The 72,089-nt window shown below is 37.6% G+C and overlaps 2 protein-coding genes and 1 non-coding gene across 3 annotated transcripts; 1 reads left to right on the forward strand and 2 right to left on the reverse strand.

Moving 5' to 3' along the window:
- Positions 1 to 11,974: 11,974 nt before the first annotated feature.
- Positions 11,975 to 15,304, reverse strand: LOC107768909 (protein DETOXIFICATION 35). Its single transcript, XM_016588075.2, has 7 exons — positions 14,816 to 15,304; positions 13,578 to 14,203; positions 13,323 to 13,379; positions 13,007 to 13,245; positions 12,789 to 12,907; positions 12,588 to 12,674; positions 11,975 to 12,244 (listed from the first exon to the last, which is right to left on the reverse strand). The coding sequence occupies exons 1-7, from the start codon at positions 15,098 to 15,100 to the stop codon at positions 12,134 to 12,136; spliced, it is 1,524 nt and encodes a 507-aa protein (XP_016443561.1). The 5' UTR covers positions 15,101 to 15,304; the 3' UTR covers positions 11,975 to 12,133.
- Positions 15,305 to 24,817: 9,513 nt separating this feature from the next.
- LOC107812068 (protein DETOXIFICATION 35-like) lies at positions 24,818 to 40,189 on the reverse strand. Its single transcript, XM_075254396.1, has 7 exons — positions 40,172 to 40,189; positions 39,027 to 39,652; positions 38,034 to 38,090; positions 37,641 to 37,879; positions 37,342 to 37,459; positions 36,031 to 36,118; positions 24,818 to 24,913 (listed from the first exon to the last, which is right to left on the reverse strand). The coding sequence occupies exons 1-7, from the start codon at positions 40,172 to 40,174 to the stop codon at positions 24,818 to 24,820; spliced, it is 1,227 nt and encodes a 408-aa protein (XP_075110497.1). The 5' UTR covers positions 40,175 to 40,189.
- Positions 33,936 to 34,042, forward strand: LOC142182474 (small nucleolar RNA R71). Its single transcript, XR_012711293.1, has one exon. It is a non-coding gene; the product is annotated as a small nucleolar RNA R71 (small nucleolar RNA).
- Positions 40,190 to 72,089: the final 31,900 nt, after the last annotated feature.

Genomic DNA, 72,089 nt, shown 5'->3' on the forward strand with positions numbered 1-72,089 from the left:
GGCAAGGGAATCAACAATAGAAACAAATACATCCCGGCAAGGGAATCAACAATAGAAACAAATACATCCCGGCAAGGGAATCAACAATAACCAATCTTGTTCCAATAATTAACTTCACAAGATAAATCCCAACTTGAGTCAATACTCAATAACGGTAAAATACCAAAAGCCTGGTCAACATGAATACTCATTAAATCAAGCATGAATAGTACGTAATAGGGATCACGAAAAAACCAAGAAGCACACTAACCTTAACAAAACAACAATACATAATACGCACGTGATAACTACACCGGTAACCACAACAATTGGACATGTAACATATTTGCACAAAGTCATAGAGGAACTCACAATTAAGAAGTATCAAAATAATAAGGAAGGCAATCACTTCAATTAAGGAAATTAGGGGTCAAGTAACACGTAGGAATTAGAGGAAAGCTATCAATATCATATGGAGCATATAGAGGTAATTTAAGCAATTAGGAAACTCAATCATAACATAACACTTTTCACATAATGAACATAAGGACCTAAGAACCTTAGAGGCAAATTTCCCACAAATAAGTCCGAGAACACATTCGTTACCTCGCATGCACGGACTACAATTAGCATAGAAGACTCAAATCCTAAGGGGACGTCCCCCACACCAGGTTAGGCAAGATACTTACCTCAAAGACGACAAACCGATACTCTAAAATGCACTTCTCAGGTGAAACGACCTCCACATGGCTCGAATCTAACCAAATTAACTTCAAAGCACAAATAAAACACATAAGAAACTATTCCGGATCATAGAGTCTCAATCTTTAACAAAATCCAAAAATTGGTCCAAAAGTCGACCCCTGGGCCCGCACCTCGAAACCCGACAAATTTTACAAAAACCGAATACCCATTCCAATATGAGTTAAACCACAAAAAATTTATTAAATTCCGATACCATTTGGCCCCTCAAATCGTGATTTTTCATTTTAGGAATTTCCTTCAAAAACTAACTTTTCTCCCAAACCAAAACACAAATTAAATGATGAAAAAGAAGATAAAATCATGGAATATGTTTGATTCTAGGTGAAGAACACTTACCCAATCGATTTGTGTGAAAAACCCTCAAAGAATCGCTCAAAACCGAGCTCCACAAGTCAAGTTATGGTGAAAATGGTGTAACCCTCGACTTTGGGATATGTTCTGTCTACCCAGGGATTTATGCATCACGATCGTGGAGATTGGATCGCGATCGCGGAGAAGAGAATCAAGGCTATCAAGAAATACCCTTGGCGATCGCGAATAATTGGATGCGAACGCGATGAAAAATGGGCAGGAGCTTATGCAAACGTGGGGCAATTGATGCGAACGCGAAGAGGAAATAGCCAACCGCCTCCCAACTCCTAAATTCTACTACGCGAACGCGAGGGAACAGATGCAAACGCAAAGAAGAGGAAAGCAGACTTTCGCGATTGCGAGAGGTTCTATGCGAACACGATGAAGGAAAAAGGGACAGACAAACAAAACTCTACGCGATCACGACTGGAGCTACGCGATCGCGAAAGAGGGCGACAGACACCAGAAACGAGCAATCTGAAACTATGAAAAAATCATTCCGAACCAATCCGAAACTCACCCGAGCCCTCGGGGCTCCAAACCAAATATGCACACAAGTATAAAAACACAACACGGACTCGCTCGCATGCTCAATTCGTCAAAATAACTTCTAAAACTATGAATCAGATGCCAAACCGCATGAAAATCAAACTTAAACTTCAAGAACTTCTAGAATCACGACTGAGCATCCGAACCCTATCAAATCAACTCCGAATGGCGCCAAACTTTGCGGACAAGTCCAAAATGACATAACGGAGCTATTCCAACTCTCGGAATTGCATTACAATCCCGATATCACCAAAGTCAACTATGAGTCAAACCTCTCCATTTTCCAAACTTTAACTTTTTTAACTTTCGCTGAAACACCTTAAATAACCCTACGGACCTCCAAAGTCGAATCCGGACGCGCGCCTAAGTCCAAAATCTCCATACAAAGCTATTGAGATCACCCACGACCCATTCCGGGGCCGTTTACTCAAAAGTCCAATTCTAGTCACATTCTCACCGTTTAAACTTTCAAAACTAGTTTCCTTCTTCCAATTTGAATCTGAATCATTCATTAACTAAATTAAACCATGCACGCAAGTCGATACACATGATGAAGCTACTCGATACCTCAAACTGCCGAACCGGACACAATTGCTCAAAACGACCAGTCGGGTCGTTACATCCTCCTCCACTTAATCATACGTTCATCCTCGAACGTGCCCAGAGTCGTTCCAAAGCCATCGAACCACTGCATAAGCTCACCATACATACACCCGGGGGTGATTCCCTATCACCCAATCTAAACCGAACTGACAATGCAACTTGACTGAAGGTATCATCTCCTCCTTAGTCCATATCCTTAGAACTGAACCCAAACCTCAACATATGAAATTCATCATAGGATCCGAATTCCGCGTCATTACACTGTATGAACCTGAACAAGCTGAATCGAGCCAAAATTCCAATCCAGAACATTATCACATGTTGTTCCACACAACTCAAATGCCCGAAGCAATAACCTCTGACCATTATAGCTACTTAAATAACATCCTGGATGCCAGCCATACACCTCACATTGAATATAACCTTGTTCCGGATTTCTAAACACTGCCCATGATAAGGAAACATGCGGATATTCATAGCTGCTCATGAAGACAACAAGTCAAGAAGCTCTCTCGCCCGCCAAGGGCCATTACCCAAATCTTAGCAGAAACATCCTCATACTTCCAAACACTTCTCACCCCCAATACCATAGTACCAATCTCAGGTCTAAGAACCTCATCTCAGCCAATACAAGCACCCCAACTAACAACTCATCATGGAACCACACGAATTCTCGTACCACACAGCTCGTACGCCAAACCAGTAATGACTCAACAATGCAGCACAAATAAAGGAAAGCAAAGTATAAGAATTATCTAACAAGTACAACATGTGTCACAACAAAAGTATAATTTTTCACCAAATTGTCCCACAGAGGGAAAACACAACACCAAATAAACACAAGGAAATGGTATCCTACATAACATCCGTTGCGGCGTGCAGTCCACTCCCAAATACTCATCAAGCCAAAATGCTCGGGCTCACTGAACATATGAATACTGATATCAAGTACAACAGAGTGCACAAATAAAACTGTAGGAAAGTGAATGAAAGTGATAAAGCATGAAAGAAGCAAGCACAACTAAGGTGCAATGAGCAAATCAACATCACGAGGGCTATCTCGCCTGTATTGCCATAAGGCCTAAACAGAATTACAACATGCGTGGGGAATAATCATACAGCCTCACCGCCTAACACAACATAAAAGAGTAGCACATATCATAGGCTAGGGGCACAAATAATATCCATTCTGCATGATAACATAACCATAATGACGATCTCACAGAAGCACACAAACTGGACCTGATACAAGATACATATTCTCATTTAGCTTTCAAATAGCCTCCAACCCAAATCCTGATTATTTCCATATAAGTAATTATCCTTCCCAAAAAAAAATCCACAACGACCTATCAATCATGCATGCTATTAATTACCTTATCCTCAATGTTCGTTCACAATCCGCAAGCAGGAAATGATCCACATACGAGGGCATTTAGTCCCAAAACCTTAGGGATACCAAAATCTCCATACTCATACTCAATTACGCAAATCAAATGGCTGATATATCACTTGCACCCTATCATTCTGCTGAAGCACTCATATAGAGTTTCTGGCCGCATAACAAAACATGAACCTCGAAAGCCTCAAAACCTAGTAATCACCATGCTACTAGTCATTCTCCCGCAAACCAAAACACAAGGTCCTTTCCAAAAATGCACACTCTTCACATATAACAGTCAACAATGCCAACACCCTATTAATTTCTGATACCTATTTAGAAGAAATCCATAATGCACAATATATTCCTTATACCCATAGCAGCCAGCCGAATCAAGTTGTTGCCCAAACCATCGAGAACTCCCCGAGATCCACCCGCACGTAACTAAGCCACTAGGACTGTATCTCCCCAACTCAACCGAGTCACTCAAACCTTCCAATACCAGAGTCCTGCCACAAATGCTAGTAGAGAATTCTCATTCAAAGGACCAATTACTTCCATTGCTATGCTGACCCAACACTACTGAGCTGACCCATTTCTTCGGATAGTCGACATGAAATAATCCTAATCAAAGTCCCAAATACAGATGATCCTAACACGAACCACATAGAAAGAAGCTCATAAATCACTGCATTTCCTCTGAAGCACCCCGTTCTGTCGCAACCACGATACCTACGCTGAATAGACCTCCTGTGAATTTGAAGTTGTTCCTCCGACTCCCCTTGATGCTGACATGTAGATCCATTATTGATGTAGAAATACTGTAAGCCCCAACATCATCTCGTGCAAGATCTCAGACCCTGGTCATACCCCAAATCCTGAAACCTACCAATACCACATATAAACATACCTCAGGCTAAAACTGATATAAATCTGACTCTGCAATCTGAATGTCACTATTAGACTCCTCTACTTGGCGCAAAGCCATAGAAAACAACATCTGGTGATCCACAAACTAACTTTCTTGGCTTGCACAACACAAATCACAAGGTACTCCAACACCACCAACTATTCCCAATCAACACCCACCTCATGACCTTGCTGCAATCGCGACGACTAGTCAACCAATTAAACCTTTCCAAGCTCGCACTCATCAACCAGATGTCAAAAACCGCTGCGCCTCCATACGAACAACTGAATAGTCTATCAATACCTCTGTATCTTCAATCTGGACAGCACGTTGAGACAATGCTTGAGCATCCCCGACTCCTCCATAGCCCGTCTGTAGCATCACGAACCACTGGCGCATAGCGAACACTGAGATCGTAATATTATACACGAGTGGATGCAAAGGGACATAAGTCATATACTTCGAGCTGAATCAATATCGCACGATAAGGAATGAAAGAAGTGGAATTTCCTAACAGTTTTTTAGCCTCTCGAAGATAAGTACAGACGTCTCCATACCGATCTGCAAGACTCTACTAAACCTGCTTATGGCCCATAACACCTATGAACCTAGAGCTCTGATACCAACTTGTCACGACCCAAAATCCCTCCGTAGGAGTCGTGATGGCACCTAGTCTCTAAACTAGGTAAGCCTAACATCAACTGAAATAACATTGACATTTACTAACTTCAAATTAAATACCTCTGAATAAATCACAATTCACAAAACCGAGGGTAAAAGTCATAAGTCTTTCTAAGAGTAGTTATACAAAATAAATACAACACTATTTCAGAACGAGAAGGAATCAATGGAACATAAATACAAACGAAGGTGACTCCAAGGCCTGCGAACGCAACAACAGGTTATCGTGAGTCTCAACCGCGACGACCCGCACAACTACTATCGATCAATAACTGGATCTGTACACAAAAATGTACAGAAATATAGTATGAGCACATCATGGCGATGCCCAGTAAGTATCAAGACCAACCTCGGTGGGGTAGTGACGAGGAACAGTCAAGACACCTACTGGTCAAATGAAATAAACAGGATATGATAATAAAATATCAAAATAAAGATAACGAGGTAATATAAAAAACAAAGATAAATCAAAATACAAACAGTAGGGACAATAAAGGGAGAACACGGGTAGTAACGGACGTTAACCAAGTAAATCAACATTGACATAATATTGATAGAGACAAGTAAAAATGTATTCAAATAAAGAAGGCAATGCCAACTCAATCAATCACATCATGTCTAATACACAATCTCGACCATCTCAATCCTCAGTTTCTCATATCATAATCTTAACTTCTGAACCTTCAGCACACATGGCACTTTGTGCCCACATATTTTCCATCTCACTTTTAACAACAAAATCTACATGCTATACAATACATAATGTTCGTACAAATGCACTCAAGATGTTCAAGAAGTCTCATTTATATAATATAAAGTAAATTACAATTTCTAAACTAATTAGAAAAAATCAGCGAGGAAAGGTGAAGTTATTTTTAGAAATCATTTGAGTAAAGAAAGTACCCTTTTCAATTACAATACAACATCGAATGAATTATTACCTTTAACATGGGAGTTAATAACTTAAAACTTACCAGAAATTCCTTTTTAAGTAAAATACAACCTCAGACGGTTTAAGGGAATATAATTGAGAAACTAATTGAATTAAAGATGTAACAATTATTGAAGCTTGAATGTATGTATGTATGTATATATATATATATATATATATATATATATATATATATATATATATATATATATATATATATATAATTATGGGTTTCTTTAAAACACTGTAGGTTCCAACACAAAAAATCACATCAGTAAAGGAATTTAAACAATTAAAACACTTGAATTGATAACAACAAACAAACACAGCAATAGAAAGTGCACGGCATCACCCTTCGTGTTTTATCACTCTTCCTCACCGTATGAATAGTATAAATGTGCACGGTATCACCCTTCGTGCTTTACCTCTCATCCTCACCATATGCATCAATATAAATGTAAATGTACACGGCATCACCCTTCGTGCTTTATCACTCTTTACTCATCCAAATAGTAGAAACAACGACATTCTAACAAGGGAATCAATAATAGAAAGAAGTACATCCCGGAAAGGGAATCAACAGTAGAAACAAATACACTCCGGCAAGGAAATCAACAATAACCAATCTTGTTCCAATCATTAACTTCACAAGATAAATCCCAACTCGAGTCAATACTCAATAACGGTCAAATACCAAGGAAATACCATAAGCCTGGCCAACATGAATACTCATCAAATCAAGCATGAATAGTATGTAATAGGGATCACGGAAAAACGAAGAAGCACACTAACCTTAACAAAACAACAAGACATAATACGCACGCGATAACTACACCGGTAACCACAATAATTGGACATGTAACATATTTGCACGAAGTCATAGAGGAACTCACAATTAAGAAGTATCAAAATAATAAGGAAGGCAATCACTTCAATTAAAGCAATTAGGGGTCAAGTAACACGTAGGAATTAGAGGAAAGCTAGCAACATCATATGAAGCATATAGAGGTAATTTAAGCAATTAGGAAACTCAATCATAACAGAACACTTTGCACATAATGAACATAAGAACCTAAGAACCCTAGAGGCATATTTCCCACAAATAAGTCCGAGCATACACTCGTCACCTCGCATGCACGAACTACAATTAGCATAGAAGACTCAAATCCTAAGGGGAAGTCCCCCACACCAGGTTATGCAAGATGCTTACCTCAAAGACGATAAAACGATACTCTAAAATGCACTTGTCAGGTGAAACGACCTCCACATGGCTCGAATCTAACCAAATTAACTTCAAAGCACAAATAAAACACATAAGAAACTATTCCGGATCATAAAGTCTCAATCTTTAACAAAATCTAAAAATCGGTCCAAAAGTCGACCCCCAGGCCTGCACCTCGAAACCTGACAAATTATACAAAAATCGAATACTCATTCCAATATGAGTTCAACCATATAAAATTTATTAAATTCCGATACCATTTGGCTCCTCAAATCGTAATTTTTCATTTTAGGAATTTCCTTCAAAAACTAACTTTTCTCCCAACCCAAAACACAAATTAAATGATGAAAAAGAAAATATAATCATGGAATATATTTGATTCTAGGTGAAGAACACTTACCCAATCGATTTGTGTGAAAAGCCCTCAAAGAATCGCTCAAAACCGAGCTCCACTAGTCAAGTTATGGTGAAAATGGTGTAACCCTCGATTTTGGGATATATTCTGTCTGCCCAGGGATTTATGCATCGCGATCGCGGAGATTGGGTCGTGATCGCGGAGAAGAAAATCAAAGCTGTCAAGAAATACCCTTTGCGATCACGAGAAAAGGGACGCGAACACGATGGACAATGGGCAGGAGCTTACGCGAACGTGGGGCAATTGATGCGAACGCAAAGAGGAAATAGCCAACTGCCCCCAACTCCTAATTTCTGCTACGCGAACACGAGGGAACAGATGCAAACGCGAAGAAGAGGAAAGCAGACCTTCACGATTGTGAAAGGTTCTATGCGAACGCGATGAAGGAAAATGGGGCAGACCAACAGAACTCTACGCAATCGCGACTGGAGCTACGCGATCGCGAAAGAGGGCGACAGACACCAGAAACCAACAATCTAAAGCTATGAAAAAATAATTCCGTACCAATCGAAACTCACCCGAGCCCTCGGGGCTCCGAACCAAATATACACACAAGTATAAAAACACAACACGAACTCGCTTGCACGCTCAATTCATCAAAATAACTTCTAAAACTATGAATCGGACGCCAAAACGCATGAAAATCAAACTTAAACTTCAAGAACTTCTAGAATCACAACCGAGCATCCGAACCTTATCAAATCAACTCCAAATGGCACCAAACTTTGCAGACAAGTCCAAAATGACATAACGGAGCTATTCCAACTCTCGAAATTGTATTTCGACCCCGATATCACCAAAGTCAACTATGAGTCAAACCTCTCCATTTTCCAAACTTCAACCTTTTCAACTTTCGCCGAAACACCTCAAATTACCCTACGGACCTTCAAATCCAAATCCGGACGCACGCCTAAGTCCAAAATCACCATACGAATCTGTTGAGATCACCCATGACCTATTCCGAGGCCGTTTACTCAAAAGTCCAATTCCGGTCAAATTATCACCGTTTAAACTTCCAAAACTGGTTTCCTTCTTCCAATTTGACTCTGAATCATCCGTTAACTGAATTCAACCATGCACGCAAGTCGATACACATATTATGAAGCTGCTCAAGACCTCAAACTGCCGAACTAGGCGCAATTGCTCAAAATGACCAGTCGGGTCGTTACAACAACACGCGCATAAGTCCTACCTTATACCGCCACATGCACATCAATGTCATATCACAATAATAATTCGCACCACAAGTGCACATATATCACAATTTGCCAACAATAACAATATCAATATTTTCACAATAATAGCCCATGGCTCCACCACAACGTACATGAGAATATCGACAACAACAATGGATGAAAAATGCTCAATAAGGTAGATGCTTCAACAATAACCAATATCGCCTCAATGCATTAATGACTCCCACAACTTCAACACCAAATAACTCAATAATGAGAGAAATAATATATAACCACAATAATGGATAAGACTAACTTCACAATAAAAGAGATAATATTCAACAATAGTCTCAAATAATGGAAATCAACAAGTAAAGGGATAACATGAACAATTATTTTAAGTAACAAAAATCAATATGGAAAAAAGTAACATGAATAATAACTTCAACAATGATAATTAACAGCGAAGAGATAACATGTAACAATAAAAGAGACAACAAGTTCAACTAAAGCATAAGAGCAATTTAGCAAGTAAAGATGTAGAACAAATACTAAACAAGTCAACTAAGATATTTAAGGATAGTCTAACACAATTAAGGATAATTTGACTATGAGAATTTAGAACATAATATGACATTAGGATTAAAGCATGAAAATAGTCAAATAGCCTAAACCGATCAAATACTACGAACAACCCGTGTACCCACTCATTACCTTGCGTACACGAATTTCACTTAGCACAATTGAATCCAACAATATTAGTCCTAAGGGTTAGTTCCCCCATATGAAGTTAGGTAAGACACTTACCTCAATTAGGCCAACTCAAAAATCAAACACAGCTTTTCCCTTACAATCCGCCTCCACACGGCCCAAATCTAACTAAAATCGACTCAATAACATCAAACAATGCTAAGGAATTCAATTACAATATATAAAGTTAAGATATTTATACTTTTTTCAAAAAGTCAACCTGGGGCCCGCCCGATCAAAACCCGGGTCTAATGGTAGATTCCGTCTACCCATGACCCCTCGAGTTTATATATATGATTAGTTTCAAAAGAGTCAAAATCGACTCTCAAAACTCAATTTCTTATTTTCAAAAATTTGACAAAGTTTCATCAATTTCTACTTTGATTCACATGATTTTGATGTTAAAATCTAAGATATGTTGATGGAATATGATTAGACACTAGAATCACTTACCCAATGTTTGTTGGTGAAACTCCCTTCTCCAAATTGCCTCCTAGCGAGTCTAAGGATAAAAAATGAGAGAAAAGTTCAAAAATCCCGTCTCTCAAACCTTTAATCAGTTGCAGGGTTCGCATTTGCGACACAAGGTTCGCAAAATGCGAACCCTGACAGACCTAGCTTACATCGCAATTGCGATATAGTCTTCGCAATTGCGAACTAGTAAAGATCGCAAATGCGAACATGATCAAATACTGTTGGCTTTGCAAATGCGAAGATAGGGTCGCATTTGCGACATTCAACCCTCCCCTGTCATCCTCGCAACCACGAGCCTGGTGTTCGCATTTGCGATATTAGACACCAGATTTTCCTATTTTCAACCCAATCCACTCTGGAACGTGTCCGAAACTCATCTGAGCCCTCGGGGCTCCAAACCAAGCATACACACAAGTCTAAAAATATCATATGAACTCGCTCGCGCGATCAAAATACAAAAATAACATCTAAAACTACGAAGTGAACTAAAAAATGCATGAAATTCAAAGAATTTTCAAGAACTTCAACAATTACAACTAAGCGTCTGAATCCTATCAAATCAACTCCAAACGACACCAAATTTTGCAGACAAGTTCTAAACGCCATTACAGATCTATTCAAAGTCCCAAAATCAAATTTCGAGCTCAATAGCTAAAAGTCAACCTACGATCAACCTTTTCAACTTAAAATTGCCAAATTTCGGCAAATCAACACAAATCAACTTATGGACTTCTAAAATCAACTCCGGGCATACACCCAACTCCGAAATCATGATATGAAGCTATCGGAGTCATAAAAATACAGTTATAGAGTCGTTTTCACAAAAGTCAAAGTTTAGTTAGTATTTCAAATTTAAACTCCTAAGTCAAGAATCGAGGGTCCAAATCAACCCGAAAGCTTCCCGAAACGAAACTAATCAACCCAACAAGTCATAAAGGCATAAACACACAAGTGTGAAGCAATAAAAAAGGTAACGGGGCGCAATTACACAAAACGACCGATCGGGTCATTACAGTAGTTTACTCAGTTATCCCGATTAATTTCTTTTTGAGAATTGAGTGGTAGTATTAAAAAGAACTATTACTTCTTTAATATTAGGGGTATAGTTGAAAACAATCAATAAATTTAATCTTCAATTCCTAAAGTGACAATTATATTTTGAGATAATTTTTTTAAGATAAAGCGACATATAAAGAGGGGCTGAGGAAGTAATCGATACTCCCCAGGAACCTAGAATAATGGGAGAAATTCAAAAATAGCCAGATTTACAACTGGTCGTTTAAAAATAGTCCAGTTTCAAAAGTATTTGAAATTTAGCCACTTTTCATGTAAAGATAAATCTGAGCGAAAACACTGTTCAAAACCCGAAAAATACGCCAGTATATTATACTGGAGTTCCATCATAAGTATGCTTGAACTCCAGCATATTATACTGGAGTTCCAGGATAAGTATGTTGGAACTCCAGCATAATATGATGGAGTTCCAGCATAAGTACACTAGAACTCCAGCATAATATACTGGAGTTCCAGTAAGTATAATTGTCCAGTATAATATACCGGAGTTTGGAGCACCGGTGCTCCAGTCTCCAGTATATTATACTGGAGTCAGCAAAGTATATCGGTCCAGCATAATATGCTGGAGTTCATACACAGGTGCACCGAACTCCAGTATATTATACTGGACCGGTCTCTGTTGCAGCAAAATGGTGATTATTTTTCATTGACCTCGTAAACGCTGGCTATTTTTGAATGACCAATCCGAAAACTGGCTATACCGTGCTATTTTAACCAGAATAATGGACTATCAATGCATTTTAGGCAGTAAAGTAGAATAGAAAATAGAAGATACAAAATTGCCAATGACTCATATTTAAAGAGTAGGCTCCGTCCTAAATCATACACTAATAAGCAAAGACTAACAAGAAGATACTTTTTCATTCAGTTGTATCACGCGTAAATCTTAGCTCTTAAGCCCTTTGGAGATTGAGGACCAGCAGTTTTCTCCGTTTCAATGTGTTGACCTCCCCATTTCCGCATGCGCTCTGTCGTCTGCTCAACCTGCATTTCCATTTTCTTATTATTACTACAAAAGACTAATTCATACTGAATCCAATGGTTCCACAAACATAAATGACATGAAATGTTTAACTTAGTCTTGCTTCAGTTTTAAGTTTCCAAAGATAAGGTAGAAGGACTAGAAAATTTTGACTACTTGAACTGCTGGCCTTGTCAAAGTGATCTTGATACAAAATTTCAAGGTAAAGACAAAATCTACTGCTGTCTATATAGAGTAACTTCTACAGAGATGAGCAGATGATTCTAACCAAGAATCAAACTAAAATGTCGAACATGAAGGGTTATGGGGTTTAATTGGATAAAAATGACCATTAGTTTCACATACCTCTTTATTCCAATCAATTCTATACAGTACTACTGAGAGTAGCAGTGTTTGCAAAGCAAGTCCAGCTATCATTCCTCCCCATAGTCCCTAAAAGAAATTTGGTTGAGAGCAAGAGATACAAAAAGATGCAAAGGAATGCAAATTGAGATTTAAATTTCGATGTGCTTAGATGTGTAACGTTCAGAAAGAGAGTTAATTTACCATGACTCCCAAGTTAGCGACATAACCAAGAACGTATCCCAGAGGAATACCAAAAACGTAGTAAGAACCTAAATTGATATAAGCCACTAGACCTTGCCATCCACCTCCAATAGCAACACCTGCAAATGAAATATAGCCCCAACAAGATCACAATAAGGACTATGAAGGAGTAAGACGCTTTATGTATTGACAACAGTAAAACTGAATTAATGCAACACCTGATATCACAGGCTGAACGCTGTTAAGAAGCATTGTTATTCCAAGAAGCCAAGCAAGGTCAGCTACGGCCCGTTGTAGAACCTTGCTGTTTGTGAAAAGAATGGCCAGATGATTTCGTACTGCCAATACTACAATCATGCAGACTATCCCAATGAGAAGCGACTGAAACACTGTGACATAGACACTATACTTGGTTGCCCTGGCACGTCCTAGCCCAAGCTCATTTGAGACACGAACACTGGAAAAGCAACAGGATATTAGCAGAGTTACAAACAAATTAAGTGCACATTTCTGCAAGCTTTAGAACTTCATTACCTTATAGCAGCATTTACTCCTATGAAAAACATTGCTTCAAATCCATCAACATTTATGCTGAAAGACAGAAAATATTGACATGAATCTAATAATGGAGCTCACAACATTTCATCTCATTGAGGCAGTACCCTGGATCAAGAATCTCTAGATAAAACTTCAGTAGCTAGAGAATGTCTAGCTTCATTTTACCAAGCTTAAGCAGAACCAAGACAAGAGACTAACCAAATAGGAAAAGAACCAAGACAAGAGACTAACCAAATAGAGAGGGATCCAACTGCAATGACTGCATCTTTGAGATGGCCGGTGAGAATAATAATACTCATCATGTACCAGGTTTCAAGGCATAGCATAACAGCCGACTCAATTGACAGTCTAACAAAAGCCCAGATGTCACTGAATGCTGACCAAGACCATCCCTTCCACCCATCCTTGCACCAAACAACTACGTAAACAAATTGAGCTATTGCGTTGGCCCAACCTACGAGATTAAAGGATATAGCTGCCCCAGCTAAACCCCAATTAAACACAAAAATAAAGAGCCATAGGAGAAGAGCATGGACCACGAGAGCCACAAAACCAATCCAGGCTAGCACACCAACTTTACTCTGGGCTTGAAGAAATTTTGAAGTGGGAATATTGATAGACAGGGAATACAATTCAGGTATGGTTAACATGGCAAACCTCCCGGCAACAACAGCAATCTCATGATCTTGTCCTAGGAGCTTAAGTATTGGAGTCGCGAAGATATAGATAGGTAAGAGAAGGAAGGTACTCAGCAGTAGAATTATCATTGAGCGTTGTGTATATACTCCAAGCATGTGAACTTGCCCAGCACCAAATGCCTGCCCACAGAGCGTCTCCAGAGCACTCCCCATGCCTATCTACAGATAGATTACATTTACCCAAATAAGAAACTAAGGGGTCATAAGAAAGATGAGAATAAATAATCCCAGTATAAAGTTCCGCATAAATAATACATCGTTCCATTTGCAACTTAAGGCTCCATGTTACTAATTTAATACCTAACTGATACAAGATCTGCTTTTGATTACAAAATCACAATATAACCAATGCAAGTTTTAGTTTGAGGTATTAAACTATGCATTGCTAATACTGGAATAACCGATGTGGAATAAGATTACATTTAATAACAATACTTAGACATAGTTATCTAATAGACAACAACTGCATAATTAATTAACAATCTTGTGTCATTATTCTCTGTCTAGTTATCTAATAGACAACAACTGCATAATTAATTAACAATCTTGTGTCATTATTCTCTGTCTAACTCCCTTTTACATTAATATTCATAGGAAAACATTCCATTTTAAAGTAAGTAAATGATTTATGCAGTGCAACAAAGAGTATTAATAGTTGTGGACCTGTACCCACATGAGAATAACACATTTTTTGGGCATATGATATATGTGAGAAACTAACAGCACAAATTGATCCGCGCATTAATAAGGAAAAGGAAAGAGGGGACGAACCATAAAGCCGAAAGCGAAAATACCAATGACAGTTTGAGCAACAGAAACAGCAGAAAGCTCTGTAGCTCCAAGATGACCACAGAAAGCAACAGTAATTGCGTAAAGTCCGTACTGGCAAATGATGTTGAAAGCTATTGGGCCACCGATCTCCCATAGCTTCGCACTCTCGATCCAAAATACAGCCCACCATTCCTTCAGCCCTCTAATCCGCCGGTAGTCACCGTCGGGGCCGATGAGCTGGAAGTGGTGGTCGCCGGAATAGTCATCGAGCAATGGTGATTCCATTTACTCCTACTACTTTGAAAAATTACACACTTCTCCGCGTTTTGCTCTGACTTTCTTGTTATTGTAGTAAGTATTATTATTTTAGTTATTGAGCAATAAAGAAATGTCAACTTGACGCAAAGTTGTACAATACGAGAAGTACTAAAGCCAGCAAATTTGGAGAGCAAGACTACTCTTCTTCTTCTTCTTCTTTTTCCAATGAGATAGAATAACTTCATTTTGGATTTATTATAGCACGTGTTTGGCGTGTAGAAACTAGATATCCACACAATTATTTTATTAGTTCAATAGAATAACATCTTTTAATATGTAAAAGTAATTTAATTTTAAATTTTATATTTTAACATTAATAACGTATATAGCTATAAAATCTCATGGCGGACCAAAAGGAATTTCTTTTTTAAAACTCTATATTCAGTCATTTATGGAGGAAGTAGTATAAAAGAAGATGCTATGCCTCCATATATCGTACGTGTTTGGCGAGTAGAGCTAGAAACGAACTGTTGTTGGGTCTTGATAACGTCCACCTACCCTAAAATAAACTTGTGCTTCCAAAATTAGCCCTTACTCTCATTATTGAATTGTTTAACTTATACTAAGATATTTCTTTTTTTTCCTATTATTTCTATCTATATATATATTATTATATAGAAAAATCAAGTGTGATCGACCAGTGGCATAATTATAATTTTAGTTCAAGGGTAAAATTATTATTTCGATTAATAACTCAAGACAATTCTAAACGCAATGATTATTTCAAGTCACAACAAGAAATATCGTGTTATATTATATTAAGGATGTTCATTTAGTACTCCGTTGTAAATAAGCTTCCTGAAGAAGCTTATCCATATGGGACTCCACCGTAAATATGTTTATCTATTTAGTACTATATTGGAAATAAGCTTCCTGAAGAAGCTTATCACTTCGGTACCCGGTTATGGATAAACATTACCCCCAGTAGAAGTTTATCCATACCGGGTATAATAGGCTTATCTTTTCAGTACCCAGTTATGGATAAACATTACCCCCGGTAGAAGATTATCCATACCGGGTATAATAAGCTTATCCATTCAGTACTCCGTTATGGATAAATATTGCTCTCAGTAGAAGATTATCCATATCTGGTACAGCAGCAGCTTACACAGCAGCTTGTAGTAGCAGCTTATAGTAGCTTACACTGCAGCTTACCCTCTATTATTCGCTATCTTGAACCATTGACAGGAGATTTATTTACTGCTCGATTTGCAGATTGTCGGTTTGATGAAACAAATTTCCCACAATTAGGGGAGAGAAAAAAGAAATCAAAAGAGAAATTGTGTGGAAAGTTTCATCATTATCTCACTTTGATCCCCGTACCCCTATATGTAATCAGGAGGTCCAGAAGATCATCCATTTACAGAATATAGCAAATCAAATGTCAGACGCATTTACTGATTTGAAAAGGATAACTAAGTCACATATCCCAGCAGAGAATGTGCCTATCCGAATTGATGTCCCAGTAGGACCATCTACTAGCATGGGAGCTAGTGAACCTAAAGCACGCCTGAAGCGTGGTAGGCCTTTGGGTTCTAAGGATCGAAATCCTCGAAAAAGAAAATCGACAAATGATCAAAACGATACTATGAAGGGATCTCCTGAAGAGACCCAAGATCTGATTAGTTCTGAGATTCCTGAAGAAATCAATGAACCCGAAGCTCATGTGAGTGAGGAACTTTTAATAAGTTCGAACGGTGATGGGATTAATTTAAATCGATTTGAAATTGTGGTGGATAATATTTTTGCATATAATGTTGCACTTAATATTATGCAAGATAGTGAGGATCTTGAACCTCGATCTGTCGAAGAATGTCGATAAAGATCTGATTGGCCAAAATGGCAAGAGGCAATTCAATCGGAATTGAAGTCACTTGCTAAAAGAGAGGTCTTTGGACCAGTAGTCCAAACACCTGCTGGTATAAAACCAGTTGGTCATAAATGGGTTTTTGTGCGAAAAAAGAATGATAAAAATGAAGTTGAAAGATACAAAGCTCGCCTTGTTGCACAAGGATTCTCACAACGACCTGGAGTCGATTTTGATGAAACATATTCACCTGTTATGGATGCCATAACATTTCGATATCTCATCAGTTTAGCACTACATGAAAAGCTTGAAATACATCTAATGGATGTAGTTACAGCTTATCTGTACGGTTCACTTGATAATGAAATTTATATGAAAATTCCTGAAGGATTTAAAATGCCTGAAGCAAAATCTCAGGAAATGTATTCAATCAGATTAGAAAGATCTTTGTATGGTTTAAAGCAATCTGGGCGCATGTGGTATAATCGCCTTAGTGAATATTTGCTGAAAGAAGGTTACATAAATGATGTTATTTGTCCATGTATTTTTATAAAGAAAATGGCATCAGAATTTGTTATACTTGCTGTTTATGTTGATGACATAAATCTTGTTGGAACTCCAGAAGAGCTCTAAAAGGCAATTGAATATCTTAAGAAAGAATTTGAGATGAAAGATCTTGGAAAGACAAAACTTTGTCTTGGTCTGCAAATTGAATATTTAGCAGACGGAATCTTTATCCATCAATCTGCCTATACAGAAAGGGTCTTAAAACGCTTTTACATGGACAAAGCGCACCCATTGAGTACACCAATGGTTGTTCGATCACTTGAAGTGAATAAGGATTTGTTCCGACCTCCAGAAGAGGACGAGGAACTCCTTGGTCCCGAAGTACCCTATCTCAGTGCAATTGGTGCACTAATGTATCTTGCTAATGCTACAAGTCTTGACATAGCATTTTCTGTTAATTTACTAGCAAGATATAGTTCTTCTCCTACACGAAGACATTGGAACGGGATTAAGCATATATTGCGATATTTAAAGGGAACTCTTGATATGGGTTTGTTTTATGCTAACAAAGATAGTGCAGACCTTGTTGGTTATGCAGATGCAGGTTATTTATCTGATCCTCATAAAGCTCGATCTCAAACCGGCTACGTATTTACATATGGAGGTACTATCATATCATGGCGCTCCACAAAGCAATCTATTGTTGCTACTTCTTCAAATCACGCTGAAATAATAGCTATTCATGAAGCAAGTAGGGAATGCGTATGGTTGAGATCAATAATTCATTTTATTCGAGAAAAATGTGGTTTGGAATGTGAGAAAAGACCCACAATTTTATACAAAGACAATGCTGCATGCATAGCCCAATTGAAGGGAGGATTTATAAAAGGAGATAGAACGAAGCACATTTCACCAAAATTATTCTACACACACGATCTTCAGAAAAATGGTGACATTGATGTGCAACAAATCCGTTCAAGTGATAATCCAGCAGATTTATTCACTAAATCTTTGCCAACTTCAACTTTTGAGAAGATGGTATACAAGATTGGAATGCGGAGACTCAAATATTTGAAACAAGGTTTTCATCAGGGGGAGTAAAATACGCGATGCACTCTTTTTCCCTTACTAAGGTTTTTTCCCATGAGGTTTTTCTTATAAGGTTTTTAATAAGGAACCTAACAATGCGTATTACTAAATATGTGTACTCTTTTTCCTTTACTAGATTTTTTTTCCCACGTGGTTTTTCCTAGTAAGGTTTTAATGAGACACATTATCTTTTAATGAACATCCAAGGGGAGTGTTATAAATATATTATATTATGGATGTTCATTTAGTACTCCGTTGTAAATAATCCATATGGGACTCCACCGTAAATATGTTTATCTATTTAGTACTATATTGGAAATAAGCTTCCTGAAGAAGCTTATCAATTCGGTACCCGGTTATGGATAAACATTACCCCCAGTAGAAGTTTATCCATACCGGGTATAATAGGCTTATCTTTTCAGTACCCAGTTATGGATAAACATTATCCCGGTAGAAGATTATCCATACCGGGTATAATAAGCTTATCCATTCAGTACTCCGTTATGGATAAATATTACTCTCAGTAGAAGATTATTCATATCTGGTACAGCAGCAGCTTACACAGCAGCTTGTAGCAGCTTACACAACAGCTTATAGTAGAGCTTACACAATATCTTGTAGTAGCAACTTACACATCTTTCTTTCTCTTATAAATAGAAGATATTTCAGTTCATTATATATATAAGTTTGAATTCGAATAATACATGAGTTTCTCTCTATACTTGTCTTTACTTTACTGTCTTTATTTTATAACACATGGATATTTCTCTGGTTCTCAATATGTCCTCAGAGTAATATTTTTTTTCCATTTCTCTTCATCTTCTCAGTTGGGTGTTGCAACTTTCAGGTCTGTTCCTTTCTCAAATTTTTCCCAAATCTGATTCTTTTTCCATTAATTTCTATAAGGGCTTTATTTTTCTATCCGATTTTTTTTGTAATTAGAGAGTTGGTGTGAGGTATAAGAGTTTAGGGCAGAACTTGGAGTTTTTTGCCGGCGATAATGGTGGTCTTTTACCATATATTTGCTGTTTTTAAAGGTTGAATCTCTGGGAACAAGCATTATGATTGAATATAGAGAGGTAATATTCTTTTTAGAGTATTTTTCATTTTTAGTTCACCTGCTTCTTCACTGTCTTTGTCATGAGCGCTTTATGGGAGATAATTGGGGTTGTTTTGATCTAATTTTCTCAGTACGATCATATATGTCGCACAATGCACAAATTTGAGAAAGTTAAAACAGTGTTGATCCTATATTTTCGCTCAATTCTTAGGGATAAAATTATACCTGTTGATTTTGTGCAGAGATGAGATCTCATGGTCAGGGATATTATCTTTTTTTCCTTTGTATATTTTTTTTCACGCTTCTGCTTATTTAGGGGATGCGTTTGCCCTGCTCCCGTTTTCTATTTGTTCTTCAAGAAACCTAGGGATAAAAAACAATCAAAAACTTATTGAATTTTGATTCCAATTTTCTTTTTACCGAATTCCGATGGATTAGCTTTGTATTGAAGATCATGTCGTTGCTTTCTTAATATTGTTCTAAACTCATTCTTTTAGAATAACACACTTTATTAATATAATTAGATTATCGATCGCTGATCCACCGGAGAATTTCATTGATCTAATGGTTTTCAATTAATGAATATGTGCTTTTCAATTTATAGACAACTACTAAACCAAACGAGATCTTCTGGTTCCCTTTTTGGTTTCCAGCAATAGAACAGGTGTTGAATTAACTAATATATCTTTAGTTATGCATAAGACAATATTCTACATTCTAGGAAGGTCCACTTGACTAATTATGTGGAGTTTTGAAAGACTTTTTGCAATCTATATAATCCTATGTTGATTTGCTTTGTGTTTTATTTCTCTTGGTGGTGGAAGCATATAAGCTATAGTATATAGAGTATTTTTTTTAATTGTGAATTCAAATTTTGAATGACTCACTTTTTAAATTGATTTCTTATAAATATGTTAAATTTAACATAGCTTTGCTAGCCGAATGATGTGATTTATCCCTTGAGAGAAATATGCTCACGTCAGGGAGTTGCTTCTCCATATTTTTTCAGCAAGATCATGTTGATAGCGAACAAACTTAGCTGAACGTAAAAATCTTTGTATAAAAATGAGTAATTTTGAATTAAAAACTTTTCCTTTTACTGCTCATATAATGCCTATTAGATTATAAAGTTCTATTTGGTTGAAAATTCACTTCCTTTGAAAATTAATAGTTCTACTATTTTGCCCTATTCTGTGTTTACAAGACTAATGACTACTGAAAACAGAAAAAAGAATTTGAATTGTGTTAACTTTGTGTTGAACTTAAAAACTCATCATCTCCGATCATCATTATTCAACTGCCTTATTTTAATTAAAGACAAGTACAAAAACAATCATTTGATATTTTTCTCATTTCGTATTCTTTTCTATTTCTCATTTTGTAGAAACTTTAAAGATGCTTGAGTATTCATTTGAGGAAAAAGAAAGGAGCACCGACACAAATTTCCTCTTAAAATTAACAACAAATCTCCATAATAGACATTATAGAACTTCTACTATGTAAAATTTCAATAATTAAATTTTTTTTATGAACTCACAAGTTCATGCGAGAAGTGTTCATTGTGGGAAAGGAACATTTGTCACCATTTTTTATTTATTGATACTATTCTTTGATTCTTCGAAGCAAAAGCGAGCAGGTCAAGCTTCACTTTTATTGTGATCTCTCCTCCCACCCGCCAAAAGAAGAAAATTAGAAAGATGCCAATGGTCTTTTTGACAATGATCTCCTTTTCTTTTTTGTACTAATAATCAGTCAAGTGTATTATATTGTTGTATTTGATTGATCTAAAACCTTTTTGGCCAGTTTTAAAGCTCTTTAGATATTCGTCTATCAATGGCAATTTTAAAGCTCTTTAGATATCCATTGCTTAGTTTGGAATAGTTCTATGAACCATGTTCACAACTCTTCACTTCACAGAGTGTGAATGGAGCATTCACTTTCATTCAAGTGATGAAGGTTATAACATAATTCAGGCCAGGCTCTTTGTCTTTGATTAGATTGGTCACCTTTATTTTGTTATCAATTTAATCCAATTTGTTAAAAAATAAAAAATTGTGTCAAATGTTAATCTGGTTTATAGCTCATATGTTATACATTAAAAATATGGTTGTTCTTGTATTATACTATTATTATCGTTTGAACATATGATTGGCATGGAGGTCCATTTAGGAACATCAATGTTGGTATTATTACCTATGTATTCATACCGTGAAATAGAGTTCCATGTAGCTAGATATTGAATCAGCTATCTTTTCCTGTTCTTTGTTATTGCTCTTCACCTAACAATTTTTCATATAATTTTCTCGAAATATACTTTAAGTTTGTATTTCATGTACATGTTTTATCTGAAAGTGGAAATGGTGGATTGATTTACCATCTTCGCATATTTGGTAGGGACTAATTCACTTGGCCACTTGGTTAGTGCTTGATAGTTTGGTTTGTTCTACTTTTAGTTCAATACATGAAATGCATGAGGATGATAGGATTCATGTGTATTTATAAATGGAATGTCAATTGCATTCACATATATGCTATCTCTTAACATATATAATGTACTATGAACGTACTGGTGTGATGACTACTTTTGATTTTTTTTTTTTTTTTTTTTTTTTTTGCGGATTGAAACTACCAAGCAGAACTAAGAGCAAAATTTACTTGCCATGGTTGCGGAAGACTAAGCTCCTCTTCCATCACTTAAATCGGTAATGGCTATGAACTACCTCTTTTAATTCGTTCGATCCCTCAACAGACCGTTCCCTATATATTTATGTTTGTCTTTCTTGAAATAGCCAGTGTTGAGTGTATCTATATTGTGTTTAGTTTTATATATTTCTTTAAATTTAAGTTGTGGTTATCCACATGCTTCAATTGATTCTAACATGCCAGTAGAAAGAGTTCTTTTATAATGTATGTTGTCTTTATTTTTCTTTTTTTCCAAGCTATTTATTTAATTGTTTGTTTCAAATTAATTTTATTCCAATCAAAACCTTGATGTGTTATGTTGTAATGATGTGTTTTTTATTGATTACATTTGTGCATGTTCAGTATCTTGATTATTAGAAATTTAATTTATTTAGGGGCTAAATTTTGTCTTTATCATATCATTTCCCTGACGGATGATTATGCTACTTCTTTGTCAGTTTTCCTTACCCAGCTCAACCAGTTCAAGCATGGCATTTATAAAGACCAAGTAACAATCAAAGCATAGAATTTGGACAAAGATGTATGAGGGAGTTGAATCACTTATTTATATATTCTTATCTATGGTATGTTAGTCATGCAGTTATAATAGCTACTACTAGCAGAAGATGTTTCAGCAACCAAGTCATAAACAAGTAGTGCCTTTTGACTGTCACTTTGTATGGTTATCTTCGTAGATGTAATTTCAATGATATTCATTGTTCCTGAATGCACATCTGAATATATATGCTTCAAGTAGTAGGTAATCTTTTATGTTTGTTACTATTTACTAAGGATGGAACTTTTGCTTATGTGTTTGTGAAATCATGGTTGTTCTAATGTATGTGTTCATATTTAAGGTTTAAATAATAGATTATCTAAAGATTATAAACAATCCTCAGACTATATCAGCATTCTAAATGTTGGGCCCGTGCATTGTGTGTCGACGGGATGATGAATCCTCTAGACATATATTCATTTCTTGCCCTATAACACAAACTCTCTAGCAGAATCTAGGGTTTGGCAATCTAAATACCACCAACTCTAACTGGCTGATGCAAATAAAAGACCTCACTCCTAGTATAAACTTAACTCGTAATCATATGGAATGGGATGACTTTCTGGCCTTTGTACTATGGGGATCTGGCTAAATAGGAACAGCAATAACACTACTCAAAAACCATCTCTGCAAAAGATCCTTAATCACTCCAATGAATTTCACTTCATGACCAGCGCAAACCAACTTTCAAAAGATACAATTCCTATTAAGATTAGTTGGCATGCACCCCAGTAAAGCTGGTTAAAACTAAACATCGATGGGGCATACACAACCAAACATAGTGGCATAGGTGGGGTTTTCAGAGATAGTACTGGCAAATGGATTCTAGGTTTCAACAAATACTGCAAAGGCTTGTTCCCATTACACCTGGAACTGCAGGCACTCCATGAAGGACTCCTACTGGCAGTAAAGTTTGATATATTTCCTATAGAAATAGATACGGACTCAACAGAGGTAATGCATTCAATCAACAATGGCCATGCAACCTTAACTAATCTTATTCAATGTTGCAGATTGTTAATGCGCCAGAAGAAGAGCCTCCTGCTCAGGCATACCTTCAGACAAGGGAATGCAGTAGCAGATGCTCTAGCCAAAGATGCAAAAAACAAAGAAAACAAATGCTACAAGCCAGGAAAAACTAAACTTTTTGCTGATGCACCTACTTTTGTGAAACATCTTTATGATAAGGACTTATGTATGGAAAAGTATTTTGTTAAGCAACTATCGATTACTACTTGTAATTTGCTAAAATCTCTAGGAAATCAAAGTGTTGCTAGTGGTGACACTCCAGTAGAAACGGAGATACTGATGTCCCCTGCTGACAATATGGGTTGTAATATGGTAACTATTACTTAGTATACAATATAATATGCTTTTATTACTCAAAAAAAAAAATGTTGGGCCCGTGCTATGCACGGAAAACCTCATCTAGTTTACAAATAGAGTAGAAACGGAAAACTTTTACCGATTGTGATATATCTAAATTAATCTAGTTCTTAGTGGAGCATTATATTGTACACCAATTGGTTACTATTGTCATTTTAACATTGGACACTAACAAGCTTACTTATTCACCTCTTAGCTTTTCCTGAGTCTTTAGCACAAAAAAAATATTTAAAAATAGGATAAAGAAACAGGGAACTACTCAAAGAAACATAGTTTAAAAGACTTGCAACTGCTCAACTCAAACGTGGAAGAAAGTATGGTGCTTAAATAATTAGACCGCTAAAAACCATAAGAAATACAGGAAAGTAAGTGCTTTGAATTTGACAAACTGCCAGAAGCACAGTCAACACCAATAAGAAGTTAGCACAAGCTTTGGACATAACAATAGGATGCTAGCTTGAATCTACAATTCTGAGTGTCTCAAAATTGCCAACGACCATAGGCTAGAATTCTGCACTTCTTCTGAAATTTAAATTGTAATAGAAACATATACATTCAAACTCAACACGAAAATCCAGATTTTCATCCATCATAAACTTAAGCTACACCAATAGGTAAATGGCCCTCGGTAGATTTTTCTGTTTCAAAATCTTGTCCTCCCCATTTACGCATACGCTCTGTCGTATCTTCCACCTGAAATTCAAGTTGTAATTGGTTATCTATATAAGTTGATTGACTCCATCGTAAAATTTACATATTTAATACATACTTTTACTACTAATAATACAAAACTTGGAACTTAGCCAAAAGGTTTAAATTAACTTGAAACTTGACTGGAGTATAACATTTTATAATTAACAGCTTGCAAACACAGTAGTACTGACTTTTTTTTAGCAATCTGTTGTACAACTAACATACTATTATCCCACACTACGGGATATGGGGTTTAACGATTTGTAGTGCGTTTGTTAAATAGGTTTTTCAATACGCTTATTCAATTATTCTTAACAAAAGAAAATTATTAATAGGATGATGCAAACGCTTGAGATAACACATTGTTGCAAATTACATATAACCTACTTAAGTTATGCACACTAATTATTCGTTGGACTTACCAAATTCTTTAGAATCAACTTCCCCAAAATTGTGAATAACAGTTGATGGTATATTTAATAACTAAGATTGAAAGTCAATAAACAGTTGTAAACTAAATAAGCTTAAGTTGTGAACAATAATGAGAAGGTTCTAAGTTAGTGATTTCCCCTATTGATGGAATCCCTTCTGTTTATGTTTCATATAGATTTACCAACACATCTCTATCAACCATGAACACTCTTTTTACCGTGAATCTCTCCCGAGTAATCACGACAATTTACTAGACGCGCTCTCCCGAGATACGCTAGCTGGCTTTGTTTATTATAGTTCACTTTAGATTGCACCCAAGACTTCGTTATCCCTAATCCCTCCTTTAAACCCCCAGTTATAAATCCCTCTTATACTTTGGGAGTGATGTTGTTCAACAATCACCAAAATATGCACTCTCTCCCGAGTTATGCACACTAATTAGGCACAGCTAATTGAGGATCCTGTCAATTAACTACAACAAATACTTAGTTGAACAAATAGAGATTAAACTGGCAAACTATATTAACATAATCAAGAAGTTCATCCTTCAATAGGTTCCATCAAAACCCTAGACAAAGGATTTAGCTATTCATGACAATGGGTAAATAAACTATGAAAATATTCATGATCAAAATTGCAAGAAAAATAAAGAGAAGAAGTAAATATGATGTTTTGGGTGATCTCTCACACTTGTTTCTCTTGCCAAAGTACTTTCTAAAACATTACATGCCTCCCTTGGACGAATTCTATTGTTTAATATAGGGTGTTGGGCTAAACATCCCGTGTTTTGCACTTCAGTCCCTCAATTTTTCGCTTCCTATCGCGGTCCTACCGCGGTTATGCCAGGACCGCGGCCAACTAGCCTCTCAGAATCCGCAACAGCCTTCTGCCGCGGTCCGACCGCGGTTACGCCGGGACCGCAACAGTCCATCTCCAGTTCTGGTTTTTGCTGCCTTAGCGTGGTGCACTTAGCAGATATTGTAAGATTGGCCTCTTTTTTTCCGTAATTGATCGCAAAAGTACTTCATAGACTTCTTTTATTGTATATAGCCTGCAAAGCATGAAAAGCACTAATCAGAGCATTTTGTTATCACTTTTTACCATAAAAACTATACAAGAAGGTGGTTCTTTAGGGCCTAATTATAGTCCAATTCACCTATTATCAACACTCCACACTTAAATCTTTGCTCTTCCTCGAGCAAGTTGAACCACACTTCTAGACCTAATCATTCGATGCATTACCCAGTTTATGTCACACCCGCCATTATGAAAGAACAACCTAAGTAGTGCAATAGCCACATCTCAGATGAAGACTCTAATGCCATGCCACACTCGTGCTTACTCTAGTTACTCTAAACAGAGGTGAAAACTTTCTTTTTCTTCCTGAGTCACATGCCCTCACATAACATTTCTGAGAGAAGTTCCACACACATAAAATCAAGCAACAAGGAACTATAGATAGAACGAATCCACTCACTCTCAGCAAAGAACATTCACATGCCACACAGATACACCATAAGCTTGCCCTTAGTGTAATACTCTACTAATCGAGTTGTTCAGTCCAAGATCAAGAGGTCTTTATTTGGTTATAATGTAGGCTAAAGGACGGGTAGGATATATTTGGATATAGTGACTAACCTCCCTAAGCACTTTTAATACAATCGTTCCCTTTATTCCAATTTTCATGTTCAACCCAATCATTCTTCCACACTTGTTTCATAGGTGCAACTGGCCTCTCTCTTCTTTTTTTTTAACAGCCATTGCACCATTCAAGTATTTTCCTGATTTTCTTTTTCCCACTTCATTACTACCCCACACTTTGACTTTTATATGCTCTTTAACGATTCAAGTGCTTCTAGGAGGTACAGGTTCAAACAGTCAAACTATTCAAACACAGGGATGTAGGTTGTTGTAAGGTTATCAAAGAACAGGTTTCAAGCTCGAAGGGGTTAACTATGGCAATATGTATAGGTGGATTCACAATTATACAGGCTACACAAGGAAATGCCTCAATCATCTCTAAGGCCAAACAACTTCTATTTCGCTTTGCAAACACATAGGGCAAGTTCTAGGTATTGCATGCAAGCACAGAATACAAGTATTATCTCACACACACTTGGCATGTAACTCATTCCGAATTAGTTCGTCAACACACTCACGTGAGCGTTCAAGAAAGACAAGGTGTGCAGAATTAAGGCATAAAATTACGAGTGTACAAACGAGCCTAGACGTCGCACCCTCAAGTTCGTTTTAGTTATTTGCATGTGTGTACATTACGGTTTGCATTCTTGCCTTCACCCATCTTAGTCCAATAGAGTCCTAAGGGTCCTAAAAATATTAAAGAAAAATCTACCTAACCCGGTTCAAGAAAAGCCCTTGGAAAAGAACCGTGGTCAAAAGAAAAACCAAGGAGGAATTACTACACTACCTAAAAAGAAAAATAAAAATAAAAAAAATCTAAATGGACTACTTCCCTCAAGAGTACTGTCCAAGTGGTCCGTCCTCAGGAAGAGTCTCCTACATTTATTTATTTTACAACCAATGTATATGTACACTAACAATACACCACTAAAGCAAGTCTCCCACCCCACACAAAAAGAATATGGCATGTCCCCATGTCATAACACAAATAAAGTGTAAAAGGGTAAGAAGACTTCCCTGAGTGTCACTCGGAGTCGGAGACGACGCTGGGATCCACATGACAAGCCCTCCCCAAAGCACGGAACCAAGCTAGCATCCGGCTCTCAGACCTGGCATGCCGCTGAGACATGCCATCCATATGCACATGCAGGACATCCACCGAGGAGCGAAGATCTGCCACCTATTCCTCCAAAGAATGCAACATGGGTCGGCTGGACTGTGATCTAGAGAACCCTGCCCCAGTATGGGGTTGCCGAGAGGATCCGACTCCATCATAGGATCTCCTAGATGGTGCCATGGGTGCTGGGGCGTCATCCTCATCATCAAGCTCAATGGTTGTGGGTGCATCTCTGCCTACTGTGATCTTTGAAGCTCTGAATGCCGCTTTTGCGGGCAAAGCTCCATCTGTAGGATTGGTGGGGACACCATCCAGCAGACACAACCTCGTCACAAGTGAGGAGAAGTAAAACCCCTTAGATAACAGAGGTGATCGAAGGATCATTTCATCTCCAATAATTCTTGCCACATCAAAATCTTTCTTGGTGAGGAAGCACCACACCAATAGAGCCCGTAGGTGGTTCACATCTGTCGTGTTGCCCGTGGGCAATAACCGGCTGCAAATAATGGTGAACCAGCACTTAGCCTCATGTGTGAACGACTTGGAGTGAAGGGTAATGTTTTCCTGTATCCAGATTGGTCGACCCCCTGCGCAGATTGTCTCAATCATAGTGTCCCAAGTGACCCCTTGGGCGTCGTGGTAATGATTAATGTTACCAGTGAACTGGGGCAGCTGCAAGACCTGGCGAATCTTCAGAATTGAGGCATCTACCACCCTACCCCGCACAATCATAGACCGACACAAATTTTCCGAGCAGTTCGCGTAGAACTCCCGGACTATCATCGGGTTTGCCGTCTTAGGTTCATCAAACAAGAATTCCATCTCTCTCCGTCTGATTTCCTCATACATGTCTGCTTTTTCCATACAGAGGGCAGCCCTATCAACAGGAATCTCAGGGATAAAGCTTTTGGTGGCCTTAGCATGAAACGCATCCTCTGCCTCCTGTGACTGGAACCTGGTGGCATCATATATTGGAATTTGGGAAGAGCTGGCCGAGCTCTTTCGCTGTTTTCGGGCCATATTACCTGCAGACAATTCAGGGTAACAATCAGATGCATCCTAACATGTGTCAGTCGGATGGGTACTCAGACTTCGCCACCCGATGGCACCACACAGTTTCCTTTTGTTAAACAATGCCAGTCTACCCAATTAGTAAGGTGCCCAAAGTTGACAACCTCCACTATTGCCCTCACACCACTATTAATTCTACAATTCCGCCATATAATACCCCACACAATCTCTCACAAGTGAATCATGTCAAATGCTACCACCACCACAAACGAAGAAGGGCACAAAGTGCTCCAAAATTTTACAACACACCCCCAATTTTCGGCCATTTAGACCCCTCTACCAAGCTTTACCCTAAAAAATTTGCTTAGTCCTCCAAAACTTCTAAAAATCGCCCCCAAGTTAAGCACAATGAAAATCCAACCATTTAAACATCAATCATGGCCAAAAGAAGCAAATAATGGATAAAAGGAAAGAAAAGAAAGAAAAAAAAATTACTCTAAAATACTACACTAAGTTATGTAAAAGAAAGAGAAAAGAATAGAGAAGCTTACCTTGAGAAGGAATAGAAGAGATAGGTTGTGGAGAGAGAGAGATGGATAAGAAAGGAGGGGCAACAATGGGGTTTGAGGGATGGGAGATGGTGTGAAAGAGAGAAGAGAAGGAGAATGGGATGGGGAATGTGGGTGGTTTGAAGAAAAGAAGGGTTTGGGGGAATAGTGGGGGGGGGGGTTAGGGTTATTAAAAAAAAGAGGGGAAGAAAATAAAAAAAAGGAAAAAAAAATCTGCACTTACCTGGCTCGCGCTGGTCTGCCGCGGTCTTACCGCGGTTACGCTGGGACCGCGGTAGACCCCTTTCAGAGGGTGTATTTGACCGCGGTTACGCTGGGACCGCGGTAGACCCCTTTCAGAGGGTGTATTTGACCGCGGTCCTACCATGGTTACGCTGGGAACGTGGTAGACTTCTTTTAGAGGAGGTCCTTGACCGCGGTCTGGGCATGTTCCTGCTACTTTTTTTTTTCTTTGAAGTTATGCATTACACTTACAACACATTCGTGGGTTGCCTCCCATGCAGTGCCTTATTTAACATCGCGGCAAGACGTAGATGAGCGCATTTAAGTCTCGCTCGACCTCTGTGGTTCAGTCAGGTGTAGCTCAGACACTTCCTTTGGTTTGATCATGCCCACATATAGTTTCAATCTCTACCCATTGACTCTAAATGTACGAGAGTCTTTCTCTGTGGCAATCTCGATAGCACCTGAAGGGAAAACTTCGACCACTCTAAATGGTCCAGACCATCGTGACCTGAGTTTACCCGGAAATAGCCTTAATCGTGAGTTATAAAGCAACACCATATCTCCAGGATTGAAATTTCGCTCCACAATGTTCTTGTCGTGCAACCTCTTCATTCTTTCCTTTTACAACCTTGTGCTCTCAAAAGCAAGATGTCTGAACTCGTCAAGCTCATGCAATTCCGTGATCCTCGTTATGCCCGCAGCCTCAATGTCTAGATTCAATTGTTTTAGTGCCCACCACGCTCTATGTTCAAGTTCCACTGGCAAATGGCAGGCCTTCTTGAATACCAACTTATATGGTGACATACCAATCGGTATTTTAAAAGCAGTTCTATAGGCCCAGAGTGCATCATATAACTTTTTCGCCCAATCAGTTCTTGTGGCATTCATAGTCTTGGTTAGCACACTCTTTATCTCTCTGTTGGACACTTCAACCTGCCTACCAGTTTGCGGGTGATAAGGGGTAGCCACCTTGTGGCGTACATCATACTTTGCAAGCAACTTCTCGAAAGCTCTATTACAGAAGTGAGTGCCTCTGTCACTGATAATCGCTCTTGGTGTCCCAAATCTGGTGAATATGTTCTTCTTCAAAAACCCCACCACCACTCTTGCATCATTAGTGGGAAACGCTGCAGCTTCTACCCATTTGGACACGTAATCCACAACAACAAGTATGTACTTATTGTCATAGGAGCTGACGAAGGGACTCATAAAGTCAATCCCCCAGACATCAAACACTTCCACCTCTTGAATTGGGTTCATGGGCATCTCATGGCGACGGGAAATATTCCCGATCCGCTGACATTCATTGCAGTCCTTCACCCATTGGTGCGCATCTTTAAACACTGTTGGCCAAAAGAATCTGGCCTCAAGCACTTTCGCAGCTGTCCTGACCCCTCCAAAATGTCCTCCATAAGCCGATGCATGACAAGCCTGCAAAACAGAAGATTGTTCTATCTCAGGGGCACACCTCCGGATCATATTGTCAACACAAATTCTAAACAGGTAAGGCTCATCCCAATAATACATGCGGCAGTCACGATAAAACTTTTTCTTTTGTACAGATGAAAGGTCATAGGGAACTATACCGCAGGCTAGGTAATTTGCAAAATCTACATACCATGGCGCTTTCTCAAGATTAGTAGCGAGCAGCTGCTCGTCTGGAAAGGTTTCCAGAATATCTTCAACCTCAACTGCATTTTCAGCTCCCTTAAGTCGTGATAGATGATCAGCGACTTGGTTCTCTGTGCCCTTACGGTCACAAATTTCAAGGTCGAATTCTTGCAGCAGCAACACCCAACGAATCAGGCGCGACTTAGACTCCTTCTTCTCAATCAAGTACCTGAGAGCTGCATGATCAGTGTATACAATTACCTTAGAACCAATCAGATATAATCTGAACTTGTCGAAAGCAAACACCACAGCCAACATCTCCTTCTCAGTCACAGTATAGTTCAGCTGGGCTCCACTCAGCATTCTACTAGCATTGTAGATTGGATGCATCAGCTTGTCCTTCCGTTGTCCCAGCACCGCCCCCAGTGCGTAGTCACTGGCATCACACATGAGTTCGAATGGTTGCTCCCAATTGGGGGCAACAATGATAGGTGCTGTGACCAATCTCTTTTTCAGCTCCTCGAATGCTACCCTGCAATCATCAGAAAACAAGAAAGGGTGATCTTTTTCTAATAACTTACAGAGAGGGTTGGCAATTTTTGAGAAGTCTTTTATGAATCTCCGGTAGAAACCGGCATGCCTAAGGAAGCTTCTGATTGCTTTGACTGAAGTTGGAGGAGGTAGCTTTGCTATTACATCCACTTTAGCACGATCCACCTCAATCCTTTGCTTGACACCCGGTACCCCAAGACTATGCCTTCTTGTACCATGAAGTGGCACTTCTCCCAGTTCAGAACCAAGTTAGTCTCGATACACCGTTTCAGCACACGCGTCAGATTTATCAGGCACTCATCAAATGAATTCCCCACCACTGAGAAGTCATCCATGAACACCTCCATTATGTCCTCTACCATGTCAGTGAATATGGCCATCATGCACCGTCGGAATGTGGCGGGTGTGTTGCATAGGCCAAAGGACATCCTCCGAAAGATTGATACTGGCCCCTAGATCACACAGTGCTTTAACATAAGCAAAATTACCAATAGTGCATGGAATTGTAAAGCTCCCTAGGTCAGACAGCTTTTCTGCAATTGGTCTAGTCACCACTGCACTACATGTGTGAGTAAGAGTAACTGTGGCCAAGTCTTGGAAATCAAACTTTCGGGACATCAAGTCCTTCATCATTTTTGCATACCCAGGCATCTCCTTCAAAGCTTCAATCAATGGTATGTTTACCTGGATTTGTTTCAGTATTTCGAAGAACTTCTTGTATTGTTCCTCCTTTTGATACTTAGCCAGCCTCTGAGGGAAAGGTGCATGAGGTCTCTTCTTCCCAATCAACTGGGATTGATCCTTATCAGCTGCTACATCAACTACTGGTTCCTGGACTGTCTCAGCTTCTTTCTTGGTCGCATTCTGAATGCTATTATCTTCCTGGGCAGGCTGAACTGACATCTCCGTCAGTTTCGTTGACTCATCCAGCTCAATGGGTACTGGTATAAGTGTCTCAGCTTGTCTAATTTCTCGAGCCCTCTCTTGATCTACATCTAGATCTCTGCCATTACGTAGACTTACAGCCATCAGCTGCTTTGGGCCTTGATCTTTTGGATTTATTTGGGTGTCTGCAGGTAGTGTCCCATGAGGACGATTGTTCAGAGACATAGAAATTTGGCCCACCTGCACTTCAATATTCTTGATTGTTGCATCATGTGCATCCACTCTCTCATTAATCTTTGCATTAGACCTAATAACCTGCTGCATCATTGCCTCAAGTCTAGCAAACCCATCTTCCTGCCTTCCACCATGCTGCTGCTGAGGAGGGTGATACCCCTGCTGCTGATTCTGATTATTATATCCATGTGGCCTTGGGTAAGGTGCCATATTGTTAGGGGGTCTCATACCTCCCATGTTTCCATTGTTGAACTGTGGATGGACTGGCCTGTATTGCTGATTTTGCTGGCCCCAATTCTGACCACCATGTCTCTGTCCTCTATAATTAGACACATAATTCATGTCTTCAGGGTAGTGGTGATGATCATGTTCTACATTTCATTGGTTACCGATTGACTGACTAATGCAAGATGCGCACAAGCCCCTATTGGTAGTATCTACGATGTGTACCTGCTGTTTCTGCCCTGACTCTTCCACCTTTTTGGTGAGTATACTCATCTGTGTCAATAAGATGGACATATTTTCAGCCATAGAGTTGGATGGATCTAAGGGCACTGAGTGAACCACTGGAGTGATAGGTGCATTCCTGGTTGTCCATCCCGAATTTTGTGCCATCTTGTCAAGCAGACTCTGGCCTTCTCTCCATGTTTTGCTCAAAAATGCTCCACCAGCTGAAGCATCAACAATGTTCTTCACGCTATCTCACAATCCCATGTAAAACCGTCGCCCCAACATCAGATCTAGAATACCATGGTGCGGGCATATAACCAGCATCCCTTTAAAGCGCTCCCATGTTTCATGCAGTGTCTCCATTGGTTTCTGTTTAAAACTCAAAATTTCATCAATTTGTTGAGTAGTCTTATTGGGTGGGTGGAACTTGTTATGGAATTGCCTGACTAACTCATCCCAAGTTGTTATAGAATTTATGGGAAGTGAGTTTAGCCAAGTCTGGTCAGCTCCTGTCACTGAGAATGGAAACAATAACAGCTTGATTGCTTCAGGAGTTACGTTGGGCTGCCTTTGGGTTTTACAGATAGAGAGGAAGTTCTTCAAGTGCTGCTGAGGATCTTCGACTTGCGACCCCGAAAATAGTCCCTTGTTCTGCAACAAGTGCAGCATGTTATTCGTAATTTGGAATGACTCAGCCTGTATCTGCGGAACTACAATGGTTGTGGACAGATTTTCAGCTGTGGGTTGTGCCCAGTCATAGAGCGCATCCTCTAGCACTATTGGTACCGCTGGGTTTTCCTCGTGATCCCCCATGACTGTTTCGACTTGTGCAGTTGTTGGTTGTTGTTTGTTTTTTTGATTAGCCCGATTCAAGGCCTTGAAAACTTTCTCGGGATCTGATAATGCTTCAAATACTTCACCAGATCTCGATGAGTTTCTAGGCATGCACATGTGCAACCAAGTCAACAAACGTTAAAATTTCAATGTAAAAATTGGGTATAGAGAAAAATGACTACAATAAGAATTTTTGTACTTCTTTCAATTGTAATTGATAACACCGTTAATTCCCCGGCAACGGCGCCAAAATTTGATCACGCCCAACTATGCCTTATAAAAGGACAATGCGGACGTTACAAATATAACTTGAGTATTTATGCCTAGAGTCGAATCCACAAAGAATTAACCTATCAATTACTTTCGTTGGACTTACTAAATTCTTTAGAATCAACTTCCCCATAGTTGTGAATAACAGTTGATGGTATATTTAATAACTAAGATTGAAAGTCAATAAACAGTTGTAAACTAAATAAGCTTAAGTTGTGAACAATAATGAGAAGGTTCTAAGTTAGTGATTTCCCCTATTGATGAAATCCCTTCTGTTTATGTTTCATATAGATTTACCAACACATCTCTATCAACCATGAACACTCTTTTTACCGTGAATCTCTCCCGAGTAATCACGACAATTTACTAGACGCACTCTCCCGAGATACGCTAGCTGGCTTTGTTTATTATAGTTCACTTTAGATTGCACTCAAGACTTCGTTATCCCTAATCCCGCCTTTAAACTCGCAGTTATAGATCCCTCTTATACATTGGGAGTGATGTTGTTCAACAATCATCTAAATATGCACTCTCTCCCAAGTTATGCACACTAATTAGGCACATCTAATTGAGGATCCTGTCAATTAACTACAACAAATACTTAGTTGAACAAATAGAGATTAAACTGGCAAACTATATTAACATAATCAAGAAGTACATCCTTCAATAGATTCCATCAAAACCCTAGACAAAGGATTTAGCTACTCATGACAATGGGTAAATAAACTATGAAAATATTCATGATCAAAATTGCAAGAAAAATAAAGAGAAGAAGTAAATATGATGTTTTGGGTGATCTCTCACACTTGTTTCTCTTGCCAAAGTACTTTCTAAAACATTACATGCCTCCCTTGGACGAATTCTATTGTTTAATATAGGGTGTTGGGCTAAACATCCCGTGTTTTGCACTTCAGTCCCTCAATTTTTCGCTTCCTATCGCGGTCCTACCGCGGTTATGCCAGGACCGCGGCCAACTAGCCTCTCAGAATCCGCAACAGCCTTCTGCCGCGGTCCGACCGCGGTTACGCCGGGACCGCAGCAGTCCATCTCCAGTTCTGGTTTTTGCTGCCTTAGCGTGGTGCACTTAGCAGATATTGTAAGATTGACCTCTTTTTCTCCGTAATTGATCCCAAAAGTACTTCATAGACTTCTTTTATTGTATATAGCCTGCAAAGCATGAAAAGCACTAATCAGAGCATTTTGTTATCACTTTTTACCATAAAAACTATACAAGAAGATGATTCTTTAGGGCCTAATTATAGTCCAATTCACCTATTATCACCTACCTCCGTACTCCAATTAGTCTTATACAGTATAATCAAGAGCACAAGGGTCTGCAAAGCTGCCCCTGCTATCATCCCCAACCAAAGTCCCCGAAAATGCGTAACTAAATTTATTTTAAAATTCAGGGTTAATGAAGCAATGTGAACATTAAATTGACAAGAACAGATACTTCATCTTCTTCTCAGCAAGAGGTATTAAAAACTAGTCCAAAAATTATGTCGACAATCAAGCTTTGCTTCATCACATTGGTTTTCATTTGATTCATTTCCTCCAACATAAAGGCTGCTTTTATATGCCAAAGTTTCTTATTTCGATGATCTTGCCTAAGAAAATTAAAAAATTTAGTTACCTTTGCTTAGGGATGTACAAAGGAAACCGGCAAATCGCACCAACCCGATAATCCGAGTCAAATCGAGAAAAAAAACCCGACTATGGTTTGGTTTGATTTGGTTTGGTGTTGGAAAAAAAACCCGACCATAATTGGTTTGGTTTGGTTTTAACTAAAGAAAGTCAAACCGAAACCAAACCAACCCGACATTACATATATAGAAATTTTAGATATATTTAATATATAAATATACTTATTGTGATGTAATTTATAAATATTTCTTAAAATTTTTCATAATTTTATCTTTTAAGGTATTATTTCAAGGTTGGACTTAGAACTTTTGTTCCAATAAGTTTTATAGCTATTGATATTAGTAACATAAATAATGCTAACAAAGCCCAAACTAAAATCAAATCAATACTAATGCTAACAAAAGACATTCAATTCAACATTAGGAACGACAATGTATTGAGTATCTATTTTTTGTTTTGTAATGATTTAGATAAAAAAAACATAGCCTATTTATTTTTTCTTTAACGTTTACTCCTGTAATTAATACTCCCTTATTAGTCTACTTATTATAGCATGACTTAGAACTTTTAGATTATGTTTATTTTTATTATGGCTTTTTAATTAACAATATTTATATTACATAATTTTATTGTCTTTATCGTTGAATATTTTAGGATAATGCCATGATACATCTCATATTTTGTATTATTTTCTTGAAAAATACCTTATATAGTTATATCTTACTAGAATTAAAGAAACATTTTGAGTACAAGTTATATATTTTGTGCTACGAAGATTTTAACGGAAAAAAATCCAAAAAAACCCAAATAATCCGAAAACCCGAGAAAAATCGAAATTGAAAAACCCGAGTTTTATTGGTTTGGTTTGGTCTTTAGATTTAATAACCCGACACAATTGATTTGATTTGGTAATTGCAAAATTCGAACCAACCCGAACTATGTATACCTCTACCTTGGTTCCCATTTTTGCTACATAACCAAGAACATATCCAAGAGGGAGTCCAAAAAGGTAATAACAACCAAGATTGATATAAGCCACTAAAGCTTGCCATCCACCTCCAATAGCAACCCCTGCAAACAAATAATATCGCTAATCTTGGAGTTCTAAAGCAATATACTAACAAGACAATAAATAGTTACCATTTAAAAATATTTAAAGAGTATTTGAAAAAAACATGGTGAAAGAAAATTTTGTGCAACTCTCAAAATAGTAGGAGTAATAAGTTAACATAAAGTGGAACGGGAGGAGTACCTGATATTACCGGCTGAACACTATTAAGAACCATAGTGATTCCTAAAAGGAAAGCAAGACCACCAACAGCTTCTTGCATATCTTTGCTGCTTGAAAAGATAATGGCCAGATGATTTCTAGCTAGCAGTACAATTACCATGCAAAGTATCCCAATTAGGAAGCACTGCAACACTGCTATATAGACCGAGTATTTCGTAGCTCTTGGATGTCCTTGCCCTAGTTCATTTGAGACTCGCAGGCTGTTGGTAGATAAATAAGTAAAAAGAAACACAAGAGTATGTGCATCTTTCTGTACATGCTTGCAGTATGATATTTATATATTGTTGTCAACTCCACATTATATGACAAACTCAGAAATTAAGTGCAGGCCTGTTAACCATTAAGACTTATTACCTCATGGCAGCATTAATTCCAATGAATAGCATGTTCTCCCATCCATTGATGTTCATGCTGTAAAACACAACATTTAACAACGGTCAAACATGAACTTGAGAACGAGTCAATAAATGGACGGGGCGTCAAATAGGCGGGTTGAGCCTACTTCGGGTGGGTCAAATTGTACTAAGTCAATAAATGGGCTGGTCATTGACCCATCCAAAAGTTACTTGGTCTTAGATCAGCCCCGGCTCAAGGCGAAAGCAACACAAGTAAAGGCTTTAGGCCCCCAACTTTTTGTGTGCCCCATTTTTTTATTTATTAATAGTAGGTTTTATATTTAAAAAAATCAACAATATTCAATTTTAAGGTAAAATTACAAGATTTGTATGAAAATAAAAATAAATTATTTAGCCATGCGATTGATTAGCTCTATTGTAACTTATAAACAAAATATTAGAAGAAATTGATTATAAAATACTATTCACAATTTTGCATTTCAAAAAGTTTAAAAAATAAACTTTAAATAAAAATATATATGAATTTCTTTTTTAAAAAAAACTTAAAGGCCTCTTAATAAACTTTTGCTTTAGGCCACCAACTTTGTTAAGCCGCCACTAACTGAGATGGACTGTGTCAAAATGGACTAAAATTTGGGTCATATAGCCTAACCCGGCCAATTTTTACCAAGTTTTAATTAATATGTGTTGTTTTCTTATGAATTGTTTAATTACTAAATAAGACTTTTTTCTTTTATTTGGTCATATATATATAACATATCAAACAAAAAAACTTTCTATTTTGGCAAAGTTATTCATGAATCAATTTGAACTAAAAATCAGTCCAACTTTAAATGAGTTAAGATGAGTTGGGTCAAGATGAGATGACTTTAGTAAATGGGCGGGTTCAACCTTTGGGGATCATTTGGGCTTGGGCCAAATTTGAGAGTCGTGCGTAGTAGGATGATTAATGTGATGGAACAGCACGTTAGTAGAGTGTAACATTACTCACCAAATTGAAATGGAGCCAACTGCTATGACGGCGTTATTAAGATGGCCAACAAGGAGGATAATACTCATCATATACCAGACCTCAAGGCATAACATAACAGCTGAAGCAATGGAAAGTCTAACAAATGCCCAAATCTCATTAAACGCCGCCCACGATAATCCCTTCCACCCATCCTTACACCAACCAACAACATAACCAAGCTGAGCTATAGCAGTAAGCCAACTGGTAAGATCAAATGCTATAGCAGCACCAGTGGTTCCCCATCCAAATGTATAAATAAAGAGCCAAAGAAATAGTGCGTGAACCAGCAAAGCCGCGAACCCAATCCCAGCAAGCACATCCACTTTGCTCTGAGCTGGAAGAAATTTAGAGGTCGGGAAATTGATGGCAAGTGAAAACACTTGTAGGATGATTAACATAGTGTATCTTCCAGCGAGCTTCGCAATTGCAATTTCTTGGCCCAGCAATTCGAGAACTGGAGTTGCGAATAAGTAAATGGGCAAGAGAATGACACAAGTTGCTAGTAGAATTATGATGGAGCGTTGCATGTAAACACCTAGCATGTGTACTTGCCCTGCTCCATACGCCTGTCCACATAGTGTCTCCAGGGCACTTCCCATTCCCATCTGAAAAATATATGGAAACGATATTATTCAATCGATAAAGTATATGACTATATAAATCCTCCATGTTCCTTCTGTCGAATTCATCTTAATAATATAATCCAAATAATTTGTCTTATAAGGTAAATAAAAGTTGCTGTACAACTAGGCCTTTTAATACATTTATCTCTACATACTAGTCCAACTAAATGAAATGAATTGTCGTAGAATCCCGAACGCTAACTCATAAAATTCAAATCCTGCCTCCACCTTTGACTGGACAACAATTAAGACGTAAGTCTACATTAGACATGGCAAAACTATCCTATAAGCTCCAACTACTATGGCACCGAATTTAAAATTTTATACTGATTTTTGAGATGGGCTCAAGGATTGAGATTGACAATAAGTTACTTTCCAAGATTTGCATTAATGTATATGCTACTACAGCACTATCACTTTATCGACAATCTTTTTCTCTTCTAATGTTTTATCAAAATGTAGTAAGTTTAAGTTAGATAAGAAGGGAAACAGAGAGCAAACCATGAAGCCAAAAGAGAAGGTACTGATGACAGTCTCAGCAATAGAAATAGCAGAGAGCTCAATATTTCCAAGATGTCCTACAAAAATATTGGTAAGGGAATTGACTCCATATTGGCATATTATTTTGAAGGCTATTGGACCTCCTATCCTCCACAGCTTGACTGTCTCAATGCAGAAAATTGCCCACCAATCTTTAAAACTTTTTGCCGGCCGGTAGTCTCCGTCGGCGCCGACTAGATGGTTGTGGTCGCTGGAGTATGTGTTTAACCAAAAATCTGAGTCTTTGGTCAAAGCTAGAAAGAAATTCAGGTTACTGATAATCAGGAGACGAAAATAAAATATTTTTGAGAATGATGGTAAAACAGTAAATAATTTTGTATTTCAGTAAGATCTCAATCGTATTTCGTGTCCCTACAGATGTTGAGTCTTTCCCCTTTTATAGTTGATTCTAGGAGAAGATATAATGTGTTTGTCTTAATGAGGCAATTATGAGCAATAAATGATATTTAAAAGAAACGTTACACAATCATTTCTATTTAATTCAGATTCTCTAACATATTTGACATTTAATGCTGTATTTAAACTCTTTTACGTCATCGGATTCGTATCTTCAACTTCTTCTAATCTTTGATCTTTAAACGACTCGAATAGGTACGAGACTCGTACCTACTTTAGTAACGGTCCACACCTATGTTGCTTTCTTTTCCCCCTATCTGTTGTCGCCCGTGCCTCTTGGCTATTTATTGCGTTTTGACCTTTTGACCAGTCCACGTGTCATGACACGTCATCTTCAATATTCAGACTCAGTTTTTTCCCAATACAGATAGTCCCCCCACTTTCCATTTATTTATCCATTAAATATTTGGGAAGTGGACCTTCACAAAAAGGGAATTTTTTGTTGTAATCAATGCTATGACAGTACTGACGCCCCAGTTGTCTTTTCTATTTAATGCTCTGCACACGTGTCACCTTCCGATTGGTTTTGTAATTCTGCAGCCTTTTTCCAAGGTTTATTCATCCCTTATATTCACGAAGCGATAGTTGCCTTTATTATAGGCTTTCCATCATTACACTTCTTTGCTTGACGGTTGCTATTATATACATATATATCCTTTTTCCCTTTGTCCTTTTCTTCATAAACCCTTAACAGATCCTTTACTCTTTATTTCTACTCCTTTCTCCTTGAGTTCATCCTTTTCTCTGCAATGGCATCTCCGAATCCTAACCCTAAAAGAATCCCAATTCTTGATAGCTTCCCCAATGCCCCTTTAAGACATAGAAGAGGAAGAGGTGGCAGGCTTCGTAGCCTAGGATCCGTTCGTGGTGGTGCCTCTGGTTCTGTCAAGCCTTCTTCTAGCTCCGGTACTATTTCCAGAGGTTCTATCACTAAGAAATCTTCCTCTAAAGGTAAAGAACTTCCTGAGCCTCTTCAAGAGCCTTTAGTTGAGGAAATAGTACCCAACGACCTATCTTTTGAGAATGATAGGAAATCTCTTTGTGAGCAAGTTGTCAATTTAGAGAAAGCTGACACTTTCCCTTCTTTAATCACTGAACCTTTGGTTTCTTTTGTTCGAAAAGATTGCAACTGGAGAAGTGATTTTCGTATAGTAATCCCTAATCCAAATCAAAGAATATCTTCTTTTAGGATTGGATTTTCTTTTGTTTATACTTACCCCTTCACTTTGGGATTTATTCCTGCTATTGACCCAGTCATACTTGATTTCTGTCATTTTTTCAAAATTTGTTTGGGACAAATTGGTCCCCTTGTATGGAGAACAGTGGCTTGTTTGAGGTATTTATCTGTTAAAGCCGGTGTTGATTTTTCCTTTCCCCACCTTATTCATCTTTACCACCCCAAGTTATTTCGCAATGGAGTTTTTACTCTAACTACAAGAAGTAAAAGGGTCTTAGTAAGCCCTGAAGATGACAAGGACTGCGGGTGGTACACTCGTTATGTTGCGGTACGCACAGTTGATTTGGTAGGTAAAACAAATATCCCCTTCCCTGAGAAGTGGAACTTTGCACGTAAGTTTTTTTTTACTTACCGTTCTTACCTCTTAAGAATTTCAACTTCTTTTCTAATTTCATCCTTTTTTGCTTTTCTATAGCAACCATGGGAGATGTGGAACCCGTTCCTAATTCCTGTGGTTGGGTAAATTTAATCATGAAAGCTGTGCCTATGGAGGCGATAACGTGGAAATCCATTTCCAATTTACATGGTTGGAAAGTGAAAACTCACGGTATGCATCTCTTTATCATTTTTCGTATGACAAGTCCTTTATTTTTTCTAACTTTTTTTTTAAATCCTTCTTTTTGTCAGGATTTGTTATTCGAGGAATGACAACGAAGTGGCTACTGCCCTTCGAGCCTCTTCTGGTACTTCTCTTTCTGTGGAGAGAACTCAAACTAGGCTGTCAAAGAGGAAAGTTGTAGAAAAAGATTCTGAGGACGATGAAGACGAAGACACCTCTTTGATAGCTAGACCAAGAGCCAGGAGACGCATAGTTTCCGAGAATGAAGTTGAAGTTACCCCTATTTGTGCCTCTCTTACTGAACCTGTTCACATTCCCTCTGAAGATGAAACCACTCCGAGGGACACCAACGAATCTATTCATCGTCTCTTCGTTGGTGGTTTTGAAAGTGGAGAACTAGGTCCAGTTTTAGATGAAGTTCCTCTTTCTTCTTCTGTTCCCATTCCTTCTTCTTCTGCTTCCTTACCTACTTCTGCTCCCTTACCTGCTTCGAGTCCTATGACTCCTGTTATTTTCACTTCTTCTACCACTCTTCCTTCTATAGCTCCCCCTTCCTCTGTTCAATATGCAGAGGAGGGTTCTAGTAGTAGAAGCTTGGCTATGAGGAGCGTTACGCTTGAAGTTCCTGCTAACAACAACCTTTTAAGGAAGTCTGGTGGAGCAGATGACCGGCTTAGGCCTTTGATTGGAGATATTGAGAAGAAGAAGATGGACAACCATAGCTGCTTAACTTTGATGAATGACATTGTTCATTCTACTTTGAAGGTATTCTTCCTTCACTTACTAACAAGTTTTTTTAAAAAAAAATTATTATTTCTATGAATTGTCACTGCAGGCTAACCTCATTGGTACAGAATTGATGGGAAGAATTTCCCTTCTAGAAAAGAAAGCCCGTGAGTCTGAAAAGTCTATCCACGAGGCTGAGTAAATAGCCAGGGGATCACACTAGAAGCAGCAAATTGGAAAGAGTAGTTTGAGAATGCTCAGGGAACTATAGAAGAATTGCTAGAGAGTAGAAATCTCCTGGAGCAACAAAAGCGAGGTCTGACTTCTGAGCTAGCAGTTGCCAAGGCTTCTTCAAGCCAATTTGAGAAAGATAAAGAGTGCCTTGAGTGTTCATTTTCAGAAAAACTATCAAATTGTAGTGAAGAGATCAGAGAACTTAAGGTACTCTTGGCCAAGAAAGAAGAGTATGCAGGAGAGTTAGTGCAAAGCTTGACTCAAGCTCAAGCTGATTTAAAAATCTCTTCTGATAAGGTACGTACCTTAGAGAGTTCTCATGCCTCCCTTGAAGCATCCTTTGAATCCTCTTTAGCTGAAAACCAAGTGTTAAAGAATGATTTTGCTATGTGGGAAAGGGAGTATGAACTTCTTGAGGAGAATTTTAACATAGAGGTGAGTTGGGCTTTTCTAAACTCTCGTCGTGATGCTTTAATAGAGGCCAGTCAAGAAAACTTTGATTTAAACTCAGAGTTGGCCAAAGTTTTAGAGACCATTGAGAGAACCCAACAACCACTTGACTTTCCCTCTCCGTCAATTGAAGCTCCCGTGGCTGAAGAACCTTTAAATGAAGAAGCCGTTGCTATGGCAGTTGAAGTTGAAAATGTTGCAATTCCAGCTTCAGAGGGTGAAACTTCTATGACTCAGTCTGTGGAAGTTGAAGCTTCCGTGACTCTTGCTTCCCTCGTTGATCCTAACATTTCAAGCTCAGCTGAAACCGTTCCTGTTGCTGCTTCTTCAGAAGTTGCCAAAGTGTCTGTGGCTGAAAGTGAAATTAATATTGCAACTTCTGATGTGCTAACCCCTTCAATTGGATGATGGTTTTATCCCTTAGTTTTTAAAGGATTTTTTGGTGAAAGTCCCCAGTTATCATAATGGGGCACTTGTATAAACTTTTATTGACTAAGTTTCTACTTAGTCTTTTTAATTATATTAAGAAGTTTTGTTAGTACTCCAATGTGTTCTATTCTTGCCTTTTCCTTACTTATTTAGGACTTATAGAATAGTTTAGCATTTTTATCCTTTGAAAATGCTTTATGATTCTTCTCATGACTTATTAACATGAGGTTTATAAAAGAGGGCCCTTTTATTTTATCGACACTTAATGAAGAAGACGTCTCAACTTCACAATGGTGTTATAATACGATGAAAGAAATAGGAATACACATGTTTTGTATGAAACAACTTTGACAAGTTTTATTCATGAACTTTAACAAGTTTTTTGACTATTACATGTATTAAAATACATCTATAACTTCCTCGTAACTGTTTTTCTTGTAACAGATTTTTACATAATATAAAATAAACAAGGTTTTTCTTCATAACCTGTTTCAGTACATAGTCATGACCCTATCTTTATATGAAGAGTTTGAGAGGTGACTTCGTTTATGAGTTTGAGAGATGACTCTGTTGTTCTCATAGGAAAAACATTATGATGAATGTCTTGTGTTTGTTGAACACGATGATGAATGCTGAAGACTTCGTAACTTTTTCTCAACACTTGCCTCTTTGTGGCCGACTTTTGTTCGATATTCATATCTGTTTTTCTACACATATCTATGTATAATATGTAGTCCCCCAAGTGTTTGAGCGGTGAAATATGAAGCCTCGAGCACTTGTTTATTTCTTTCAATTTGGTCCTTTTCCTGAAACAGAAAAATATACGGGACTCGGAGGTGCGATTATAGATGAAGACTGCCTAACTCGTGTGTATTTTCATCAGATTAATTGTAACCCTAGGCTGGGAATTTTAGAATACTCCATTTTACCTTGCAGGTCGTGACTCATCATTTGGCACGAGTTAGGGTTTTTTCCTAGCATCTAAAATCGTTAGTAAAACTTTAATAATTCAAAAGAAAAATTTTAACATGGCGATACCTGACAGTGGGTACTTTCTCAGAAGTAATATCTCTTTAAATGGACGGCATTCCAATGTGAGAGTAAAACTTTGCCGTCCATTGTCTCCAACTCGTATGCTCCTTTTCCCGCAATGTCACGAACTATGTATGGTCCTTCCCACGTTGGACTTAGCTTTCCTGAATTAGCAGCCTTTGCATATTGGAACACCTTTTTAAGCACGAAGTCCCTAATTTTGAAAAATCTGAGGCGTGCTTTCCTATTGTAATATCATTCAATTACTTGCTTTTGTGCTGCCATTCTTATCAATGCAGTTTCTCTTCTTCCTTCAAGCAAATCAAGGTTGACCCGCATCTCTTCATCATTAGATTCCTCCGTTGCCCGAACGTACCGTGTGCTTGGTTCACCTATTTCAACTGGAATTAAGGCTTCCGCACCATAAACCATTGAAAATGGTGTTTCTCCAGTGCTTGTTTTTGTCGTTGTACGATAAGCCCATAATACTCCAGGTAATACCTCAGACCAATTACCTTTTGAATCCTGTAACCTGTTCTTCAAGTTGTTGATAATGACTTTGTTAATGGATTCCGCTTGTCCATTACCCACTGGATGGTATGGCGTAGACATTATCCTTTTAATTTGCCAACTTTGAAAAAATTCTGTGATTTGAGCTCCTATGAATTGTGGTCCATTGTCACACACAATCTCCTTTGGTGCTCCAAAACGGCATATTATATTTCGCCATATGAAGTCTTTAACTTCCTTCTCTCGTACCTGTTTAAATGTTCCTGCTTCTACCCATTTAATGAAATAATCTGTGAGTACAATTAGAAACTTTACCTGACCTTTTGCTTGTGGAAGTGGACTTACGATATCCATTCCCCATTTCATAAAGGGCCACGGGGCTATAACTGGGTGTAGTAACTCAGTTGGTCTGTGCATATTATTGCCGTATCTTTGACATTTATCACATTTGGACACAAAACTATTTGCCTCGTCTTCCATCTTAGGCCAATAATATCCTGCTCGAATCAATGTTCTTACCAGCGACCTTCCCCCTGCGTGATTTCCACAATGTCCTTCGTGCACTTCCCTCATCACATATTCTGTTTGAGAGGGTCCGAGACACCGTGCTAGTGGTCCACCGAACATCTTTCGATAAAGATTTCCTTGATACAAACAATATCGAGCGGCTTTTTTGCGAAGCGCGTGAGCCTTCCCTTTGTCAATAGACACGGTTCCATGCTATAAAAAAACAATAATTTCGTTTCTCTAATCCCATGTTAGATGATTAAAATTTACCTCATTCTTATCAGGTTCGAGAACGGAATGAAATAAATGTATGACTGAAGCATTTGCGTCGTTTGCTACGTCAGCTGCAGATGCGAGATTAGCTAAAGCATCTGCCTCCACATTCTCATCTCTTGGGATCTGCATTACCTTCCAAGTTTGGAATTGCTTAATTAGTTCTCGTACCTTTTCGAGATATTCTTGCATTCGAGTTTCCCTGGCTGTATAAGTCCCCAGCATTTGATTGACCACGAGTTGAGAATCACTCTTGATTATAATTTGTGTTATGCCGAGTTCTCTTGCCAATTCCAAACCTGCAATTACAGCTTCGTACTCTGCTTCATTGTTAGTTATAAAATGATATTTTATAGCTTGCCTAATAATTTCACCCGTAGGTGGTATGAGAACTATACCCAGACCTGCTCCTTTTATATTAGATGAACCATCAATGAATAAAATCCAAGTCCCCGGGTTTACACCATTAAAAACTTGTAATTCTTTTTATGCTTCTAAATGCATCCCCTGACTAAAATCAGCCACGAAATCAGCTAGTACTTGAGATTTTATAGCGGTCCTGGGTTGATAAATGATTTTGTATTTACTTAGTTCTATAGCCCATTTTGCTAATCTTCCTGACAGTTCATGTTTATGCAAAATGTTTTGAAGCGGAAAAGCAGTAACTACAATAATGGGATGACATTGAAAATAAGGTCTTAATTTTCTAGATGCCATGATCAAAGATAATGCTAACTTTTCTAGCTGTGGGTATCGTGTCTCAGCATCTAATAAGGACTTACTTACATAATAAATAGGAGATTATTTACCTTGGTCCTCCCGGACTAAAACAACACTTACCGCAACTTCAGATACAACCAGATAGATGAGAAGCTTTTCTCCCACCTTTGGTTTTGCCAATAACGGTGGTTTTGACAAATAAGCTTTCAAATTTCTAAGGGCTTGTTGACAATCTTCATTCCATTCAAAATGATCTTGCTTTTTGAGTGCAGAGAAAAACTTAAAATACTTTTCTAAGGATTTGAAAATAAATCTCCCCAAAGCTGCAATTCTTCCTGTTAATCTTTGAACTTCCTTTTTATTAGTAAGGATATCAGGGATTTCTTCTATTGCTTTGATTTGAGAAGGATTTACCTCAATACCACGGTTAGAAACAAGAAAACCCAAAAACTTACCTGATGCAACTCCAAATGCACATTTTTCTGGGTTGAGTTTCATATTAAATTTTCGCAAAATTTCAAATGTAACAGATAGATGAGAAATATGATCATGAGACTGCTGGGTTTTGACGAGCATATCGTCTATATATACCTCCATTGTTTTTCCTAAATATTCTTGGAACATTTTGGTAACCAACCTTTGATAGGTTGCCCCAGCATTTTTGAGACCAAAAGGCATTACTTTATAACAGTAAGCCCCCCTGTCTGTAATGAAAGAAGTTTTTTCTTCATCACTAGGGTCCATTTTAATTTGGTTGTACCCTGAATATGCATCAAAAAAACTTAGAAGTTCATGTCCTGCAGTTGCATCGATTAACTGATCTATATGTGGTAAAGGAAAAGAATCTTTTGGACAAGCTTTATTAAGATCTGCATAATCTACATAGACTCGCCACTTACCATTTATCTTAGGTACAACAACTGTGTTGGCTAACCAATTAGGGTACTTTACCTCGCGGATTGACCCAATTTTTAATAGCTTTTGGACCTCATCTTGAATCACCTGGTTTTTGAAAGCCCCTTGCTTTCTTTTCTTTTGCTTTATTGGTGTAAAGGATGGGTCTTCATTTAATTTATGAGTCATCACATCCGGTGGTATCCCTGTCATGTCAGCATGGGACCAAGCAAAACAGTCCACGTTAGATTTTAGAAATTCAATTAACATACCTCGCATGTTTGAGTTTAAATTAGCTCTAACATAAACTTTCCGTTCAGGCCATTGCTCAAATAATATCACAGCCTCGAGTTCTTCGATGGTTGTTTTGATATTTTCATTCTCCTCAGGTTCTTGAATTGTATCAGGTCTCGAGTCTAAATCCGTTTTCTCTCGCTCAGTTGAGGTTTGATTGCTGAGACCTTCAACTGTTTCCTATAATTACTATTTTTCTTTATTTACGGTGCTCGTATCTGTTACATTATTGATACTCCTCGCTGTTTGTTGATCCCCTCGAATTTGACAAATACCCCACGGTGATGAAAATTTAATAACTTGATGTAGAGTTGACGGAACAACATCCATATCATGGATCCAAGGCCTTCCCATGATCATATTGTAGGCCATTTCCATATCAACTACCTGAAATTTAGTTTCTTTAACAACACCTGCAGCAAAAGTTGTTAGAATTACCTCTCCTTTTGTTACCTCACTTAAATTGTCGAAGCCTGACAAGGTATGCGCCTTGGGTATCATTTTGTCTTCAGCTTGCATTTCACGTAATACCCTTAGTAGTATAATATTTACGAAACTCCCTGGATCAATCAAAACTCGTTTAACATTAGTATCATGTACAAGTAAAGATATTACCAGTGCGTCATTATGTGGGGTTATCACTCCTTCGGTATCTGCATCATCGAATGAAATACTTTCATTTTCTAAAACCTGTCGTACCCGTTTCCCATGTGTAATTGTTACTTTAGAAACCTTGTTGGAAACTGTGTAGGTTATGCCGTGAATATCTTCTCCCCCACTTATCACATTTACTGTTCTCTTGGGTGAAGGAGGCTTTGGTGGCTCTTGCCTATTTTTCATATAGGCTTGTTTACCTTTTTCACTAAATAACTCAGTGAGGTACCCTTGCTTCAATAGATGATCCACTTCACTCTTCAAGAATCTACATTCTGAAGTTTTGTGCCCGTGATCATTGTGGAATTCGCACCAATGATCTGGATTGCGTCTATTTGGATTTGACCACATCTCTTTTGGCCATCGTACCTTATCTCCCATTCTTCTTAAAACAACCATGAGCTCGGAGGTAGTGACATTAAAGTTATATCCGCCGAACCTTGCCTTTAAACTTCTGTCATCATCTCGTGACTCTTGTCTGTTCTGATCATTTCTGAATCTTGATGAAGAACCAGATTCCCTGTTCCTCGATTTTTGATCATATTGCTGGCTATCTTGTTTTGACCGTGAGTCTTTTCCTGCGGGTCCCATATATGGATCGTACCTATTTTTACCTGATCTTTTTTCGGTTTCTGATCTTCTGGAACCGCCCCATTCTTCATGATGAAACTTAGGTACGGTATCTTCTTCAATTCGCAACTTCGTACTGTACCTGTTGTAAACATCATTCCACGTGGTTGCAGGGAATTCTCGAAGGCTTTCTTTGAGTCTTCTCGTGGCTTCAGAACTTTTGTCATTTAAATTACTTGCAAAAGCTATTGCAGCCCAGTTGTCAGACACACGGGGTAGAGTCATTCTTTCACGCTGGAATCTATCAACAAAGTCTCTGAGCAACTCTGAATCTCCTTGTTTGATTTTGAAAATATCTTCCATTCTTTTCTCAACCCTTTGTGTTCCCGAATGTGCTTTAATAAAAGAATCTGCAAGCTCAACAAAAGAATTTATAGAATTTTCAGATAAAAGAGAATACCAGGTTAATGCACCCTTGGTGAGTGTTTCTCCAAATTTCTTGACCAGTGCTGATTCAATTTCTTGTTTGGTCAAGTCGTTGCCTTTTACGCATGTTGTAAATGCAGTCACGTGGTCACGTGGGTCTGTAGTACCATCATATTTTAGGATGTCAGGCATTTTGAACTTTTTCGGAATTGGAAGGGGAGCAGCACTTGGCTTCCAAGGTTGTTGTGAGTATTTGTCCATGTCAACTCCTTTTATTACAGGCGGAACTCCAGGGATTTGCTCAATACGTTCATTTTGTTCCTTAATCTGTTTCTGCAAGGTTAGTACTAAATTTTGCAAATAGAAATTATTTGAATTACCTGGTTCCCCTTCCTGTGGTTCACTGGTGGTTCCTCCATTTCCAGAATTAACAAGACCAGAACGGGGATTCTCCAATGTATTATTATTAGGAGTTGGTGTGGGTGGTGCGGCAGGCAATCGACTAACTAGAGCCTGAAGAGCTTTGCCGACCTGTGCATCAATTAGCTTTTGTAAAACTTCATTTGTACCACCTTCAAAGTGTTCAGATTGTTCTTGTTGATCAGCACGAGATTCAGGAGTGCCTTCACGAGATTGACGTGGTGAATTTTGAGGGGAGGGAACCACTTCAATGTTATGTAAATCTCCTTGATTTTGATGGATTTGATTTTCAGGGTTTCCCAAAATGTTTTCATTGTTATTATTGGTGTTGTTGTTTGACATGGTGATAACAATGGACAAGATGTAGCTTAAAAGAAAAGATTATCAGATTCCCGGTAACAGAACCAATTTGTTTAACCAAAAATCCGAGTCTTTGGTCAAAGCTAGAAAGAAATTCGGGTTACTGATAATCAGGAGACGAAAATAAAATATTTTTGAGAATGATGGTAAAGCAGTAAATAGTTTTGTATTTCAGTAAGATCTCAATCGTATTTCGTGTCCTTACATATGTTGAGTCTTACCCCTTTATAGTTGATTCTAGGAGAAGATATAATGCCTTTGTCTTAATGAGGCAATTATGAGCAATAAATGATATTTAAAAGAAACGTTACACAATCATTTCTATTTAATTCAGATTCTCTAACGTATTTGACATTTAATGTTGTATTTAAACTCTTTTACGTTATCAGATTCGTATCTTCAACTTCTTCTGATCTTTGATCTTTAAACGACTCGAATAGGTACGAGACTCGTACCTACTTTAGTAACGGTCCACACCTATGTTGCTTTCTTTTCCCCTTATCTGTTGTCGCTCGTGCCTCTTGGCTATTTATTGCGTTTTGACCTTTTGACCAGTCCACGTGTCATGACACATCATCTTCAATATTCAGACTCAGTTTTTTCGAAAAAAATGAATTTATATATGTTGAGACACGTGGACTGGTCAAATAGTCAAAGAATTATAATTAGTCAGAGTCATGGGCAGCAATAGAAACGAGCAAAGGCAAAGGAAGAGGCACGAGAGGACATTTGAAGGATTCAGCGCCCGTATCTATTTAGATCATTTATCAAAAGGAACGGATCTGACCATAATAAAGAGCGCAGATACAGAATTCGATAGGCATTAAATACCGGATACGTTAGAGAATTTGTATTGATTACAATGATTGTGTAACATAGCATTTAATGTCTTTAATTATTCATAATATCCTCATTATGATTTGAAGGAAACGCATACCTTCAAGACACCTATAAAAGGGAGGTATCTAGTCACTTGTAAGGACAGACACAATTGAAATATACTCTGATTCACTTATATTTCTCCTGATTACATTCTGGTTACTCCAAATTATTCTCTTCTACATATTCTTTTAATTATCAGTAACCTGCGTTCTTCTAAAGTCTAGCTTTGACTAAAATTCTATTTTTTGATTAAACAAATTGTTTCCGTTGTCGGGAATCTGATAATCTATTTTCTTTTCACTTGACCTTCCTTGTTACATCAATCATGTCGAATAACAATGACAACACCCCAGGAAACCAAGAGAACCAACAAAGTCAGGGGGCCCACAGAACATTAACATTCAGGTTCCTACTCCGCAGGACTCTCTGCGACAATCTCGTGAGGGTACTCCCGATGGATCTCAAATAAACGAGTATGCTCAATTTGAAAATGCTGAAGCTGTTGATGAAGCTCTGTAGAAGTTAATTACTGCTCAGGTCAACAAATCTGTTGAAGAGCTTGTTAACCAGTTACCTATTGCAACACCCACACCTTCTCCAAGTAATAACACTATAGAAAACCCTCGTTTCGGGCTTGTTAACTCAAGCAGTGGTGGAACTCCCAGTAAATCGCAGGAGAGAGAACCAGGTAATGTAATTAATTCTGATTTACAAAATTTAGTACTAACCTTGCAGAAACAGCCTAAGGAGCAAAGTGAACGCATAGAGCAGATACCCGGGGTGCCGCCCATAGTCAAAGGGGTAGACATGAACAAATATACGCAACAACCCTGGAAGTCGAGTGTTGCCCCACTCCCAATTCCAAAAAAGTTCAAAATGTCTGATATTCCAAAGTATGATGGAACGACAGACCCACGGGACCACGTGACTGCATTCACAATGGGCGTAAAAGGCAATGATTTGACTAAGCAGGAGATCGAGTCGATATTAGTCAAGAAATTTGATGAAACACTCACCAAAGGAGCACTAACGTGGTATTCCCTTTTACCTAAAAATTCTATAAATTTTTTTGTTGAGCTTGCAGATTCTTTCATCAAAGCGCACTCGGGAGCCCAAAAATTGGAAAAACGAATGGAGGATATTTTCAAAATTAAGCAAGGAGATTCAGAATTGCTTAGAGAATTCGTGGACAGATTTCAACGCGAAAGAATGACATTGCCGCATGTACCTGATAACTGTGCAGCTATAGCTTTCACAAGCAATTTGAATGAAAAAAGCTCGGAAGCTACGAGGAGACTAAAGGAAAACCTTCGAGAATTCCCAGCTACAACATGGAACGATGTTTATAGCAGGTATAGCACGAAGTTGAGGATTGAGGAAGATATTGTTCCCCGATCTCAAAAAGAAGAAAGTATAAGTTTAAGACGTGCAGAGAACGAAAAAAGATCCGGTAAAATAGGTACGAGCCTTATATGGGACCTGCGGGGAAAGACTCACGGTCAAAATAGGATAATCAAAGGCACGATCACAAATCAAGAAATAGAGAATCAGGTTCTTCATCAAGATTTAGGAACGAGCGAAACAACTATGAGTCACGGGATGCTGACAGAAATTTAAAAGCGAGGTTCGGAGGTTACAACTTCAACGTCAGCACCTCCGAGATCGTAGCTGTTTTGAAAAGCATGGGAGATAAGGTTCGATGGCCAAAGGAAATGAGATCGAACCCAAACAGGCGCAACCCTGACCATTGGTGTGAGTTCCATAATGATCACGGGCATAAAACAACAGATTGCAGATTTTTACAAAGTGAAGTTGATCATTTATTAAAACAAGGATATCTTACAGAGTTGTTCAGCGAGAAAGGCAAGCAAGCTTACATGAAGAACAGGCAGGAGCCTCCAAGGCCACCTTCTCCCAAAAGAACTATTAACGTTATAAGTGGGGGTGAAGACATTAATGGTGTGTCATATACTGCAGCTAACAAAACTTCCAAAATAACTATTACCCAAGGTAAACGGGTGCGGCATGTTCTAGAAGAAGGCAATATTACATTCAATGATGCAGATACAGATGGCGTATTAATCCCTCATAACGATGCACTGGTAATATCTTTAATTGTGCATGATACTAATGTGAAACGAGTTTTGATTGATCCAGGTAGTTCCGTGAACATTATTTTGCTAAGAGTGCTACGTGAGATGCAAACTGAAGATGGAGTAATACCAAAGGCGCATACTTTATCTGGATTCGATAATTCCAGTGTCCTCACAAAAGGAGAAGTAACACTCACCACTTTTGCTGAAGGGGTCGTCAAAGATACAAAGTTCCAGGTAGTAGACATGAAGATGGCTTACAACATGATTCTGGGAGACCATGGATCCATGAAATGGATGTTGTTCCTTCAACCTTGCATAAAGTTATCAAATTCCCATCCCCATGGGGAATTTGTCAAATTTGCAAAGATCAACAAATATCCAGGGCTATTAAATCCATTGTAGATACAAGCACGAGAAGTGAAGGCAAATAGCAATCACAGAAGGCAGTTGAGGACATCACAACACAGACCTCAACTAAACAAGTGCAAACAGATGTAGACTCAAGGCCTGATACCATTCAAGAACCAGAAGAGAATGAAGATATCAAAACAACGATAGAGGAATTAGAACCTGTCGTGTTGTTTGCTCAGTGGCCTGATAAAAAAGTCTATGTCGGGGCTAATCTTGACCAAGGAATGAAAGGTAAGTTAATCGAATTTTTGAAAACTAACATGGACTGCTTCGCTTGGTCTTACTCCAACATGACAGGAATACCACCGGAGGTGATGACTCATAAACTAAATAAAGATCCGCCATATCCTCTTGTGAAGTAAAAGAAAAGAAAGTAGGGAACTTTCAAGAATCAGGTGATTCAAGAAGAAGTCCAAAAATTGCTAAAAATTGGTTCCATTCGAGAGGTAAAGTATCCTAACTAGTTAGCTAATACTGTTGTGGTTCCAAAGAAAAATGGTAAGTGGAGGGTTTGTGTAGATTATACAGATCTTAACAAGCATGCCCTAAAGATTTTTTTTCACTTCCACACATAGATCAATTGATTGATGTAACTGCAGGTCATGAATTGTTAAATTTTTTAGATGCATATTCAGGATATAATCAGATTAAAATGGATCTGGCAAATGAAGAAAAAACTTCATTATAACAGACAGGGGGACTTATTGTTATAAAGTAATGCCCTTTGGTCTAAAGAATGCAGGTGCAACATACCAGCGGTTAGTTACCAAAATGTTTCAGGAATATTTAGGAAAGACAATAGAGGTATATATAGATGATATGCTTGTTAAAACTCAGCACTCAAAAATCACATATCACACTTGTCTAACACATTTTCAATTTTGCGCAAATTTAATATGAAGTTAAATCCCGAAAAATGTGCATTTGGCGTTGCATCAGGCAAGTTTTTGGGTTTTCTTGTTTCTAACCGTGGAATTGAAGTAAATCCTGCACAGATTAAAGCCATTGAGGAAATCCCTGACATACTTTCAAACAAGAAAGAAGTTCAAAGATTAACAGGGAGAATTGCGGCCTTGGGAAGATTCATCTCTAAATCATCAGAGAAGTGTTTTAAATTCTTCTCAGCTCTTAAAAAGCAGGATCATTTTGAATGGAATGAGGAATGTCAACAAGCACTTAGGAATTTGAAAACATACTTATCAAATCCCCTCTGTTGGCAAAACCAAAGGCTGGGGAAAAGCTACTCTTATACCTTGCTATTTCGGAGGTGGCAGTAAATGCTGTTCTGGTCCGAGAAGAGCAAGGTAAACAATCACCTATCTATTACGTAAGTAAATCTTTGTTAGATGCATAAACAAGGTATCCTCAGTTAGAAAACTTGCACTTGCGTTAATCATGGCATCTAGGAAGTTAAGACCTTACTTTCAATGTCATCCTATCGTTGTGGTAACTACCTACCCTTTACGTAACATACTACATAAGCATGAGTTATCAGGTAGGTTAGCTAAGTGGCAATAGGGTTAAGTGAATACGAAATTGCATACCAACTTAGAACTGCTATAAAATCGCAAGTATTAGCTGATTTCGTGGCTGATTTTAGTCAGGGAATACAGTTAGAAGCAGAAAAAGAATTACAGATGTTCAATGGAGCCAACTCAGGAACTTGGACTTTATTCACTGATGGCTCATCTAATGTGAGAGGAGGAGGTTTGGGGATAGTATTGGTACCACCTACGGGTGAAACCATTCGGCAAGCTATTAAATGTCATTCTTTAACTAACAATGAGGCAGAATATGAGGCTATGATTGCAGGTTAGAACTGACACAGGAACTTAGCATAAATCAGATTATAATCAAAAGTGATTCACAACTCGTAGTTAATCAAACATTGGGGACTTATACAGCCAGGGAAGCAAGGATGCAGCAGTATTTAGAAAAGGTACGAGAATTGGTAAAACAATTTCAAGATTAGAAGATTAGACAAATACCCAGGGACAAAATTTTGAAGCAGACGCCTTAGCTAATCTCGCATCTGCGGCTGACCTGGCAAACGATGCAAATGCCTCAGTGATACATTTATTTCATTCAGTTCTTGATCCTGATGCGAATTAGGTAAATTTTAATAACTTAACCTGGGATTGGAGGAACGAAATTGTTGCTTTTTTGCAGTATGGAACCGTCCCTGATGACAAGAAAAAGGCATATGCGCTTCGAAGGCAGGCCGCTCGATACTGCTTAAAACAAGGCAATCTATATCATAAAATGTTTGGTAGACCCTTAGAAAGATGCCTTGGACCTTCGCAAACAGAGTATGTAATGAGATAAATACACGAGGGTCATTGCGGGAATCACGCGAGTGGAAGATCACTAGTAAGAACCTTAATTAGGGCAGGTTATTACTGGCCTAAAATGGAAGAGGAGGCAGAAAGTTTCGTAGCCAAATGTGATAAATGCCAGAGGTACGGTAACAATATGCATAGACCTGCGGAATTTACATCCAGTCATTTCGCCGTGGCCATTTATGAAATGGGGAATGGATATCGTAGGACCATTACCGCAAGCAAAAGGACAGGTAAAATTTTTGCTTGTTCTCACTGATTATTTTACTAAATGGGTAGAGGCAGGTGCATTCAAACAGGTACGAGAAAAGGAAGTCAGAGACTTTATTTGGCGGAATATCATATGTCGATTCGGCGTACCAAAGGAGATCGTATGTGATAATGGTCCTCAGTTTATTGGAGCTCAGATCACGAATTTTTTTCAAAGTTGGCAAATTAAAAGGACTACGTCAACACCCTACCATCCGGTGGGTAATGGGCAGGCAGAATCAACGAACAAAGTCATTATCAACAACTTAAAGAAACGGCTAGAGGAATCAAAAGGAAACTGGCCTGAAGTATTACCTGGAGTTTTATGGGCTTATCGCACAACTGCAAAAACAAGTACAGGTGAAACACCGTTTTCATTGGTTTATGGAGCTGAGGCTTTAATTCCAGTTGAGATAGGGGAACCAAGTACATGGTTCACACAGGCGACACAAGAGTCTAATGACGAGGAGATGCGGGTCAATCTAGATTTACTCGAGGGGCGGAGAGAAGCTGCTTTAATAAGAATGTCAGCACAGAAGCAACTCATAGAACGATACTACAATAGAAAAGCACGCCTCAGGTTCTTCAAAATTGGGGACTTCGTGCTTAAAAAGGTTTTTCAGTCTACAAAGGTAGCTAACACAGGGAAATTAAGTCCAACATGGGAAGGACCCTACAGAGTGCGTGATGTTGTAGGAAAAGGAGCATATGAACTGGAGACAATGGATGGCAAGATACTACCTTCGCATTGGAATGCTTTTCATTTAAAGAGATACTATTTCTAAAGAAAATCCACGGTCAGGTATAACCATTTTAAATATCATTTTTGAATTGTTAAGATTTTACTAACGATTTTAGATGATAGGCAAAACGCTAACTCATACTAAATGATGAGTCACGACCTGCAAGGCACATGGAGTAACCTAAAATTCCTGGCCTAGGGTTACAATTATTCTGATAGAAATAAAAATGGGTTATGCAGTCTTCATCTATAATCGTCCCTCTGAGTCTCGTATGTTTTTCCTTTTCAGGGAAAGGACCAAATGTGAGAAACTATCAAGTGCTCGAGGCTTCATACTTCAACACTCAAACACTTAGGGGACTACATAATATACACGAACATGTGTATAAAGAAAGCAAAGAAGATTAAGGAAAAATCAAGCCTGAAAGAGTCAAGTCAAGTGCACAGTAAAAGTCATAAAGCCACGAGCTAAAGCCAGTCAAGTGTAGAGTAAAAGTCATAAAGCCACGAGCTAAGACCAAAGAAAAACCTCACTAGGGATAAAGGCTTTGTACTAAAACGGGTTATAAGGAAAAACCCCGTGTCTATTATTTATTGTTTTTTAAATCTGTTACAAGAAAAATAGTTACGAAAAAGTTATGGATGTAATTCAAATACATGTAAAGTTTTATTCGGAACTAGACAAGGTTCAAAAATAAAAACTTGTCCAAGTTATTTCAGAAAAACATGTGTATTCCTGTTTCTTTTATCGTATGATAATACCATTATGAAGTTGAGACGTCTTCTTCATTAAGTATTGGAATATAAAAGGGCCCTCTTTTATAAAACTCATGTTTAAATTAATCATGAGGTTAATAGAAGCATTTTTCAGAAAACAAAAATGCAAATTATTATGTAAGTCCTTAAAAATAAAGGCGAGAATAAAGCAAGCAGAAGTTTAAGATAAAAAAACTTCTTAATATGTACAAAAAACAAATCTAAGACTAAGTTCCAACTTAGTCATCAAACTACGAAATTGTTTAGATTACCCCATTAAAAGACTTGGGGACTAATGTTCCTAAAATCAACCCTCAAATGAAGTTAAGGGTTTGATTACTATCTTCCAAAGTCAAAGCAAAAATAAAATCATTTGAATGATTAAAACTGGTCACTAAGAAGTTTGTGGTATTGAGGGAGGAACATCGATAGCAGCAGGCTCAATTTGGGCAGGTGCATCAGCAGGCGCGACTTCAACTTGACTTGCAGCAACGGGCTCGATCGGGTTTGAAATAGTCATGACACCCGTATCAGCTTCAACATTCATAAAAGCTTCAGCCACGGGAACTTCATCCACAGGAGAAGGGAAGTCCTCAGTCTGTTGAGCCTTTTCAATAGTTTCGTTGATTTTAGCTAACTCTAACTCCAGGTTGAAGTTTTCTTGGCTAGCTTCAAGTAGGGTATCACGACGGGAATTCAAAAAAGCCCAACTTGCTTCAACGACAGATTTTTTCTTCAAGGATCTCATAATCCTTTTCCCAAGCAGTGATCTCATTTTTTAGCTCTTCATTTTCAGCCAAGGCAGAGCTGTGGGAAGCTTGAAGAGAGGCGTGGGAGCATTCTAAAGCACGCACCTTATCAGCAGATATTCTGAGGTCTTCTTGTGCTTGAGTCAAATTCTGCACAAGCTCCCCAGAGTAAACTTTCTTTTGATTTAAAAGAGCCTTTAACTCTCTGATCTCTTCACTAGTTTTAGATAGCTGCTCTGAAAAGGAGGACTCGAGACGCTCTTTGTCTTTCTCTGCTTGGTGTGAAGAAGCTTTTGTAACCGCCAATTCTGAGGTTAAGGTCCGTACTCGCTGCTCTAAGGTATTCTTGCTCTCTTGCAAGCTCTCTATGTTAAGCCGAGCACTCTCAAATTGCCCCTTCCAATTGGTTGCTTCCAATTGAGAGTCACGTGCTGTCTTCTCCAAAGGAGCAATTCTTTTCATCAACTCTGTGCCGATAGATTAGCCTAAAAAGAAAAGAGAAGAAATAAGAATCTCAAAGATGAAAAATTTTGCAAAGTGGGAGAGAAGGAAAATACCTTCAGAGTGGCATGCACGATGTCATTCATTAAAGTCGGAGAACTATGGCTTTCCAGCTTTGCTTTTTCAATTGGTCCAATAAGAGGCTCTAGCCATATATCCGCCTGACCTGATTTTCTCAAAAGGCTATTCTCAGCAGGAATTTCAATAGTTACACACCTCATAGCGGCACTCTTACTTCTTTTCATCAACTCTAAGGTATTCTTGTTCTCTTGCAAGCTCTCTATGTCAAGCTGAGCACTCTCAAATTGCCCCTTCCAATTGGTTGCTTCCAATTGAGAGTCACGTGCTATCTTCTCCAAAGGAGCAGATCTTTTCATCAACTCTGTGCTTATAGATTAGCCTAAAAAAGAAAAGAGAAGAAATAAGAATCTCAAAGATGAAAATTTTTGCAAAGTGGGAGAGAAGGAAAATACCTTCAGAGTGGCATGCACGATGTCATTCATTAAAGTCGGGGAACTATGGCTTTTCAGCTTTGCTTTTTCAATTGGTCCAATAAGAGGCTCTAGCCATATATCCGCCTGACCTAATTTTCTCAAAAGGCTATTCTCAGCAGGAATTTCAATAGTTACCCACCTCATAGCGGCACTCTTACTTGAAGAGCCCGTTTCAGTATGATGAACTATAGGGGGGGGGGTAAAATTAGTAAAGTTGATAAATTTGAAAGAAGAAGGTACGAGAGGGATAAAAGACCTACGTGCAAAATTCCACTTCTCAGGAAAGGGGACATTATCTTCACCCACTAAACCAACAGTGGGGGAAACAACAAATCGGTCATACCAGCCACGATCCTTGTCATCTTCAGGGCTCACCAAAACCCTCTTACTCCTGGCCACTAGTGTAAAAACACCATTACGAAAAAGCCTAGGTGAGTAAAGATGAATCAAGTGAGGGAATGTAAAAGGAGCTTCAGCTCTAGTGGCTAAATGCCTTAAACAGGCAACTGCCCTCCATATGATTGGGCCAATTTGACCCAAGCAGACATTGAAGAAACGGAAAAATTCGAGAATGACTGGGTCAATTACTGGTCTAAACCCTAAAGTAAAAGGGTAAGTGTAAATAAAAGAGAACCCCGTTAAATAGGAAGTAATTCTTTGATTAGGATTAGGGATAATAATGAGAAAATCATTACTCCAATGGCAGTCCTTATGAACCACAGGAGTCAAAACCTCTGTAATTTGAGTAGGGTAAGTATCAACACTATCTAATGCGGAAACTTGGTTTCTAAGAGATTCCCTGTCATGGTAAAAAGACAATTCTGAAGGAACTATCTCATCTACTAACGGTTCGCGTAAAGGTTCAGAATGGTCTTTACCCCTAGAAGAAGATTTTTGAGAAAGGGAACCTCTGGTTCTAGAGAAAGGACCAGAACTAGAAGAAGGCATAGACGAACCACCTCCTCGAGTAGATCCTAAACTACGAAGTCTACCTCCCCTTCTATGCCTAACAGGGGCATTAGGGAAGGAGTCAGTAATGGAAACTCTCTCAGGGTTAAGATTTGGAGAAGACATATCGAAAAGGAATGGTCTAAGGAAGAAGTCAACAAAGATTTGGAGAAATAAGTGTTCAATAAGCTTTACGTGATAAAGACAAAGGAAACAATTATATTTATACCGATAAGCAACCGCCAAAGGTAAAAGTGCAGAGGTGAAAATACCATAATTATGATAACTGGCACTTTATTAATAGTGGCACCGTAAAAACCTTGAAAAAGGACTGCAAAAACTGCAGAGCCAATGGAAAATCGACACGTGCATGAAGTATTAAATGGAAGTGACAATTGAAGCGTCAGTTTTGTCATAGCATTAATGGTGACAAAAATTCTCGTTTTAATGAAATCTACTTCCCAAATATTCAATTGATGAATAAATGGAAAGTGGGGGACTATCTGTATTGGGAAAAATTGAATTTATATATGTTGAGACACGTGGACTGATCAAATAGTCAAAGAATTATAATTAGTTAAGAGTCACGGGCAGCAATAGAAACGAGCAAAGGCAAAGGAAGAGGCACGGGAGGACATTTGAAGGATTCAACGCCCGTATCTATTTAGATCATTTATCAAAAGAAACAGATCTGACCATAATAAAGAGCGCAGATACGGAATTCGATAGGCATTAAATACCGAATACGTTAGAGAATTTGTATTGATTACAATGATTGTGTAATGTAGCATTTAATGTCTTTAATTATTCATAATAGCCTCATTATGATTTGAAGGAAACACATACCTTCAAGACACCTATAAAAGGGAGGTATCTAGTCACTTGTAAGGACAGACACAATTGAAATATACTCTAATTCACTTGTTTTTCTTCTGATTATATTTTGGTTACTCCAAATTATTCTCTTCTACATATTCTTTTGATTATCAGTAACATGCGTTCTTCTAAATTCTAGCTTTGACTAAAATTCTATTTTTTGGTTAAACAGAGTAGCCATTGAGCAACGGCGTCTCCATTATAGCATATGCTGTTGTAAAGTAAAGACTACTGTACTTCAAGTTACACTTAACACTTAAATGATTTTCCCACTTCCCTTATTAATAAGCAACGAAAGCTATTAGGTTGATTGGGCCCCATCACTGCCACCTAGGATCAGTATTGGGTCCCATCTCGTTATTTTTCCCACTTCCCTAACAATAGATATTTAACGAAATCTAGACATTTATTAACAGCAACAAACAAACCCAGTTTGATCCCAATATTTGGGGTGGTAGTAGTAGTAGTAGTTAGTAGTAGTAATAGTAGGCAGAATGGCCTAAATAACACCTATACTTGTCCCACTTTGTCATGTCACTCCCCAAACTTAATAATTTGTCAATTGAACACTTACACTCCTTCAAATTGTGTATAATAAACGCTTATGACATGAGGCCACCAGTACGTGTAATACAATCTCCTACACGTGGGATGCCACGTCAAGAAAATTAAACCACGTAGGCTCCAGGTCAATTATTATGCCACATAAGAAAATAAAAGGGGAAATTATTATTATCTCTCCCAAATCCAAATTCTCCCTTCAGTTTACACTTACCCCCTTAGTTAAGGTTTAGAAAGTATGAACCACTTCTGTCTCTCCCCTCTTTTCCGTCATCCTTGCTAGGATTTTTATGTCCAAAGCCCACTTAAATCCTGTCTGCTTGACGATGATGATGTTACCGTGTTACCCCTGACCATGGACGAGATTGTTAGGCTTTACGAGCTCTTTTTGTCCAATTTAACTTTCAATTCTAAGCATGTCATTACTGACCTCACCATAATTGTCGGCGAACAGAGAGAACACGGTCAAGGCATCGCTGATGCCATTTGTTCTCGCATTCTTGAGGTCCCAGTAGAACAAAAACTACCCTCATTCATAAACAAGGGTTGTTGGTATTTTTTTTTAAAATGGAGGAAATCAATGGCAGAATAAGGGATGTTGGTTTTCACCTCCAAATTTCAGAGATTAAAAATGGAGGAAAATCAATGGTGGCTCAGATCTATAATATTAAAGACAAGGCAAGGAATTGGAGACAGAAGAAAAAATTATCATCACAATATCATATTTTTGCAGCCTAGATAAAATTTTTATTTGTGTTTGAGATCAATTTTATTTGAGAACAGCTGATTGGGATGTAATCAAGCTGAGATTGTAAATATTTACTTGGAAGAAGAAGAAGGTACAGAGGGAACAAAAAGGGAGGGGGTGGGTACGGGAAGAACAGAAAGAGACATACCTTTTTTGCTTTTTTCTTCCTTTTTTTTTACTTATTTTATTTTCATTCTTATTTAATTAATTTTCCTTCTTATTTTAATTATTTCTGGTTCAAAATGTTTATATTCACGCTCATTATTCGTGTGAATTGCACTCACTTTGTCCAACTCAATCATTATGTTGTCACATGTGCTTGGTCAACGGTCAGAGAGGTTTAAATAATAGACTTTGATCAAGTTAAAGTGTCTGGATGAAAACAAGTGAAGTAGGAGGACGGACATGACAAAATGGGACAAGTATAAGTGTCATTTAGGCTATTCTGCTTATTATTATTATTATTATTATTATTATTATTATTATTATTATTATTATTACAAATACGAAACTTTGTATATGATTTTATTCAAGCATTTTTCTATGTAACATAATTACAAATTCGTGTACCTTTAATTAATTTCTAAAACAAAAATAAATGTACTTCAATCTCAAGCAAGTTAGCGTCAATAACTTTAATTTAACTTCTAATTATTTAAAATTTACTTTGAAAAATAGTAAAGAATCAATACTGAAAGGAACATTAGATATTAAGACAAAAATAAAACTTAACTTGTTAATAACGGAGAAATTAGTTGATCAATACAATAATGAATAGAAGACGAAATGAAAATCGTACGAAGTCGTTATTGCGGCAAAAACCACGAGTCGACCAACCCCCAATAGTACATGGTTTATTTTGGTGCGTGCGACTCACCATTCCACAAATCTACACAACTACCCTTCACTTTATTCTGGGAAATTGGATAATTGGGACCCTGCAGTTATAATTACAAAATTAAAAAAAAAAAAAAAAAGAATCTTAGTATTCTTAAAACATGCCATAAATACCCTTATTAAAGTATGAACAGAGGTATTTCGTTTTCATCTGCGTATATTTAAGTGTGTGTAAGCATATTAATTTGATAATAAATTAAGTAAAAAGGGAATATAATTGCAGATTGTAAAGAATGGGGAGTGACCAACCATGAAAATTGTACAACCAACGAACACCCACAAGAGCTGTCTGGTAAGTACAAGCAAAGGATTAGAGAGAATCACGTCGCCAATTGCCAAAACAGAACAACTACTTAAATGTAAATTATTCAGCTTTTTCAAATATATACTTTTTATGGAAGAAGTTAAATAAAGTATGATTGAAACATCATAGGCAACAAATTGAAGCATATATAAAAAGAAACGGCAAAGGGCCAAATATACCCTCTACTTTCAAATATTGTTTACCTGAACCCTTCGTTATACTATTGGGTTATCCATACCCATATCATCATACTTTGGAACAAAAATAACCCCATTTTGGATGGAGTGCCACGTAGCAACACCAGATTAAAATGACCCATTTTTTTTTACCCAACCCATTTTACAAAAAATCCAGAACCCGAACCTTATTTTTATTTTTTAGTTTTTTTAAAGAATTTTTTTTTTTGTAAAACTTAAAAAAAATTGCAAAATATTTTCGTTTTTTAAACTGAGTAGATACTGAAAAGATTTTGCAAAAAAAAATTTAAAAACTGAAAAAATCATTTTTTTAACAAAATATATTTTTTTTTTGTAAAAACTGTAAAAACATATTTGTAAAAACTGAAAAAATTGTAAAAACTGGAATTTCTTTTTCAGTTTTTAACAAAATATTTTCGTTTTTTAAAAACTGAAAAAAATATTTCCAAAAAAATATTTTCGTTTTTGAAAAATGTTTTTTCTTTGTTTTTTAAAGATTTCCTTTTTGTAAAAACTGAAAAAACAAATTTGTATAAACTGATTTTTTTTTGTAAAAAACAGAAAAAATATTTTCGTTTTTTAACAAAATATTTTCATTTTTTAAAAACTGAAAAAATTATTTTCAACAAAATATTTTCGTTTTTTAAAAAATATTGTTTTTCAGTTTTTTAAAAGAATTTTGTTTTGTAAAAACTGGAAAAACAAATTTGTAAAAACAGAAAAAAAAACATTTTTTGTTTTTTAACAAAATATTTTCTTTTTTTAAAAAACTGAAATTTTGAAAAAAAAACTGGAAAAAAATGAAAATAAGGGTCGGGTTGTGGGTTTTTTTAAAACGGCAAAGGGCCAAATATAACCCTCTACTTTCAAATATTGTTTACATATACCCTTCGTTATACTATTGGGTTATCCATACCCCTACCGTCATACTTTGGAACAAAACTACCCCTATTTTGAATGGAGAGCCACGTGGCAGCACCAAATTAAAATGATCTATTTCTTTTTTTTACCCAACCCATTTTACAAAAAACCCACAACCCGAACCATATTTTCATTTTTCAGTTTTTTTAAAGAATTTTCTTTTTGTAAAACTTAAAAAACATTGCAAAATATTTTCATTTTTTTAAACTGAGTAGATACTGAAAAGATTTTGCAAAATAAATTGTAAAAACTGAAAAAATTGATTTTTTAACAAAATATTTTTTTTTGGTAAAAACTGAAAAAAATTGTAAAAATGGGAATTTTTTTTCATTTTTTTAAAAAATATTTTCGTTTTTTAAAAAGGGAAAAAAATATTTCCAACAAAATATTTTCGTTTTTGAAAATGTTTTTTTAGTTTTTTTAAAGATTTCCTTTTTGTAAAAACTGAAAAAACAAATTTGTATAAACTGAATTTTTTTTGTAAAAACAGAAAAAAAAAATATTTTCGTTTTTTAAAAAATGAAAAAATTATTTTCAACAAAATATTTTCTTTCATTTTTTCAGTTTTTAAAAGAATTTTGTTTTGTAAAAACTGGAAAAACAAATTTGTAAAAACAGAAAAAAAAATATTTTTTGTTTTTTAACAAAATATTTTCGTTTTTTAAAAACTGAATTTTTTTTAAAAAAAAAGTTGGAAAAAAATGAAAATAGGGGTCGGGTTGTGGGTTTTTTTAAAACGGCAAAGGGCCAAATATAACCCTCTACTTTCAAATATTGTTTACCTATATCCTTCGTTATACTATTGGGCTATTCATACCCCTACCGTCATACTTTGGAACAAAAATACCCCTATTTTGGATGGAGTGCCACGTGGCAGCACCAGATTAAAATGACCCATTTTTTTTACCCAACCCGTTTTACAAAAAACCCACAACCCGAACCATATTTTCATTTTTCAGTTTTTTTAAAGAATTTTCTTTTTGTAAAACTAAAAAAAAATTGCAAAATATTTTCGCTTTTTTAAATTGAGTAGATATTGAAAAGATTTTGCAAAACAAATTATAAAAACTGAAAAAATCGATTTTTTAACAAAATATTTTTTTTTTTTGTAAAAACTGAAAAACATTGCAAAAATTGGAATTTTATTTTAGTTTTTAACAAAATATTTTCATTTTTTAAAACTGAAAAAAATATTTCCAACAAAATATTTTCGTTTTTGAAAAATATTTTTTTTTAAATTTTTTAAAGATTTCCTATTTGTAAAAACTGAAAAAACAAATTTGTATAAACTGAATTTTTTTTTGTAAAAACAAAAAAAAAATCGTTTTTTAACAAAATATTTTCGTTTTTTAAAAACTGAAAAAATTATTTTCGTTTTTGAAAAATATTTTTTTTTTATTTTTTCAGTTTATAAAAGAATTTTGTTTTGTAAAAACTGGAAAACAAATTTGTAAAAACAGAATTTTTTTTTTGTTTTTATCAAAATATTTTTGTTTTTTAAAAAATGAAATTTTGAAAAAAAACTGGAAAAAATGATAATAGGGGTCGGGTTGTGTGTTTTTTTAAAAACGGGTCGAGTAATAAAAGAAATGAGTCGTTTTAATCTGGTGTTGCCACGTGTCACTCCATCCAAAATAGGGGTATTTTTATTTCAAAGTATGACAGTAGGGGTATAGATAACCCAATAGTATGACGGTAGGGGTATAAATAGCCCAATAGTATAACGAGGGGTACAAGTAAACAATATTTGAAAGTAGAGGGGTATATTTAGCCCTTTGCCGTTTTTAAAACGGGTCAGGTAAAAAAAAGAAATGGGTCATTTTAATCTGGTGTTGCCACGTGTCACTCCATCCAAAATAGGAGTATTTTTGTTTCAAAGTATGACAGTAAAGGTATAAATAACCCAATAGTATGACGGTAGGGGTATAGATAACCCGATAGTATAACGAGAGGTACAAGTAAACAATATTTGAAAGTAAAGAAGTATATTTAGCCCTTTGCCGAAAAAGAAATTGATAACTTCATTAGTAATAAGAGGTGAAATTTGAATTGTTTACTGTTTATCAGGAAAATACGTAGAAAAAAGTAGTATAGAACAGTAAAAGTGAATAATAGGAAGAAAAAAATATTGTATATACAATTGGAAAATTTAGGTAAATTAAACGATAGAATTACACTTTTCTCAAAGTAACAAAAAATTAGCCCATTAGAGTTTCATATCTTTTGGTGGGGCTTTATATATCTATCTATCTATCTATCTATATCTATATCTATATTATTATAAAAGTGGGAAGCTTTTAACTAAAAAGTTGAATTACCTAAATGCCGTTCTTTTAAATACCTTATTTTTACCAATTTTTTTAAATAAACATCAAATTTATTTGAAGGGATGTGATGCTTCACATTAGTGCTAGTGGTGACTTTTCACAATTATTAAATCTAAAGGCAGACATTTTTGGCGGGCATATCAATTGAAATTATAAAATAAGAATGTAAACATAAATCCTAAATTTTAGAAAGGCAACTCAAATTAAAAAAGAAAAAAAATCATGGTTCTTGTTCATATGTATTTGGACTACAGTGCCTTCTTAACAGATAAATTTCTATGGACTTTTTCAACCCTTTTATTTCCCTTGAATATTGGCTTATGATTTGTGTGATAATGCAATCAGCATATAACGACCCTAGGAGTCATCGGGACCGGTTTACCTATAACTTCGACATGCAAATGCAACACATTTCATGAGTTAGTATTACCAACGGCTATATATTTTTCCTATGTCAGGTAAACTCCTACTATAATACATGGTGAGTTCTAATATGACTAATTCTTTAATCTATGTGAATTTTTATCTTTTTCAATTAATAATTATGTTACCTTTTTGAATGATTTCTTGGTAGTTATTTTGTTTTTAGGTTCTTATTTTAACCAGACAGTTTTGATTTTGATTTATTTACAAAGTGCTTAAATAATGTTCAAACACTGACGCGACAACTCCCATGGTACATTGTGAACTCTAATATGATTATTCAGTATATCTTTATTTCTGTCTAATTCAATTGATGATCGTGCTACTTCTTGAATCTCTTAGCATTCCTTGTTTATTTTTGATTTTTTAAAATCAAACAATTTTGGTAAGGTCTGCATACATATTACCCTCCCCAGACCCCACTTGTGGGATTACACTGGGTTGTTGTTGTTGTTGTAAACAATTTTGATTTTGATTTCTTTGACAAAGTTTTTGATTTAAAAAAAAAAAGAGAAGACAAATCTAACACTAACTGGGTAATTTAGGTTTTACCAAAGCTTGGTCTATTCCGAACTAATTGATCAACTACGAAAGAAGTAATGGAATGATGCTATTTGATAATAAGATCATTGTGGATTCTATGGCGAACCTTTAAAAAAAAAACTACTGCAAATAAGTAATAGCGGATTCTAAATCTTTCAGACATCATGCTGCACCTAATAGGAACTCTCTTGATGACTATACTTGTATGGGTCCAAATTTGACCGACATCGACCTATGACGAGCACGACAAACGACCAAGTACCTTTGATTCGGCGTCCCAAGGGAGACGATCTTAGAGCGAAAGAAGAAACTGCACGACCCCTGTGGTAGTGTAATCCCATTAGGGGCCATTAAGAATATTCCGCCGAATATTCCCTGTATTTGGTTGCTTACAATTCCGAAGGATTTTTCTCTAGTATATAAGGGGGAAAAAAGACCTTGTAAGGGGGGAATTCTGGGAAACTTACCAATCTTGAATAAAAAGAAACTTTGCAACTCTCTTCCTTTTACCTATTATTATTCTAGAGATTATTATCTTCAGCTATAATTTACCCCTTCATCTTCGATTGATTTGTTCAAAAAGGTCTTAACATCTTTTGAGTCAAACAATTTGGCGCCATTTGTGGGGATTTCTATAGCTGAAATCATAGTTCTCATCTAGATTCCTGAAAGTGATAATTACTTTTCTTCAAACCTCATAAAAACCAACAATGGCGGGAAAGGAAACGAGGCTGAAGGCGGTAGCAGATGACTCGAATAATCTCCTGAACTCCCTCAACGAAGTCGGTAGAAAAGACAATGAGAATACAACACCAAGAGCTACACTGGAGGGGGAGATCTCATCTCTTCCACACGGGGTTCTAACGATCTTGCGCGAAAGGGGAGCTTCAACATCCATGGTGGGGGAAGCACCACCAGCAGTCAAAAAGCTGCTAGAAGGATGGTTAACAAGTGCTTTGAGCAACATGCTCGAGAAACCCACTCAAGGAGATGTCGAAGACGTACCAACTACAGAAATCGCAGCTACCGTCGATGAGCCAAGCGCTACACGAGCAGGTGACACACATACTGTTACTAATGTAGGTGACGATGTACTTATGGCCATCCTAAAGAAAATGGAAGAGATGAAAAACGAGAACAAAACACTACGCCACCAGATGAAGGAACATCAGGAGAGGGTCGACAAAATACCAGGTGCTCCGAAGCTATTACCAAAATACGAAGTGGGACGATTCGTCGAACAACCTTACAGCGAAGGGGCTGCTCCACACTCTATTCCAAAGACCTTCAAAATGCCGCCATACTTGAAAATATATGACGGTACCACGGACCCGGAGGATCACTTAATCCATTATGTTATCAGAGTAAATGGCAATGATCTATCAAAAAAACATGTATCGTCTGTGCTGCTAAAGAAGTTCGGTGAGATCTTGACAGGAGGAGCATTGACATGGTACTCCCAGCTACCAGTACGATCGATATCGACGTTCGAAGAGATGGCGGATAAATTCGCCACCGCTAATGCAGAAGCGAAGAAGGCTGAGGCTAGGGTCAATGATATCTTCGCCGTCAGGCAAACGACAGGCGAGGGACTCCGGAATTTCCTGGCCCGATTCAACAGAGTAAGGATGAGTTTACCAAACGTGTCAGAAGGGATGTCAGTAGCAACCTTTCAAAATGGGTTAAACAGGAACGGGTCAAAGGTAACCAAAAAACTGCTTAGTAGACTCATGAAGTACCCCCTACCACATGGGAAGAGATCCACAACACCTATTGCGCCGAGGTGAGGGCAGACGAGGACGACCTAAACGGCCTGCTTCAACGATTAACATCAGTCCAGGCCGAGACAAGGAGAGATCGACGTAACGACGGGCGAAGAGATCAACCACCATGTTTCAATCGCGAAAGACATCAGCCCTATATCCGAACATCCAACCCGCCCCATCTACGTCATGCGGACATCGCGCCACGACACGCTGCACCCCTCCGCAACGAAAGAGGTATGCCTCCACTACTATCTGCTCATAATTTTTGTGTTTCCCCTTCAGAGATAGTGTACGCACTGGAGAAGTTGGGCACGAAGGTGCAGTGGCTGCAAAAGATGAAATCGGATCCAAGCACCAGGAGGTCGAACGTCCTCTGTGAATTCCACCAAGAAAGAGGACACAAGACCGAAGATTGCATAGGTTTGCAGCAAGAAGTAGTTAGGATGTTGAACCAGGGGTACCTGAAAGAACTGCTAAGCGATAAAGGAAGGGCTAACTTCGCTCGAGCGCGCAACCCATCTCAAGGGCCACCAAATCCACCATCACCAGCCCGTACCATACAAATGATCATTAGTGGCGGCGATGACACGATAATCAACTATGTGAAGTTCACCACCATGCACAAACTCAAACGGACAGTCGCCCACGAACGATATGATGACCTTGAAGATAGTATCATTTTCGATACGTCAGATACCGACGGTTTGTCTTTCCCTCACTATGATGCTTTGGTTATAACTTTACGCATCACTGATACCGATGTAAAAAGAATCATGGTGGATGACGGAAGTGGTGCGTGTATTGTTCACTCGAGAGTTCTCATGCAAATGAGGCTCGAGAATAAAATAATACCACATTTCATAACACTAACGAGTTTTAATAATGCAGTAGAGTGGACATCTGGAGAAATAGTGCTACCTGTCCTGGCAGAAGGGGTCACTCTGGAAACAACATTCCATGTCATGAACCAGGAAACGGCCTGCAACGCCATCATAGGACGCCCAGAGTAGCAGCTTTCGGACCCTAACTTTGGGTGGCTGCCTTCAGTCCAGTCGGAGATTCCGAGGTAGTCCTGCAGGCGTCCGCAGGCCCCGGACGTTCTCTTCCATCTTTATATTCTGTTTTCATTTACTTCGGAGACAGATTGTATCTTTCTTTCCAGGCAATTGTTTGTAGTATTCGTAGATGGTCCGTGATATTGTGATACCAGTTCCGGGTAGAGATGTACTTGGTATTGCCGTACTTGTTTTTGGCTAAGTTATCAGATTACGTCTTCCACATGTCTTTAATTATTGTTAATATATCACTGTTGAACGTATGTTGTTTTAAACTATTAAAAAGGGCTAGATAAAAGAGTTAGTGAATCTATAATACTCGGCTTGCCTAGCTTTCACGAGTAGGCGCCATCACGACTCACAAGGGTGGAAAATCTGGGTC

The sequence above is a fragment of the Nicotiana tabacum genome, chromosome 6 (genome assembly GCF_000715075.1).
Source record: "Nicotiana tabacum cultivar K326 chromosome 6, ASM71507v2, whole genome shotgun sequence".
Classification (NCBI taxonomy): domain Eukaryota; kingdom Viridiplantae; phylum Streptophyta; class Magnoliopsida; order Solanales; family Solanaceae; genus Nicotiana; species Nicotiana tabacum.

What these genes read in the sequence shown, in the direction of transcription:
- LOC107768909 (XM_016588075.2), bottom strand. Translation starts at nt 15,100, where the DNA reads ATGGAATCACCATTGCTCGATGACTATTCCGGCGACCACCACTTCCAG. An exon ending in GTTGGATCCCTCTCTATTTG is followed by an intron (nt 13,380 to 13,577) that starts GTTAGTCTCTTG and finishes TCTGTCTTTCAG; the next exon opens with CATAAATGTTGATGGATTTG. An exon ending in TCGCTAACTTGGGAGTCATG is followed by an intron (nt 12,675 to 12,788) that starts GTAAATTAACTC and finishes AATTTCTTTTAG; the next exon opens with GGACTATGGGGAGGAATGAT.
- LOC107812068 (XM_075254396.1), bottom strand. An exon ending in GTAGCAAAAATGGGAACCAA is followed by an intron (nt 36,119 to 37,341) that starts GGTAGAGGTATA and finishes TACGCATTTTCG; the next exon opens with GGGACTTTGGTTGGGGATGA. An exon ending in AGACTAATTGGAGTACGGAG is followed by an intron (nt 24,914 to 36,030) that starts GTAGGTGATAAT and finishes CTTGAATTTCAG; the next exon opens with GTGGAAGATACGACAGAGCG.